Source organism: Lactuca virosa, chromosome 7, assembly GCF_052849685.1.
Source record: "Lactuca virosa cultivar CGN04683 chromosome 7, Lactuca_virosa_CGN04683_v6, whole genome shotgun sequence".
In the NCBI taxonomy this organism is placed as follows: Eukaryota; Viridiplantae; Streptophyta; class Magnoliopsida; order Asterales; family Asteraceae; genus Lactuca; species Lactuca virosa.
Genome location: NC_136432.1, coordinates 36961685 through 37033773, shown reverse-complemented (window position 1 = coordinate 37033773; position 72089 = coordinate 36961685). Strand labels below are relative to the sequence as shown.

Below are 72089 nucleotides of genomic sequence, written 5' to 3'. Positions count from 1 at the left end.
CAGGATACACATGAGAGAATGGGAGGTTAACACACACCACACATACTCTTGATGGCCCTAAACGAAGCTCTTAATCTCACCCTAAAATATCGATGTCTGAGTATAAATATATAAGCAAATATAGTTGGGAATCACTTCCACATTCAATCAAGATGCAAGGTGCAATCCCCAAACAAAATCGTGGCGCTCCCTCACGCTGTGTCTGGAGGAAGGGAGCGACAAATTAGTTTCTAAAGTTGGTAGAACCCCCCCCCCCCCCCCCCCCCCCCCGACTTTCCAGACTTATACGTAAATACCCCAAACTTTAGTTGTGCTAAGTGACAAAATCTTGAAATTACCTTCTTAAAATTAAAACCCTAATGATCCTCTCATTAATATTTGATTATTCTGTTAAAAATATTAGTTAAATGAATTAGAGTGTTACAATATTACCATGTTTTAAGAAATGAAAATACATTGGAACACTACCGTCATGACTTTAACTAGGCCATGATAAGTACCATTTCATTAAATGAGAATTTAGGTATGTCATTTAAATCCATGAATATGATGAAGTTATAGTTGCCAAAACTTACACCTTCTTTCTAGACAATTTGAGAAGCAACCATGATGGTGTGCCTTTATTTTAAACTTCATTAGATGGACATGTTACGACGAACACAATAAATTCTTTAGAAAACTCAAATAAATGATGATCTTTACATATAACACATGCAAATCTCAAATAAACCAATATTATTGAACCATATATTTAACTTACTATACATCTCTTGTAGGCTTACTTCACAACCAAATGTTCTGATGTTCCACTTTTTTTAAGAGAACCATTAACAAAATCCATTTTGTTTTTAGTTGATACAATCTTCCAATCTCAAATAATCGTAGGGAGAAGAAGAGAATTTTCAGGAGAGGGGTGAAACCCTTTTTGGGGTGTAAAATGAAATTGTAGTAATCATATGGAAAAGGACAAATTTACTCTCACATGCATCACACATAAAGAGAGTTAGGGCGTGTTCGGCACAGAGCGTTTGGGAGTGTTGGATTAAACGGTTTATCACAAGAGGAAATCTGGGACAATTTTAGTTCTAGGGGTATTTTAGGAAACATTCCTTTTATTCAGTTTTTGTGTTAGAGTAGGAGTCTAGTTTTATCAGTATAAATAAGGTTAATGTTTCGGATGTTTAAGTTAACTTTTTCCAGCAATAAAGTTCACCAAGTAATTCGTCGTTCTTGTTCTTTTCTTCTTCTTTGTTCAGTTCATACCTAGGGAACCAAGGTAATATCATGTGGTATACCTACACTTGGTATCAGAGCCTAGGGCTCGTGAAGGCGTAGGGGCAGATTTGAGATTCGGTTTCAAGAAAACAATAGCCTTTCGCTGCGAGACAGACGCAGCGGGAACCGGGTTCAGTTTAAGGGGGTGTGGATTGTTTTTTAGCGCGAGTTGAAGCTTCTCAACAGCGGCCCCAATTTTTATTGATCGAGCTTGTTCTAAGGTAGAGAAATACTAACCGGAGGCATGAAATAAACGGACGTGAAGATGTCAAAGCAGGTGGCTTTGATTCGGTTCGTTTGCGGGTGATGGAAAACGGTAAAGGTGGTTGTGACCTTGTCTTGTTGTTCGGTGGAAGAGTGCTCTCGGAACAAGCTTGATTTAGGAGGTCAGGGTTTTCAAAGGAGAGAATAGGATGTCGATTAGGGATGGCAAGAAAGCCCGAACCCGAAGGGGAAAGCCGAAACCCGATCATTTCGGGTCGGGTAACGGGTCGTTTTCGGGTTCGGGGCAGGGAGTAGGTTATCATCGCCCCGACCCGACCCGCCCCGCCCCGATTATATATATATATATATATATATATATATATATATATATATATATATATATATATATATATATATATATATATATATATATATTGTAACGCCCGTAGATACGGGCTAGTCAATTTAGAGACGATAAGCGTCAAAAATGACTTTTTAATAGAAGATTATTTAGAATGAATAATCTTAACCAAGTCATATTATATGTTACAAGGGTTCTGTACATTTAAAGAACACCGAAATCCGAGTTATAACGAAGAAGTTATGGCTCGTCGAAGTTTTACGGCAAAACCGGCACGACACCGGGAGACGTAAATAGTGAATTTACGGTAGAAGACTTTTTAGCCTTAGTTATCTAAAAAAATTTGTAGTATATGTTAAACCAAGAACATACAAAAAAAGAACGCCCAAATCTAATTTCGTATGAGGAAATTATGAATTTTCTAAGATTTGGCTTAGCAGTGCACAGCCCGAAACTCGAATTTTAGATCGATCGGTTTTTGGCCTACGCGACCTAAATGAGAATTGAAGATCTCATTAATAGGAACTCAACGGTAAAAAGACAGACGAAAACAGAGTCTGTATGTAGAAGTTATGAATTTTACGCGAACATTTAACAATATAATCTCCTCATACTGTTAAATTTAAGATCGGTCGAGAATTAGCCGACGGAGTCAAAATGAAAGTTGTAGATCTTATTTTTACCTACGTGTGGATATAAAGAACGTCAAAAACGGAGGTCGTATGTGAAAGTTACGGATTTTAGAATTCGGAAGTGTACTGTGCGAAAATGGGTGATGTGGCACAATCTTGGCCATTGCTTTCTCCCCAAGTCTTGCCACTAGATGGTGACATGTGGCACCAAGTTCAGCCCTTTTTCACCCTATAAATAGAACCTCTCCCACCCTCATTTTCTTCACACATTTCCCATTCTTTCTTCTCTTTACTCTCTCTCTCTAGAACCTCTCTCTAGCCCCGAAACCCCCCGAAAAGCCTAGGGAACCTCCCTAGCACGAGGCGGAAGCCCCGGAGTGCTCGACGGCTCCGAGAAGAAGAGTTTTCGGCTCGGGAACGCTGCTCCAAGCAAAGCCCGGTTTTCTATAAAAACCCGTTGTAAGTGAGCTACGCCTACGCTATAATAAGTACTTGGGCTATTATTATGGGTTATATAAGTATTGTTTAACGCTTATATAATAGTAATAATAGTTAGACTATTAATTAGTCTCGGCGAATAATAGACTAAACTCTAGTGGTAATAATACTAGGTTTCGTCGAAGGAAATTATTTTTTTAAGAAGCGAAGCGCTGTCTGAGTTCAGAATCACCACCTTTTCAAGTGAGTGCATAGTTACTTTCATCTTACACATAGATATGAAGTATTTTATATAAACTACGTGCTATGTGTGCATATTATCTGAGTACTTGATGTCTATGCAGGATGAACGATTTTATACATGTTTTAAATGATTTAAACTGTATATATATATATATATATATATATATATATATATATATATATATATATATATATATATATCTACGATAATATGTTGGGTAAAACATGGGTAGATGTAATAGATGGAATATGAGTTGGATAATGAGTTGAGAGGTGTTATAGACCACGAGGTGAGTGTGAGAGGTGGACGATGTGAGAAGCCTTTCCCAAATGATGGCCCCGTCATCTAGCAGAGTATGGATGACAACCACGGACTATTCTAGACAGTCCAGTGGAACACTAGCAGGCTCGCAACCTGTAGGTGTTGTGAACGATGTGTTCACCCAGTTTACTCTAAAACCTGGCGATCATGCAGACTTGGTGCCTAAACCTTTGCGATCATGCAGACTTGATGCCAAAACCATGCGACTATGCGGACTTAGTGCCTGTTGTATAAACCCTGGCGACTATGCAGACTTAGTGCCAAAACCCTGGCGACTATGCGGACTTAGTGCCTGTTGTATAAACCATGGCGACTATGCATACTTAGTGCCTAAACCCTGGTGACTATGCGGACTTAGTGCCTATTGTATAAATCCTGGCGACTATGCAGACTTAGTGCCTAAACCCCGGTAACGATGGACTTCGTGCCGATTCCTTAGGATGATCCTTAGGAATGAATGAACGAGGAATAGTTGATTCTTAGGGTAGATCCTTAAGAGTAAAGAAGATAATGGGGATGGGTAATTGGGTTGATTGTTTGATGTTTAAACATAATAATTATATTATTGTGGGTTGAAAACCCTATGTACTCACCAGGTTTCCCAACCTGACCCACTCAAGCTTATTTGTATCACAGGTGTCAATATGAAGCTACTTTACACTGAGAGATTTAAAAGAGATGTAGATCACTAGTGTAAATGAATGTAAGTTCTGTTTATGCTTATGTTTCTGTATTGACGATGACATCCCAAATGTTTTAAAATGAATATAAAAATACATTTCTTCGGAAATGCTTTGATAATGTATTTATCATGTTTTACTGGGAACTAATTCCGCAACATTTTTATTAAAAGAAGTACTCTGATTTTTATAAAGCATAAACAAAATCGGTCTTTTCTGACCGTGAAAATGGGGATGTCATATATATATATATATATATATATATATATATATATATATATATATATATATATATATATATATATATATAATGTTCGAAACCTTTTGATATTAATTGCACGCGTTCAAAAATAAAATACTTATTGTGGACGATCTTTTTAGTTATTAACAATCTGGTGTGAATGATCATTTTTTATGTTTTGACGTATTACACTAAACTTAAATCAAATAATTTTTAATAAAACGTCCAATTTATTTTATTAAAGTGATGCATCATATTTTTAATTTAAAGGAGACGCTAGAACATGTATTTTTTATAAGATATCGGGGTACCCTAAACCGAAATAAAGATTTCGTTATGAATTGTTGTAAACCCGATAAGATACCTGAAACCCGACGGGAAAACCCGAAACCCAATGGGGCACCCCGATAAGATACCCGAAAGATATTGGGGCGGGTTTGGGAAACCATGCCCCGCCCCAAACCCGCCCCATTCCCATTCCTAATGTCGATGGTTAAAGAAGGAGGTTCGATGACGTATCAAGTTCTGTTTTTGACTCCAACGAATTATCCGGTGTGGGCGGTCAAAGTGAAGTTGATTATGGATGCACACGACATATGCGAGAAGGTTGAACCGATGGCGTTCGGTGGAAGAATCTCTTGGAATATGATGGATCAGCAAAGGTATGGCTGTTAAGACAAGAAAGGAATGGACAAACAACACAATGTGAACATTATGGCGGTGGAAGTTCAAATCGGGTGGCTTTGGATGTGGCCAAGGAAGAGGTCGTCGATCCGGAAAAAGTCGAGATGGTAATGAATGTGTCCAACGGGATGACATGGTACATGTAACATGCTTTGTGAACAATCAAAAGGTATGAAGGACTTTGTACGTGACCGAGGTGGAGGTCGGGTGTCCGGGAAAGGTTGAAAATCGTGGTGGTTGCTGCCTTGGTAAAACAGGTTGTTGGAAGAAGGTACAACAAGATTGTGTGGTTCGGTGATGATGATAGCAGGTGGCTCTCGGTATTCAAATGTTGAACATGGTGTTGCTTAAAACAACGATTGTCGACGGTTTTTGCAGGTGAAATCAGTCGGTAGGTCGACAGTGAACAAAGGCTGTGAATGTGGTGGTGTTCGTCGGTGGTTAATGGCGGAGAAACACATTTGTAAGTGATAGGCATGGACAAACCCATTAAGGGGGTGATTGTTGGATTAATCGGTTTATCACAAAAGGAAATCTGGGACAATTTTAGTTCTAGGGGTATTTTAGGAAACATTCATTTTATTTAGTTTTTGTGTTAGAGTAGGAGTCTAGTTTTATTAGTATAAATAAGGTTAATAATGTTTAGGATGTTTAAGTTAACTTTTTCCAGCAATAAAGTTCATCTAGTAATTCCTCGTTCTTGTTCTTTTCTTCTTCTTTGTTCAGTTCATACCTTGGGCACCAAGATAATATTAGGTGGTATACCTACATGGAGCATTTGAGAGCTTCTAGTTTCTAGCGTTTGACAAAACGCTCTGTTTTGAACAGAAAACCTTGTTTGGCACTACAAGTTTCTAACGTTTGGTTTAAATAAAACGCTCCAAAACCAAAAGTTATTTCACGTAGCGTTTAACAAAACGCTACAAACTACAAGCTACCCGCTACCCGCTACAAGTTATCCGCTAGCAGCTAGTTTTTCCGAACACACTCTTAATGTGAGTTTATAAACGGAAGTTAGGGCCTGATCGATGATCGAGACTAAGAGTGCAAGAAAAAAAACAAATAGGGATTGTTAGTGCAACAAATGAATTATCTTTGACCAAATCTAAAACTTTCCGGTTACATAGGGACCAATTCTATAATGTATTCTAAACCAAATGATTGAAACATGTATCCACCATGGTGAAGTTGAAAAGAAATCAACAGGTGTTTTCATTTTACTTGATTTTTTAAACTAATTGAGATATTCAAAGTGTTTGTATAACATCATGAATTAAATATAATTAGTATCTGTAAATATTATTAAAAGAAAACTTTTAATTCTAAATTGAAAAAAATCAGGGCCATTGATTACATTTCAATCCTATATTTTCCACCCTTGAATTGTTTGCTAACATCATCTTTGTCAACCCCTTTATTTTTGTCCACAAATTTTATAAAACATATATTATGTTTTAAATTAGGAAGTCTATTAATGACAATTAAATCTCACCAAAAATAAAATGAATTAAATTACTAATTCTATTAATGGCAATTAAATCTCACCAAAAATAAATTGAATTAAATTAGGAATTTTATTAATGACAATTAAATCTCACCAAAAATAATATGAAAAAATGTCCTGCCCCATCCTATCCTCATTTCCAGTACCCCTACCCTCTCTCCATTTTTTCTTTACATAATTTATCTAACCTAAGTTTTGTAGTGGGAAAGAAAATGGGGGAAAGAAGAATTAAAATATATGTGAGCTTCGATTTGTGTAGATCAGTCTTGTGTTCGATCATCATGAAAGAAGTAGGAATGATAAAGAGATAAATTGCTTTGGATTCTACTTTAATTTTATCGTAGTTTAGATCGATTTTGGGTACGTTTTAGATTATGTTTCTTTTATTCTGTTTCAACTATGAAGTTCCAATCTATAAAACATTTCGATTTAAGTTTAAATCCATAATGGTTACATTTTCTGAATCTGCTTCGATTTTTATTCTTATGATCTGTATTGTTGATTTTGATTTTTTAAGTTATAGATATCTGGAGAGCAAAAGGATGGACACAGCAGCACCGCTACCTCTTATCCATTGTTTCGATTTGGAAGATATGTCCACTAGGTAGTGAATTTGTATATGTCGATTTTTTTTTTTTTTACATTTTTGTATATGCATTTAGTCAATGATTTTTTTGTGGCTTACCAAGTCATGAATGGAAGATATACTCGAGTCAATATCTATAATGCTTTACCATTCGATCCCTTCCTGGATTTGGAGATGGAATTTAAACCCTTATACCAGTGAGTGATCCACATTTCTACAACTCAGCAAAACCCAGTGGTGATATGTGTTTTGATTTATTGTAAAAAACATCTTTTAAAGATACAATTTGGGCTCTCAGAAATAAGTTATTCACCTATCCTTTTTTAATATTACAAAAAAAAACATCTTTTAGACTCAATAGCAAATAAAAGATAAAGTTTAGTATACCATGTAAATAGATTACATCGATAAATCTTATTGGAAAATGTTTGGGATTGATTAATTTTGGTTAAGTAGCAAGGGTTTTTTGGTTAACTTGCGTTATCTGGGCATGTCGAGAAGCTAGTAAGAACCTTTCACAACCTTATTCTTTAGTTTAACAGGTTTGAATCTTCTTTTTAAGTTTACTTTCTCAAGGATAAATGAGTACATCATACACTCTTGAAAATAGGGTTGGGAACATTGTGAGTATCAAGGTTTTCTCAGCAATAAGAGAAGATATTAGTATACAAGTTGCAATATAAATCATTTTTAATTACATAATAATAACTAAACAAAGATATGTGAAGGATTATCTTTATAATTTAAATTGCAATATATAACATAAAAAATCATATTAAATTTTCATTATGTTCCATTCCATGCCTCACAAACATGTTTCTGGAATGGAATTACTTATTCTATTATCTTGCTTTTACGATTACCAATCCATTCCATTTCTTTGTTGTTCCATTCTTTGTAACCTCACATATCTCAAAAAAGTAATTCAGAAATCCATCATACAATAGAAAATGTTTTATAAACTCTTATAAGGGAAGAAGAAAGATAAGACTAAATGAGTGTATGGTGTTAATCTAATTATGATGTTCTTTCATCTCTATTTGCATGTTTCTAGCTTGTTTGTAGTAGTGTCTATAAAATATTATTGTTATATTTGAAAGTTCATTTTACATTTTTCATCTTTTTGTGTGTATATTTTAATCTTTCAGGTTTTTAAGAGTATTTGAAGGACCGTGCTTGGGAGTGGGGTGAAGTCAAGAGCCCTAAAACTAGAGGGTAGTTGTATTTAGATCCACTTAAATATTGAAGATTTTTGTTAGCATTAATTTCAATAATCATATGTACCTTAAAAGAGATATCATAAGTATAGTTTATTTTTTATAACGTTTTTTGTATTTTTATTAAATGTTGTACAAGTGATGTCTACAGGGTGTTAGTATTTTTTTGTTGGCAAGTTATTACGCTATCTAACACCCCAATAATCTATAATATTTGTATAAGATGGTGACAATTATTATTTTTTATTGCAACTTCTCTTCATATTGATTATCCAATGTGGTCTGAGTTCTGGAATGTTGCCACTGAGAGGATTCCACATTGTGGGACGTTGGAATTCATTACAGAATGAGACATGATTTATATGTCTTATTGGGTATTGATGGAAATGTTTAATTTTTGCTCATGTAGATCGATAAGTATTTTACAATATGCTCTTTTGACTTTATATTAAGACATTTTCTGAAAAAAAAATTGCTTTTAGTATTAAACTTTGAAAGAAAAAAAAAAGTTCATACATTGCATCGTACTCTTAAAAAAAATGACTTTTTTTGATTATTTTTAGTTGATATGGAAAGTTACATTTTTTGTATATCGAAGATCATTTAAAAGATTGTTTTTTGGAAACAAAAAATATTCATTAATAGCATTAAACTTTGCAAAAAAATTCATTAATAGCATCGTAGTTTCAAAAATATTCATTGATAGGATTGTTACTTTATTTTTTTTATAGTGCAAAATTTTTATACCTTTATTTCAATACTAAATGATATAATCAATTTACTAATTTCGTGATTATATGTACCCGATTGCTAGGTTTGCGGTGAACCGACACCACATAGAAGAGGTTTTTTGGTGGATGGTGTAAGTCACGTGAGTAGGAAACTAGCTAAGGGGCCCAGCCTGATATCAAGATCCTCGTTACACATTCAAAGTCAATTTTGTCACCGATTGTGGGTACCTTCGCCACCGTGTTTCTTACTTCTTATTTGACTCATTATTTAATCACACATTCATAATGAAAAGTTACCCATCATTTCGTTGTCATGGAATAAAATTCCTATTATTATTTAATACTTTAAAAAAAGGATAGAACTGTTACATGAGGAGTTAGAATTTTGACTTATTCTATAAAATTTTAAGCACGTAGCCAAATAAAAATAATACTAAATTGCGTTTTGGTCCTTATGGTGTGTATCTTTATGCAGGTTTGGTCTTATTTTTAAAAACTTGATGCCAAAGATTCTCCTGGTCTACAAATCCACCAGGTTTCGTCCCCAAGGTAGTTACTGTTACTTCCATTCCGTAAAATCATGTAAAATGGATGCCGGAGTGGGAGAATGCAGTGGAGATGGTGCTTGAAATGGTGCACGATGCGGTTGTTAAGGTTCTGACTTGAATTTTAATGGTCTCTATAATTTGTAAAAAGATAATATAACCAAAATAATAATAATAATAATAACTAAGAGTAAAATTGTCATCTTACTTGTGGTTATCGGATGTCCATTACTAGTAACAACAAAATGCTCAACTTTGTTTGATTTTGGAACATACCAACCATACGGACCAAAAATGTAATTAATTCTAAAAGTAATTGATAATCATTTTTCAAGACATGTGATCGGCAAAAATGATTTACTTCATTCGATTTAGAGTAAAATACATTTTTGATATCTTTAGTGTACATTTTTATATAGGGTTGGTGTTAGGTTTAGAAATTTAACACCACTATACTTTATGATTAGTAAATCCATCGGCTTGAGTCATTATCCTAGTTAACGTTCGTATAACGTTCATATGATTCTTTTAAGTTTTTGTAAAAATTATGCTCCTCTTTTAGTATTTTCTTTTATTTTGATATTTTTATTAAATTTAATTGACTATTTCTATAAATTTTGAAAAGCCTCATAAAAGATCACATCCCCATGAAATCTACTTTGTCTCTCCCGATGTTTGAACCCACTGGTTCTTTTATGCTTCTCTCGCCTCCTGGTACCTCCCATGACGACCACCTCCCCCATTCCACTCATACATCCTTCGGGCTTGTTGTTACTTTTATATAATAGTTTATTAATTCTAAATTAAGTTTTAAAGTAAAACAAAAAAAAGATATACCGAAAATAAGACTATTTGGCTGAATTTTTTGTATCAACCTATAATGGGCAATATCGAAACTATATAATTGTTTTAAAAATCAATGTCACAATTTTAAAACCAGCATTTACGTGCATGTAATCTTTTAAATAACATTTGTTGTTAGTCATACTTTAAAGAATAATTTAACTATAATAAATTAATTTCTAAATATAAATTGCATTAAAATTTAGGAGATTGAAGTTCATTTATAATTAAAATAATTCAATTTAACCATACCAATAAAATGATGTCATGTAGTGCTAAGTGCTAAGGAGATTTATCTTAGCAATGATGTATCTCAATTAGTTGAGAAATTTAATTTTGAAGATTTCAATATTTATGAAAAATTACTTTTAGAGATGCAATTTCAATATCAATATAACGGGTCGTTTGGTTCGCTGGAATCCATTGGAATTAGAATGAATTAGAATCTAATTTCATCACTTTCCTTTGTTTGGTTCAAGCTTTCAAAAGGAATTAGATTCCTAAATGAGTCAAATTTTCCTTCCAACGAGGGAAAATAAATTACATCAAAAAACTTAAAGAATTAAAATTCCTTTCAAGTGAGAATGTTGAATGTTACCATATTACCCATTTTACTTTTAACACTACATATGAAACCCTTATATCGCCACCATCACCAGCACCTCCACCACTACCCACCACCCACCACCTCCACCGCCACCCACCATCACCACCACCGGTACCTCTGTTACCACCACCCTCCACCCACTAGCACTGTCACCTCCACCACTGCCACCGCTACCCACCACCGCCATTGTGACATCCCCAAAATTACGGCCTGAAAAGACCGATTTGTTTATGCTTTATTTTAAAATCAGATTATTCATTTAATGAAAACTATTGTGGAATCGGTTCCCAAAACGAAATATGATAAGAATTTATCAAAAGCATTTCTTAAAGAAATGTATTTTCATTATATAACAAAATCTCGGGATGTCATGTTCCGATACAGACCAAAAGCATAAACGGATCAAAATAGACCTTACAACAGTTATTTATAACTACTGGCCTATAATCCATTATCTCTCGTCATGTCAACCAACTTATGCTCTTAAGCCACTTCCTGTAATACAAAGAAAACTGAGTGGGTCAGGCTTGTGAGCCTGGTGAGCATATAGAGTTTTCAACCCACAATAATACAATTATTATATTCAATCATCAAACAATCAACCTAATTACTCATCCCCATTATCTTCTTTATTTCTTAAGGTTTTACCCTAAGAATCAACTATCCTTCATTCATTCATTCCTAAGGATTGACCTAAGGAATTGGCACAAAATCCATTGCTATATAAGGCGCATCTGCCAACTTTATCCTTTAAGCGCCTCTGCCAGTATTACGACATTCACTATTAGTCGTCACTGCCTGGATTACGACATACACTATTAGGCGAATCTGCCGACATTATCCTTTAAGCGCATCTGCCAGGATTACGACGTTCACTATTAGGCGCATCTGCCGACATTATCCTTTAAGCGCATCTGCCAGGATTACGACATTCACTATTAGGCGCATCTGCCAATTTTATTCTTAGGCGCATCTGCTAGTATTTTGAGATTCTCTATTTAGTGCATTTGCCAATAACATTCTTAATTATCTTTCATACCTCATCATTTATCTACCCATGTTTTACTCAACATATTCGTAGATATAAAATGCATATACAGTTTTACTTATTTAAAACCTATATAAAAAATTCATACCACACCCATATCAAATAAACAAACAATATATAAACACATAACACGTATTTCATAGTAAATACTTCATATTTATGTGTTAGAAGAAAGTAACTATACACTCACCTGATCAGAAGATGATCGGACAGCACTACGGCTCTAAGAGTAGTATTCTTCGGTGAAACCGGGATGTTTTCTTGAAAATCGGGCTTCTCGTGGGCAGAGCTTCGGCTCAGAAACTCTGTTCTTCTCAGGATCTTCGGGCTTCAGGACTCGCTTCGGGTCTCGGGATGATACCAGGGCTTCGGGGGGGGGTTAAAAGAGGGCTTAGAGAGAGTATCGGGAGTGAGAGAGTGAGAAAGGAACAACCAAACCCGATTGCCCCTTGAACTTCTATTTATAGGGCCATTTTCAGATCTCACGTTGTGAATCTCAAATATTCACGTCGTGAGTTCAATAGTCATCAGGTGCGTCATCGCCACTTGCGTCTGTCAGGCTCCAGAAGTCATAAATACCGAGTTCACACATCGTGAACACTGTATTCACGTCGTGAACTCTGACACAGTATCGGGGTTCGCACCCCGAACTTCAGAAATTCATATATTTCTCATACGAACTCCGTTTTCAACGTTCTTTATATCCACGCGTAGGTGAGATTATGCTCTACAACTCTCGTTTAGACTCCGTCGGCTAATTTTGGCTTTATTTTTATTATATGTATATTATATTATTTTTAATAGGCTGGGACAGGAAAACTCCGTTAGAAAATCATAACTCCTTCGTCTAACGTCCGTTTTCGTCTGTCTTTTCACCGTTGGACTACTATCGACGAGATCTTCGATTCTCGTTTAGATTGTTTCGGCTAAAAATCACTCGATCTCATATTCGAGTTTCGGACTGCATACCGCTAAGTCGAAACTTAGAAAAATCATGACTTCCTCATACGAAGTCAGATTTAGACGTTCTTTTTATGCATGCTCTAGGTTTAACGTATTCTACAACTTTCGTTTAGATCACTAAGGCTAGATATCGCTCTATCATAAATTCATATTTTACGTCATTCAGCGTCGTGCCGGTTCTGTCGCGAAACTTCGACAGGTCATAACTTATTCGTTATAACTCGGATTTCGGCGTTCTTTTTATGTACGGAATCCTTGTAACATATAATACAACTTAGTTAAGATTACTCCTTCTAAATACTCTTCCATCAAAAAGTCATTTTTGATGCTTATCGTCTCTAAATTGACTAGCCCGGATCTACGGGCGTTACAATTATCTCCCCCTTAGGATGATTACGTCCCAGAATCATCAACGAAATAGGGTCTGCATAATGATTCCATACGTTATCTCTTCATCCTAGGTAATAACCGTAACTTCTATGTTTCCTCGAAAGAGTATCTAACTCTAGGGCTTCTTGACTGCAGACGATGCTCAATCTTCCATCTGCTTTTCGTACTATGTTGGACTTTCAATCATAACCTTCAAGTTACATAATAAGTCCTTATTGTGGACTCCTTCTTCTTCTTAGGATAAATACTTTCCTTTATTTATTCTAATAGACCGATGGGTCGTGCTCCATGACCTCTCATTGCATGATGCAACGCTTAGACTCAGGTCTTTTAGAGTTAAATTCCAGAATGGAATATACCTTTCTTCATATTCTAATGTGATATAACCACATTTTAACATGTAGGATTTCTAGCTACTAACTCCTTTAACAACGAGCGCGATACAATTGGTCGCATTGATTTCACCTTTCTGACTTAAGTCAGATGTTACATCGAGCTTGGTTCTCTGAACCACGTAACAAACTCATTGTAGTCAGACTTAATTTGATATGACCACTAGGGTCGGAATAACAACCATCTTACTAGTCATTACCGAAACAATGGTAATGACATACTTGAATAAAATGGAATCAGTTACTAGTTTCTTGGTAACCTTGTGACTTTCCCTGATCCAAGTGCGAGTCCTGTGCTTTCGGTAGTATAGGCCTCTACTACCATTCACACCTACTCATACTCGTCCCAAGTATTGTCCCGCAGTCGACCAAGTCACCATACATAAATCATACAATCATTCAACACATCAGATAACAAAACCAGGGTTTATATTAATCCTTGAAACAATTACACAAAGGTTCAAGTTCCCCTATTCTATGCCTCTAATAGGCTACACTTCCTGATACTGACTTTATATATTGATATGAAGTCTTCATCCTTGAATCCTCGCGTTGTTTTCTGCTTCGTCGAGGATCATGTGGAATGACCTTGGCTTTGGCGGTGCCTCTAGCCTTGCTGCTTGATTTTTCTTTGGGCAGTCTTGCTTGAAGTGCCCCTCTTCATTACATTCATAACATACCTTTTTGTTGAATATACATTCATCGGCGTAGTGCCCATGCTTTCCACACTTGAAACACGTCACCTCCGCGCCACATTTTCCCGAGTGCTTCTTTTTGCACTTATCGCACCATCTTGCTTCAACTCCTCCTCCTCCTCCAGACTTCGAGAATTTTCTTTTCTTATTGGACCCTGAAGTTCCTTCCCACTTTCTCTTCTCGCCAACTTCAACCTTGCTGGTGGCTCTTCCCTTAATCATATCTTCAACAGACTTGGCAGCCCAGATAGCTGCCTCCAGAGTAGGTGCCTGACGTACTGGCACAGCGTACTCCCATGGGAGTCCCTTTGCATATAGATCAACTTTCGCAGCATCTGGGACGATGCGCAAAGAAAACTCCATTTTGTCTGTAAAGGCATTGGTGTAATCATCAACTGACATGCTGCCCTTAGTCAATGTCAGAAACTTGTTCTCCAACTCCAGTAGATTTTGGGCCGAGCAGAACTTGCGCTTGAACTGCACCAAAAACTCTGCCCATGTCAGTTGCAGTGGCTCATTATGGCTTAGGGTCTTCCACAGAGTGTTCCACCAACGAACAGCTCCACCCCTGAACTGACGTACTGCGAAAGTTGTAATAACCCGAAACTTCTATTTTGTACGCTTAGCCAATTCAGTCAATATTCAACTTGTTTTGTTGATTTCTGGTGCTATTTAAGGGTTCATTTAAGTGTTCTTAGCTTGTATATGACCAAGGTTGAGTTTAGGAGTGAGTAAGAGTGTTGAAAAGTGAGAAAATCGGGCCATACACACCTCTTGGAGGAGTGTAAGGCCGTACACATGGGTGTGCGGCCGCACACCCACTCCCTTGGCAGCACACTCACCCTTGACAGCACTTACACTACTATATAAACGGTAGACCCCTTTCCTTTCATTCCTTTAACACCTTGGCAGCACACTACACCATTTCTCTCAAGTTTCTTCAAACACAAACCCTCCCAAGGCTTCAAAAACGTGAGTAATCTATCCCTTAGCTTGTTGTACTAGAAGGACCACTTCATCTAAGCCTTGATTCATCAAAGTTTCAACATGTTCTTCATCATATGAAGGAGTACGGCCGCACACCTTCATAAGGGTGGCCGTACACTCCTAAATCACCCTCCAAAGTGAGAGTTTGATTTCCATATTAGAGATAGAATTGCCCTAGCCTTGTTGTACCTTGGAAATGACATTTTTGGACATTTTCGTGTGGGGTGTACGACCGCACACACCTATGTACGGCCGCACACACCCTTGTGTGCGACCACACACTCATTCTAGGACCATAAACCCACTTCTAAGACCCTAAGCTGGTACTACAACTAAGTTTGGACCAAGAACACTTCATGGATGCAAGTGTAGGCCTTGAAAACACCACAAGAACACCTCCCATCATGAGTGTACGGCCGCACACCCATTGGGCCGCACACTCATGGCCGCACACACACTTTAGGTGGCCATACACCCCCTATACTCAATCCTACAAGGTCCTAACACTTAGTGCAAGTAGTTCCAAGTCTCTAGAGTGGTTTTCCATCACTTATAGTAGTGAAATACCTTCATTTGACTCGTTTATGTGTCATTGCGTGTTAATTAGGATCGAATCGTGTTCAAGGCTTCATTTGAACACCCAGCTTTCCGTATCGATCCTTCAATCAAACCACTTACCCGAGGTGAGTTCATACCTCTACATTTTTACTGGTTTTCAAACGTTTTCAGGGGGAATACAAGCTAAATCATAAATGCTTTTGTTAATACAAAGAGCTTTTAACAAGTATAAAAAAACTCATGCAATTCTCATACATTAACCCTTTTGTACTGTGTTGAGCATAAGGGACGTTTTCACTAAAATTGCATAGTTTTCCGGACTCGATATTCACTACACTATACATGCAAACTATAATCGGTATAGTTTGGGATTTTCTAAAACATAACAACTACAGAAACTTGCACTACTAAACATATGCACTAATACATAAATGGTTTACAGTTACATCACTACACCATCATGTTATTCATAACTGTAATATTCACTACATACGGTATACATACGGATTTTCACTATGATAAAACGCTACGACACTACATGTAAACTAGATTGTACGATATTGTGAGGCGCTACTTCACTATTGTACCCTTAGGTGTACAGGGATAAATACTATCATAGTATAACCAGAGTCTCCTGGAGGGAGAGCGTGAGATTTGTGAATAGATCTATTCGGGACTGACAATCGCACACCCAAACTGCTAGCTACAGTTAGGCAGGCATGCCTGGGGTGACAAATGTCATTTAACTCAACGCCTGAAGAACGTTGGAAAGGTCTCTAGTCATATCAAGCATGGTTATACGACTCACATTATGTATAAATCACCTTTAGTTTACAATCTCGCACTCTTCAACGGTTTTATTTATACTAAATAGAACTAAAACACACTACGTATACTGGCTAAAGCCAGGGTTTTCAAACAGAACCGATTATGCAATGGTTTCACATACAAAATACTTATACTTCATGATTAGCTTTAGCTAGTCACATGAGGTAGCATTTTTGCACATCACTACAGTTTTCAGTAACGAACATTCATGGTTTTATACGGAATCGATAACGCTACATCTTCACTAAAGAAAATATCGGATTTTCTTGGAAACATACAGATATTCATGGTTTATTACAGAAGTGATAACACTACATTTCACTAAAGAAAATATCGGATTTTCTTGAAACTATACAAACATTTCTGCTAGCTCATCAACAAGTTTTCATTACAAACTACTGCTTATGAACTCACCAGCTTTATGCTGATATTTTCAAACTGCTTGTATTCTCAGGAAATCAGTAGACAGGTACCTGCTGGGTTTTTGAGGAGTTGGAGCAATAATAGTTAAATGTTTATATTCATACAAACTATATGATGTAATTTAAACAAGTTTCAGACAATTTCCAAGTTGATGTAAACACTTTTATTTCAGTATTCATTGTAATGGTTGCGATGCTATGATTGCTATTATACATTGGTTATCATGCTATACATGACGTCCTCCACCCCAGAACGTTTCCGCCATTCTGGTTTTGGGGTGTGACAGATTGGTATCAGAGCCCTTGTTTATAGCGAACTAGTATACCGAACCTTACGTGGTATACAACTATAAACACTACGGGGGCCTAAGTGCTCTACACTAAAAGTATACTTTCAAAAATATAAATATTTTTATAAAAGTATACGAGCATGCATACATAACTGAATTCGTGTCATTAGTGGAACAACACAAAAAGTATTTGGATGTTGGGACACTGTGGTTAAATCTGGGCAATTATGTAATCATGTTTCGGGTGAATATAGCCTGATCAACTATATTCAGTCAAAACATGACTAACATGTGCTTGGGTATGACGGTGGTGTTACAGCAGGCCTAAAACTTACCAAAAACATTCATTATAAAATACTATAGGAGTATTTTGCTAGAGCCAAATTCAATGAGGAGATTCATTCTTAGTGTTGCTACCTATTTGTTTCATGGCGATAACTTAGTTACATTAGTAACCTTTCTTACTTATCGCTTGGTAGAACGCTTGTTTTTCAGGATGAGATATATTTTATTTCATATATCTTGAGGACTTACCATCCTCTTTTCCCTGATTATTTCTAGAGATAGATGCCTCCCCGACCAAGACCCAACGGAAGGAACAACACTCCGCCGCCACCACCACCCCCTCAGTTCGACCCCGTCATGTTCCAGGCAGCAGTTACCGTCGCTGTAACCGCAGCAATGGCACAAGTGAACTCTGGTGGGGCTGGAGGTGGAACCGACCCCCAACGGCAAGACGGAAGTCAGGGAAATCAAAAAAAGTGTTCCTACAAGGACTTCATGACTGCAAAACCCAAGTCCTTCGACGGGAATGGAGGTGTCATTGCGCTGACTCGATGGTTCGAGAAGATCGAGTCCATCTTCGAAATTTGCGCCTGTTCCGAAGCAAACAAGGTGAAGTTCGCCACCTGCACCTTCACTGACAGAGCTTTGACCTGGTGGAATGGTCGAGTCAAAACCCTAACCCTGCCAGTGGCTAATGCCATGGGTTGGGAAAGACTGAAGGAACTCATGCTGGCAGAATACTGCCCGAGGGGCGAGGTGCAAAAGTTGGAGCACGAACTTTGGAACTTGAAGATGAAGGGTTCTGACATTGCTGCCTACACTGCTAGATTCTGTGATCTGGCGCTTCTCTGTCCGGGAATGGTCACCCCGGAAGGCAACAAAATCGAGAGGTACATCTGGGGACTGACACAACCAACCAAAGGAAATGTCTTGGCTGCTAGACCGACTACATTTGAAAGCGCCAAGGATCTGGCACAGGTTCTGATCGATAATGGGGTTGATCTAGATGAGGTGGCAGCTGTTTCCGAGCCACATAAGGAAAGTGGTGGGAAGAAGAAGAAATCATGGAACAAACGGAAGGGTCAGTCTTCGCAGGGGCCTTCCAAGAAGCAAAAAACAGTGGCAGTTCATGCTGCTGCTACTCCAGCTGTCGTTCCAACCGCTCAAGCTCCTACTGGTGTTTATGTGGGGAAGCTACCTCTATGCAACAAGTGTAACTTTCATCATCACGGACCCTGTCGTGAGTTGAGTTGCAACAGCTATGGAAGGAAGGGACACACAACTCGGTTCTGCAAAATGCCAACCCAACCGACCAACCAGGCTCCGGGAGCGGGTGCTGGTCAAGCCTGTTATGGATGTGGAGAGGCTGGGCACTTCAGGAGAAACTGCCCCAAGGCAACAACTGGTGGCAATACAGGGAGAGTTCTGGCAATGGGCCAGGAGGAAGCGGTCGCTGATCCTACCGTTGTGACGGGTACGTTCCTCCTTGACAACTCTTATGCATGCATTCTTTTCGATTCTGGTGCGGAGAGGAGTTTTGTGAGTCATGCATTCAAACGTCTAATCAAACATAAACCCCAACCTTTAACTGAAACATTCACTGTCGAGATGGCTAACGGGAAGAAAGAGAGCGCTAGCGACGTATTCATAGGCTGTACTCTTACCCTAGACAATCACTCCTTTCCCATCGATCTTATACCGGTATCCATCAAGAGTTTCGATGTCATTATCGACATGGACTGGCTGAGCTCCAATCGTGCTGATATTCTTTGTTTCGAGAAAGCTATCCGTCTCAATCTTCCCTCTGGTGAAACCCTCATGATTTACGGAGATAAGATTAGCTCGAACCTTCGTATCATTACATGCATCAAGGCCCAAAAGTATCTGCGGAAGGAATGCCATGCATTCCTAGCTCACGTCGTTGATGAGACGCAAAAAGTTAAAGATCTCGAGAGTATTCCCGAAGTCTGCAACTTTCCGGATGTCTTCCCCGAAGATCTCCCGGGAATCCCTCCTGAGCGTCAAGTCGAGTTTCGTATCAACTTAATCCCCGGAGCTACTCCCGTAGCTAAGTCCCCTTATCGTTTAGCGCCAGCGGAAATGCAAGAGTTATCCAGCCAGCTCAATGAGCTTATCAACAAGGGATTCATAAGGCCGAGTTCCTCACCCTGGGGAGCTCCGATCTTATTTGTGAAAAAGAAGATGGATCTTTTCGGATGTGCATTGACTACCGAGAACTGAACAAGCTGGCGATCAAGAACCGCTATCCTTTACCCAGAATCGACGACCTCCTCGATCAACTGCAGGGAGCCAGTTACTTTTCAAAGATAGATCTAAGATCAGGGTACCATCAGTTGCGAGTTCACGAGAATGATGTGCCCAAGACAGCATTCCGAACTCGCTATGGACACTACGAGTTTGTAGTGATGCCCTTTGGTCTAACCAACGCACCGGCAGTATTCATGGATCGGATGAATCGGGTGTTCCGCCCTTTCCTAGACAAGTTCGTGATCGTGTTCATCGATGATATACTTGTCTATTCGCGGAGTGAGAGTGATCATAAACAACACTTGAGGCAGGTGTTGGAAACATTAAGGGCGGAAAAGCTATACGCGAAATTTTCAAAGTGTGAGTTCTGGATCAGGAAGGTAAATTTCCTAGGTCACGTGATTAGCAAGGAAGGAATACACGTGGACCCTTCCAAGATTAAAGCGATTGAAAATTGGCTTGCACCAAAGACACCCACAGAAATCCGGTAATTCTTGGGTCTCACGGGCTATTATCGCAGGTTCATCCAGAACTTCTTCAGAATCGCTAAGCCCTTAACTACCCTGACACAGAAAGGTGTAACCTTTAGTTGGGGAGTCAAGCAAGACACTGCATTTCAAACATTGAAGCAAGCCCTGTGCAGCGCACCTATCTTGTCCCTGCCCGAAGGGACGGAAGACTTCGTGTCTACTGTGATGCATCCAATCAGGGCCTAGGCTGTGTGCTCATGCAACGAGGAAAGGTTATCGCTTATGCCTCGAGGCAGTTGAAAACACACGAGGTCAATTACACAACTCACGATCTAGAGTTGGGAGCAGTGGTCTTTGCATTAAAGATCTGGAGACACTATCTCTATGGAACCAAGTGCACTGTCTTCACCGACCATAAGAGCATGCAGCACATCTTTGATCAGAAGGAGTTAAACATGAGACAACGACGATGGGTAGAGCTACTCAGTGACTACAAGTGCGAAATTCGCTACCATCCCGACAAGGCCGATGTGGTAGCAGATGCCCTCAGCCGAAAGGAGTATTCAGGGTGAAAGGTGAAGGCATTGACAATGACCGTTCGTTCCCATTTATCCGCGCAAATCAGAGAGGCTCAGCTGGAAGCCTTGAAACCAGAAAGTGGCGGATGAAGCATTGCGGGGAATGGATAAGAACTTAGAGGTCAAGGGAGACGGAGTGTACTATTTCATGAACCAGATCTAGACCCCAAAGTTCGGCGGGTACAGAGAGGTTGTCATGAATGAGGCTCACAAGACGAAATACTCCATCCACCCGGGTTCAGATAAGATGTATCTGGATCTCAAACAGCTCTATTGGTGGCCAAACATGAAGGTAGAAATTGCAACCTTCGTGGGCAAGTGCTTGACTTGCGCCAAGGTGAAGGTGGAGTATCAGAAGCCCTCAGGTTTACTTCAGCAGCCAGAAATACCTGAGTGGAAGTGGGAAATGATAACAATGGATTTTATCACTAAGTTACCTAGATCCCCGAGTGGGCACGACGCCATCTGGGTAATTGTCGATCGGTTGAAAAAATTCGCTCACTTCCTGCCAATCAAAGAAAACTTCAAAATGGAGAGACTCACGCAAATCTACATTCGAGAGATAGTTCGCCTTCACGGGGTACCTGCATCCATTATCTCCGACCGAGATAGCAGGTTCACCTCAAGGTTCTGGCAATCGCTTCAGAAGGCACTTGGAACTAAGTTGGATATGAGCACAACTTATCATCCTCAAACAGATGGTCAAAGTGAGAGGACAATCCATACATTGGAAGATATGTTGAGAGCATGTGTCATCGACTTCGGTATGTCATGGGACACTCATCTTCCTTTGGTCGAATTTTCCTACAACAACAGCTACCATACCAGCATCAAGGCTGCGCCGTTTGAAGCCCTCTATGGCCGCAAGTGCAAATCCCCTCTGTGCTGGTCTGAAGTGGGTGACACGCAGCTAGCCAGGGGTCAAGTCCCCGACAGTACTCTCACTGGACCTGAAATCATCCGAGAGACAACAGAAAAGATCGTACAAATCCGAGAGCGACTGAAAGCCTCTCGGGATAGACAAAAGAGCTACGCCGATAAGAGACGAAAACCCTTGGAATTCCAGGTTGGTGACCGAGTCCTCCTGAAGGTCTCACCCTGGAAAGTCATGATACGTTTCGGAAAACGTGGAAAGCTAAACCCAAGGTACCTTAGACCATTTGAGATCCTTGCTAGGATCGGTCCCGTAGCATACACATTGCAGTTACCGTGAGAACTCAGCAACATCCATCCTGTCTTCCACGTGTCGAACCTAAAGAAGTGTCTGTCCGATGAGACGCTTGTAATTCCTCTCGACGAGATCGAATTGGACGAGGGTCTACACTTTGTGGAAGAACCTGTTGAAATCATGGACCGAGAAGTCAAGCGTACGAAACAGAGCCGCATCCCGATAGTGAAGGTTCGCTGGAATGCCAAGCGAGGTCCTGAATTCACTTGGGAGCGCGAGGATTCAATGAAGCAGAAGTACCCTCACCTCTTTCCAAGTTCATGATTTGTACCCTATTCTTAAATTTCGGGACAAAATTCCCTCTTACGGGGGGATGATGTAACAACCCGGAACTTCTATCTTGTACGCTTAGCCAATTCAGTCAATATTCAACTTGTTTTGTTGATTTCTGGTGCCATGTAAGGGTTCATTTAAGTGTTCTAAGCTTGTATATGACCAAGGTTGAGTTTAGGAGTGAGTCAGAGTGTTGAAAAGTGAGAAAATCGGGCCATACACACCTCTTGGAGGAGTGTACGGCCGTACACATGGGTGTGCGGCCGCACACCCACTCCCTTGGCAGCACACTCACTCTTGACAGCACTTATACTCCTATATAAACGGTAGACCCCTTTCCTTTCATTCCTTTAACACCTTGGCAGCACACTACACCATTTCTCTCAAGTTTCTCCAACCACAAACCCTCCCAAGGCTTCAAAAACGTGAGTAATCTATCCCTTAGCTTGTTGTACTAGAAGGACCACTTCATCTAAGCTTTGATTCATCAAAGTTTCATCATGTTCTTCATCATATGAAGGAGTACGGCCGCACACCTTCATAAGGGTGGCCGTACACTCCTAAATCACCCTCCAAAGTGAGAGTTTGATTTCCATATTCGAGATAGACATGCCCCTAGCCTTGTTGTACCTTGGAAGTGGCATTTTTGAACATTTTCGTGTGGGGTGTACGACCGCACACACCTGTGTACGGTCGCACACACCCTTGTGCGGCAGCACACTCCAAGTGTGCGGCAGCACACCTAAGTGTACGACCACACACCCTTGTGTGCGACCATACACTCATTCTAGGACCATAAACCCACTTCTAAGACCCTAAGCTGGTACTACAACTAAGTTTGGACCAAGAACACTTCATGGATGCAAGTGTAGGCCTTGAAAACACCACAAGAACACCTCCCATCATGAGTGTACGGCCGCACACCCATTGGGCCGCACACTCATGGCCGCACACACACTTTAGGTGGCCATACACCCCCTATACTCAATCCTACAAGGTCCTAACACTTAGTGCAAGTAGTTCCAAGTCTCTAGAGTGGTTTTCCATCACTTATAGTAGTGAAATACCTTCATTTGACTCGTTTATGTGTCATTGCGTGTTAATTAGGATCGAATCGTGTTCAAGGCTTCACTTGAACACCCAGCTTTCCGTATCGATCCTTCAATCAAACCACTTACCCGAGGTGAGTTCATACCTCTACATTTTTACTGGTTTTCAAACGTTTTCAGGGGGGAATACAAGCTAAATCATAAATGCTTTTGTTAATACAAAGAGCTTTTAACAAGTATAAAAAAACTCATGCAATTCTCATATATTAACCCTTTTGTACTATGTTGAGCATAAGGGACGTTTTCACTAAAATTGCATAGTTTTCCGGACTCGATATTCACTACACTATACATGCAAACTATAATAGGTATAGTTTGGGATTTTCTAAAACATAACAACTACAGAAACTTGCACTACTAAACATATGCACTAATACATAAATGGTTTACAGTTACATCACTACACCATCATGTTATTCATAACTGTAATATTCTCTACATACGGTATACATACGGATTTTCACTATGATAAAACGCTACGACACTACATGTAAACTAGATTGTACGATATTGTGAGGCGCTACTTCACTATTGTACCCTTAGGTGTACAGGGATAAATCCTATCATAGTATAACCAGAGTCTCCTGGAGGGAGAGCGTGAGATTTGTGAATAGATCTATTCGGGACTGACAATCCCGCACCCAAACTGCTAGCTACAGTTAGGCAGGCATGCCTGGGGTGACAAATGTCATTTAACTCAACGCCTGAAGAACGTTGGAAAGGTCTCTAGTCATATCAAGCATGGTTATACGACTCACATTATGTATAAATCACCTTTAGTTTACAATCTGGCACTCTTCAACGGTTTTATTTATACTAAATAGAACTAAAACACACTACGTATACTGGCTAAAGCTAGGGTTTTCAAACAGAACCGATTATGCAATGGTTTCACATACAAAATACTTATACTTCATGATTAGCTTTAGCTAGTCACATGAGGTAGCATTTTCGCACATCACTACAGTTTTCAGTAACGAACATTCATGGTTTTATACAGAATCGATAACGCTACATCTTCACTAAAGAAAATATCGGATTTTCTTGGAAACATACAGATATTCATGGTTTATTACATAACTGATAACACTACATTTCACTAAAGAAAATATCGGATTTTTTTGAAACTATACAAACATTTCTGCTAGCTCATCAACAAGTTTTCATTACAAACTACTGCTTATGAACTCACCAGCTTTATGCTGATATTTTCAAACTGCTTGTATTCTCAGGAAATCAGTAGACAGGTACCTGCTGGGTTTTTGAGGAGTTGGAGCAATAAGAGTTTAATGTTTATATTCATACAAACTATATGATGTAATTTAAACAAGTTTCAGACAATTTCCAAGTTGATGTAAACACTTTTATTTCAGTATTCATTGTAATGATTGTGATGCTATGATTGCTATTATACATTGGTTATCATGCTATACATGACGTCCTCCACCCCAGAACGTTTCCGCCATTCTGGTTTTGGGGTGTGACAAAAGTGGTCTTCAACTTTCCTCTGCAACCACACGTCATGAAGGCTAGCTCCATTTCAGAGATCCAATCCATAACTCCGATCGGATCTTCCTTTCCAGTGAAGGTCGATGGTTTGCAAGTCAAAAAGTCTTTGTACTTGCATCCAAGTCCATCAATTCCTCCCTTCTGGTGGTTTTGTGTAACTAACGGTGGGTTGGCTTGACCAACAGTCCCACTGAAGTTACCTCCTTCCGAATGCCCTCCATTCAACTCGGGCTGTTCAATCGACATTGAAAGTTCTTCACGATTATGCCGAAGCAGACGTCTCGTTTCTTCCATATGATGATCTAACATTGTTTGAATCATCAATTGTACACCAGCCATTGTTATTGGCTCAGGTGCTGCTGCTACAACAGGTACTCGCTCAACCACAAGTGGTTGATTCCTGTCTTCGTTCACATTTCCAACTCCACTTCTGGTTCTTACCATTTTTGATCTACACATCGAATAAGTTGAATTTAGATCTTCGATCACGATAGATAATTAAATCATCCTTATCACTCCGAAACGTTTACATGCTAGTTCTAATACCATAGGCGTACGCTTAGAATCCTAAACACATAAGGTTTCCAGACCCGGTCGGCAACAGACCATTGATCCGAACAAATAATATCATATATGGCAAACATATAACATTTAGCACATAAAAGCATATTAGCTAGCTTTCCTAAAATATACTAGTGCTCGTGTCTAAAATAAAACAGACACTCATCTCACAATCTTTACTTAGCATTCTAAGTTTAAGTCTAGAAATCCTACAAATTCCTAGTTCGCTTAAACTAATGCTCTGATACCAACTGTGACATCCCCAAAATCACGGCCAGAAAAGACCGGTTTGTTTATGCTTTATTTTAAAATCAGAGTATTCATTTAAAGAAAACTATTGCGGAATTGGTTCCCAAAACGAAATATGATAAGAATGTATCAAAAGCATTTCTTAAAGAAATGTATTTTCATTATATAACAAAATCTCGGGATGTCATGTTCCGATACATACCAAAAGCATAAACGGATCAAAATAGACCTTACAACAGTTATTTATAACTACTGGCCTATAATCCATTATCTCTCGTCATGTCAACCAACTTATGCTCTTGAGCCACTTCCTGTAATACAAAGAAAACTGAGTGGGTCAGGCTTGGGAGCCTGGTGAGCATATAGGGTTTTCAACCCACAATAATATAATTATTATATTCAATCATCAAACAATCAACCCAATTACCCATCCCCATTATCTTCTTTATTTATTAAGGTTTTACCCTAAGAATCAACTATCATTCATTCATTCATTCCTAAGGATTGACCTAAGGAATTGGCACAAAATCCATTGCTACATAAGGCACATCTGCCAACTTTATCCTTTAAGCGCCTCTGCCAGTATTACGACATTCACTATTAGGCGCCACTGCCTGGATTACGACATACACTATTAGGCGCATCTGACGACATTATCCTTTAAGTGCATCTGCCAGGCGCCATTCACTATTAGGCGCATCTGCCGACATTATCCTTTAAGCGCATCTGCCAAGATTACGACATTCACTATTAGGCGCATCTGCCAATTTTATTCTTAGGCGCATCTGCTAGTATTTTGAGATTCTCTATTTAGTGCATCTGCCAATATCATTCTTAATTATCTTTCATACCTCATCATTTATCTACCCATGTTTTAACCAACATATTCGTAGATATAAAATGCATATACAATTTAACTTATTTAAAACCTATATAAAACATTCATACCACACCCATCTCAAATAAACAAACAATATATAAACACATAGCACGTATTTCATAGCAAATACTTCATATTTATGTGTTAGAAGAATGTAACGCCCGGTTTCTCAGGTGGTTCCAGCTTAGAGGAGGCCAAGGAGGTTGCATATCTATGGATCTCAAGCAAAGAACATCATCCTTAAGATAGTATATCGATCCTTTTCTGTTTTGTTGAAGAATCCATGGATCTAGGGTTTTCTATACCCTTTATTGGGATGATTTGTTGGAAATATGGTCCCTTATCATGTTTAGGCTTCGGATCTGGACCTATAGTGGTCCAGAGAGCCTTATCCATCTTGCTTTATGATGAATTATGGAAGAAATGGACTTAGGATGTTGTATTTGAGGCTAATTCTTCAAGTAGAGTTATTTGGACGTTGTATGAGTATCAAGTTTGAACCTTTACGTGTTTAATGAGCTTAGGAAGGTCAGATCTATAGATTAGAGGAACAGATCTGACCTCAGAAGGCCATTTGAGTTTGAGCATGGAATGAACTCGCCGAGTCCATGAGCAGACTCGACGAATCGGACCGGGTTGTCCCGTGACTCACAGTTGGTGACTCGCTGAGTTGGGGGAGTGACTCGGTGATTCAGTTGGGATTTAGGGGACTTGAGTTCACATATGAACTCGCCGAGTCAGTGCCTGACTCGACGAGTTAGGTCAAAGGGGTGGCCATTGGCCAACGTTGACCAGAGTTGACTTGTGTTGACTTTAGGGCATTAGTCAAACTAAGTCAGGGAGATGTTAATTAGAGATGTATTTATGCTATAGGAGGAAGCTAGGTCGGAAGATTGAGCACGAGTGATTATCTGACATCTTCGAGGTGAGTCTTCTCACTATACATTACCTATAGTGATATCAATGTGTAGACCGAAGGGTCTTGTGTGCTATGTGTATGTATGAGATTATGTGCATTGTGATATATGTATGCAATGTGCTGTATAGACCGGACCGGAGGGTCCAACGATATAGACCGGACCGAAGGGTCCAACGATACAGACCGGACCGAAGGGTCCAACGAGCTATGACCGGACCAGAGGGTCCAACGAGCTACGGGACTGGAGGTTCCCGCTGAGACACATCGACCGGAGGGTCGTACTGTAGCCTCGAGTGGCGTATGTGTTGTATGTGGTATTTTGAGGAACTCACTAAGCATTTATGCTTACCGTGTTATGTGATATGTGTTTCAGGTATCAGCGAGGGTCGCGGGAAGGCGCCGGCATGAATTGTACACACTGGCAGAAGATTCTGTGTTGAGATTCTGGGATATGTTTTATTGTGATGACATTGATACATGAGATTTTGAGAATATTATATGAGATTTATTATGTTTGAAAAATGAAAAGTTGTTTTAAAATTTACGTCGTTACAAGTTGGTATCAGAGCCTTGGTTTGAGGGATTCGGATGCACCTTCGGGCGTATCTGAACTCAAACTGAGGATTTGAGGGAATTTTCATAAAAGAAACAATTTTTCTAAAAAGAGTAAAAGATTTTTGAGAAAAATCAGAACGGAGCAGTGTGTACGATCAGCCAGCGCCCGAACGGTGATTTCCCAAAATACCCTTACATTATGTGTTATGAGATATTATGTGATATGCTATGCATGCTAGAGATAGGCTAGGTATTCATATTTTAGGACTAGAGTGGCCTGATTTGTGATGCCTTAGCCTAGGAGTTGCTGTTATATGTGATGTGCCTTCGAGTATGTGTTGAGTATGAGTATCCAGAATGAATCCTTTTAGAGAGGGATCTTAGTAGAGGAGTAATCTAGGAGAGATACCTAGATGAGCATTTGAGGAGTCTACTGAGAGAGTAGTCAGATGCCCGCGTAGGGTAAAGTTGCTTGAGTTCGGTGATATCCTTTGAGTATGAGGAGAGTAAGTGGGTAATAACCTAGAGTGGTTTTACATGTTGGTAGAAATTATTCGATGCCTGAATGCTGCTTGCTTCGTGCTTTGTAGAACTCTTGATGATGGGAGTCACCTACTAAGTGAATATGACGATATTCAGGAGGTAGATGGCTGGCATCATAAGGAGTTCTTCAGCAGCTGATGGCGGAGAAGAGTGAGAACCTAGGAAGAGCCTAGGAAAGGGTGACCCTAGTCAGATGAGTACACTGACAAGAGTAGAGCATTTCGCAGAGGAGCGAACACACGTGACAGGATTGGTGATCGAGAAGGTTGAGCAGCTACTTAGGAACTCGGGGATGGTCCGTGCAGAAAGTATGGGTAGATGTGGCAGGTAGTATGGGCCCGTACTACTGAAAGCAGAGGACCCATACTCGATGCAGGGAACATTCCGGAGGATCTAAGTAGCAGATTGAGAGGTGATTTCGTGGTTCGAGTACCATGATTTGTAGTAGAACGAGAGGTGATTTTGTGGTTCGAGTACAATGATTTGTAGCAGAACGAGAGGTGATTTCATGGTTCGAGTATCATGATTCGTAGTTGTCACACCCCCAAACCAAGGATGGCGGAAACGTCCGGGGGTGGAGGACTTCATGTATAGTATCATAACAACAATTGTAATAGTAATTCAAGCAAACACAACCAACATATATATAATTGAAAAAGTTACATCATTGTATGAATTACATGTTTACGAATCAATTACAATATGTTGATAAAATATGAAATAGTAGACGCCTTAGCGTCCCATCCTCAAAAGCACTTGATTACCTGTTTAATGATTTCCTGAGAATACAAGTTGTTTGAAAAAGTGTCAACACAAAGGTTGGTGAGTTCATAAGCTTTTGTTTGGTATTATTAAAAGCCTTTCGTTTGTAAAAGTAGTATTTGTGTTAGAAAAATCCAATATTTTCCTTAATGTGTAAATGTAGTCTTAACACCCAAAGACCGAAATGTACAAGTAATTTGTCATATTTATAGTAAAACAATGCAAGTTTAAATCGACATAAACTCGTTAAATTTTAATGAAGTTCCCGTAAATTCCAATGTTTATTAATACTTTATGTGAGTTATTATAACCATGCTATGACCTAGTTGGCCTGAAACGACGTTCTTCAGGCGTCGGAAATGTTATGACATTTGTCACCCCAGACCTGCCGGTCTAGCTGTTGCATGCAGCTTAGGTGTGGGTTTGTCAAACCCAATATAGATCTATACACAAGTATCACGCTCTCCCTCAAGGAGACTCTGGTTACAATACAGGACTTAATGGTAATTTGAAGTAAATGTCTCACAAAGTCATTAACGGAATTACGTGTTATGAAAACTTGGTACCGTATGGCCGTACCTTGCTTAATGAAAATATCCTTTGTATAAATGTACCCTTTTTAAATGTATGTGTTATGTAATGTATCATAAACTATACCTATTATAGTTTATCAACCAAGGGTAGTACGTAGTAATGTATGCAAACTATATTCAAAATAGTTTATTAAATGTTTGAATGTATCGATTGTACTTTGATTATAATCACTTGTTATTCTTTATATTTTATATGTCCAAATCCATTTGTAAACTGATGTGTGTCTAAATATTAAGATAAAATGTCATATATTGCAATAACATATAATCACATAAAGATATACACCTTGCTCAACATGTTACAAGGTGAAATGAAATTAACAGCAACTTTTCGTTGAAAACAGTTTCTGTTACTGTTCTTAGAAAATTTATAGAAAAATCATCAAAGCTCTAAATCCAAATCCGCAAATTTTGAGAGTTTGGAATATGAGTCTAGTTTGTTCGTAAATTTTATCATGATTTTTAGTGATCTCTAACAGAGGTGAAAATGTTCATAATCACAGACTGGTCTGGGTTTGCCTCTGAAATGACAGGCAGTTTTGTAAAAATCACCATAAATTGTAGAAAAATCATATGGAGATGTGCAAGTAGGCATTTTAAAGCTAAGAGTTTGAACGACTTGCACCTGGAACAGTTTTGAAAACTAAAATATTTAAGTTGACCAAAACAGTCCGTGAATAAAGTCCATCTTTTCTGATGTAATCTGTTAGAAAAAGTTTAATTGTGTTCTTGATGATTTTACTTGTATTCCCCCCCTTAAAACTTAAGAAAAACATGTAAATGTAGGGGTATGAACTCACCCTTGAAGCGTGAGTTCCATTGGTACGGTATTTGCATTCCTTTGAGAAACGATAATAAACATTCCGAGTGAACCGCAATTTCATAATTCTTGAACCTTGAAGTATTACCAGGACCGTTTTGTAATAGGTTTACAGTATAAGGGTCGTTTGTAAATTATTTTATTCAAAGTGGGACTGATTGGGTAAACATAATTTCAAAGGAGGGGTTAATATTGACAATTGGAATCAAAGATTTGGGGTTTGGACTGAATTTGCAAAGTATTTGTAAAAAGGGTTAAGTTTTGATAGTTTAAATAATGGGTTGGGTTTCCGTTTGACTGTTGACCGGGTCAAACTCGGTACCCGTTTTCTTTTCGGGTTGTAACCCTTTACCCGACTACGGATCCATCAAAAGGAGATCAGGGTCCTCACACCCGTTCCATTTGTTTCAGTCGGATAATAAGATCAAAAAGGGAAATCGGGTTCTCTTCACAGCCGACTTGAAGAACACCTTTGAACGGGGGAAAAAGACGATGGGAAATCGAACACATCGTCGGCTGATTGGTGAAGATCGAACACATCGTCGGAGAATCCCCCGGTTCGCGGGTGGAGACAATCGGAAAAGGCGTCGTCTTCTCCAAACCGAAGGGTCAATGGAGAACGAACGGGAACTTAATCAATGGACGAACACAGCGAGAGGGGAGAACAAGAAGGCTCGCAGGCGCGATTTCGTCGATCGACCACGAGAAGGTTCATCTCCTGGGTTTGACGAGGCGAAGAAAGAAGATGGGGAGAAGCAGCGAGGCTGCTTTCATCCTCGTCTGGCTTTGAGATGCGAAAGAGGGAAGGGTCCGATGGGGCAAAGCAGTCAGCGACGGCAGGGGTGGTTTGGACCTGCTGTGAAATCGGCGAAGGAAAGTGAGGACCAAGAGGGATGCGAGGGGCTTTCTGGAAGTCCATGGTGGAAATAGGGCAGCAGGTGGGGGCTTTGGTGGATTTTGCTCGACCGAAGAAGGGGAGATGTGCGAGAGGTGACGATGGCTGGTCGGAAATCGTTAGGGCAACGGTGGCAGTTCCGATCAATAACGGGTAAAAGTTTCTTTTTGGGATTTTGTTTGTCTGTTCACAGGAAAGGGGTTGTAGGGGTGTTTGGCTGGTTTGATAAGGAAAAAGAAATGGAAGCATCGGGGTGAGGCTGTTGGTCGACGTTCAACAGGTGGGTAGATGGGGTTATATGCTCAGGTAATTCCTTGTTTCTATCTTCTTTCTGTTTTGGTTTGGTTGGAATAAGGTGTGTGTTTGGCTGGAATCGATGGATTAACTGGGACGTTTGGTTGTTTCGTTTGACAGAAATGAGAGGGAAGAACAATGGTGAAAAGAGAAGGAAGAACGAACTGGAAAATGTGGTTCTTGTTGCAGATAAACACGAGATCAAGAACAAAGATCGATCTTGGCTTGGATACAGGTTTTCTCTTTTGGTTGTTTTTGATAGAAACTGATGAGTAGGATTGTTTTGATTCTGTTTATTTGTATTGTGAAAATTGAAGAATGGGTGATTGTTTGAATGGGAATCAATGTAGGGAAAAGTGTTTGGGATTCTTTGATAGATTGCAAGAAACAAGGAAGAAAAAGGGAAGGAATAAAGCCATTCCCTACTGTGTCAATTGGTTTCTTTATTACTGTCAATTGGCTGTCAATTGATTCATTCATTGGTCTGGTTGTATTTGTATATTCATTTATTTGAAGTGGATATATTAATAGATGTATTGGGGTATGTATGTATATAAGGTATTTGGTCTTTAGGATTTTACACAATACGCAAATTTTAAGTGTATATTTATTTTGAATATATATCCGTTACATATCCTACATGTATTTAGATAATTGTAACGGTAATTAACACACACACATTTATATATATATATATATATATATATATATATATATATATATATATATATATATATATATATAAATTTGAACTTATATATATTAACCAGGTAAAATTTATTAGTTTGTTAAACCTCGGCTGGTTAAATTAAAAATACAATTACCTATACTTAAGAGACCCCATTCTACGTGCCATTGGTCTCTATTGCATCACGGCCCACGGGGGTTTGATCGTCGAACTATGACCGAATTGTACCGGTTTTTACATTATCCCCTTGTTGAAGGGAATTTCGTCCCGAAATTTAAGAAAGAAGTACCTTAAGAGAAAAGTTGCGGTTTTTTTTTTTTTTTTTTTTTTTTTTTTTCGGTACCAGTTTTAATTATATTACGATATTAGATACGTATGTTTAGACTAGTTTTGTGAAACTTTGGCCCATTGGGTTAGCTCATTATTTTCAAACTATATTTATCACCAACCGTCTTAACCACTTAGGATGTTAATGATGTATACCGTCGTGGGGAACATACGATGCTTTGATTAGGGATAATCGACTACAAGATAAGTTTTGGTATGGAGGAAAATATACATGGACTTGTTTACGGTCTACTATATTGTTAGGTTTTCATATTTAGCGGTATGAAGTTGGTTGATAGCGACGAGAATGATTGATTTATTCTACCTTGCTGATATGGGAATTAAGGGTTCAATCATTTCTTCGTAAATTTAGAATGCTAAAGTATGACCTTGTTAGAATTATAACCGAGAAGGGATCTGAATACAAAACCTGTTTCTCTTCCAGATGTTATATAGGTAAGATAAATCTAGTTTGTCCTTATACGGTTGAGGTCTTCCTTAATGAATATGCAACTCACTAAACCTAATTCTCACTCAACCATAAATTTAAAATTCTGAAACACAAAAGAAATTGACATAAATATTGGTAGTAATGTCAAAGTATGATGTTTACAAAGAAGTTATATGAGACGTAACTACTAATGATGTCAAGTTTATTTTATTACAATGACTTGTTGTTATCATGAGAGATGAAGTATGTTGCACAAATGAGATGCAACTGTCATTTTCTCAGGGGAAACAAAGTTTGTTGCTAAAATGTGATACAAGATTTGTTGCTAAAATGAGATACACGATTTGTTGATAAAACGTGATGTAAGACTCGTAGATGTACCAAGTCCCCATTCATGAGTTCATAACCCCCGCCTAATGACCGAATTGTGCCCTAGTGACTACTATGTGTATCAAAAACATAGTGTATAAAATGGTAAAATGCACTCAAGCGAATCGTGCAAGTGAGGAGTTGTCTACTTCTGGCTAGCGTTATCCATGATGACCTTATACTCAAATGAGTTAATGATTAGTGTGAACTGATTCCAGGGACTTAAATGTGATAAGACCTCATGAATTGACACTAGCATACACATACAAAGCAGCTTATAGCAACCAAGTCTATACGAGTCAAATAATTATAACGAACGTAAGTAGTTTAGCTACAACAAGTCATGTTTTCTTTTGCATGATTGAAGACTTGTAGTATGCAGTGAAAAGAATTTACTCTGAGGTATATGGGAACTGATACGTCGCTTAAAAGTCAAGGATTTGCAGGGTAGACATGTGAAGCATTAAATGCCTGCGGCACCCAAGTCAAGATTGTAGCAGTATATACTGATACGTGTGTGAATGGAAGAAGAGAGTTACGGCTCAACGAATATTTATATTTACTTCATCTTTATTTCTTATAAATTAATTCTCCCACTTCACTTATATAAATCCTCACATTCTTACTGCAACTTTTAATTTCTTCCTCACAAATGGATCCACCTGCAGATCATCAAAACCCCATATACGACTTCGATGGGTTTCTGTGCTTTGATCATCAAGATCTTTTCAGGTAAATATACATGTCACACATTACCCTATCTTTCGCACATAAAAGTGATTTTGTCTATATTGATCAAAACATGGTTTGGATTTGTAGTGATCAAAATGAGTATTTCATCGTGTTGGATTTGATTATCTTGAGTTTTTTTTTTTTTTTTGACAGTGGTGACATTCTCGACCATCCTAATTACGAGTTGTCGGAAAAATTGCCAGAAGTGCTTGATCAGAACGTTTCCACCGCACTTAACCAAGATCAAAACATCATTTCTAGAAATGAGTTTCACGATTTGGATCCCCTTGAAGACATAAGCTTATGGGATTGTTGGGAGGATGGTAATTCACCATCGGTTAGTTTCAGGGAAGACTACAAACCCGGTGGTGATGCTACTGGTAGTTCTAGTGCTGCCACCACTGATCACGGTGGCCGTAAGGTGGCAAATAGATTGAGACCATTGGAGTTTGAAGAGATAGCGAAGTACTTTGAGATGCCGATAATCATGGCAGCAAAGGAACTAGGGATAGGGGCAACATTGTTGAAGAAAAGATGCAGGGAGCTAAACATAAACAGATGGCCTCATAGGAAACTTAAGAGCCTTGAATCCCTCATTCAAAATGCCAAGGTAAACTACTCTAATAACCTTCTATTCATTACTCATGCATGTATGCATGCACTTGGTAACCAAAGTAGTTTTGGTATTTTCTAAAATTTTAATTATTAGTTTCTTTATAACATAAACATAGGCCTTAGGCATATGCCACATCGAATCAATTGTTTTACTACGATTTTTGATTTATATTTACATAAACTTAACTCATTGTAAATTTCATGAACTCACACGAAAATTGTATTGCATCTACCTAAAATAAACTAGGAGTTGGGATTAAAGGAGGAGGTAGAGACGTTAGCAGGGCACAAGAAGATGATGGAGAAATTGCCCGGTATGGAATTGACAGAAAGAACAAAGAGGCTTAGACAAGCTTGCTTCAAAGCTATTTATAAGAAGAGAGGACTGAAAAATCCTTAGTCCTTACCTTTTCTTTTAGCCATTTTGTTATAATTAATGGATTTTTATCTACATTGTATGTGTTTTTCTCTGGATAGATTGATACCCTTTTTAGTTTCATTGTGTTTGTCTATTGATTTTTTTTTAATGCAGAAAAGTTTGTATAATTTGGGTATTATAGTTTGTATTATGTATTTAGATATATTCTAGATTGCCGACACGACTACGCTGACGACTCTATACCAGAGGTCTATATAAATAGACTTATGAATTTAGTAGGAATAACTTGATTAAAATCTTGTGAATTGTTCCATGTCTGATCCACTCCTAAGATTCACTCGACATGCCCCCAGTTATGTGTAATTAAAATTTTATTAGACTGTTGATCCTAATGAGTCTACCCTAAGTCCACAACCAAACAAGGAACAAGTCAACTATGAGAAACACGCATATGGACTTGTGAGTTATTTGTAAATTGATTATGGAAATAAAGTTTTTAGATTTGTTGAAACTTCACAAACGTACTTAGGCACATGCTAGTCAAACCCCAGATAATGTAGTTGATCAGGCTACATCTTCCCAGACTTGACTATATGTCTCTAAGCCCACCTGTGCTGTCCAACAATCGTAATATTTTTGTTCTGTACTTGTGACCCTGGTCTTTGTATGAATGTTGGTAGGTATACTTTAATTAAGAAAAACATTTATTTTCTAAAGGTATATTTATTTGGAAAATGCACAAATCAGAGACTATTAGTCCCAATTGTGTTTATAGTTTCTATATCTTATGTGGTTTGATACACTTAATTCACTATAAACTGTGCTCTGATACCAATCTGTCACACCCCCAAACCAAGGATGGCGGAAACGTCCGGGGGTGGAGGACTTCATGTATAGTATCATAAAAACAATTGTAATAGTAATTCAAGCAAACACAACCAACATATATATAATTGAAAAAGTTACATCATTGTATGAATTACATGTTTACGAATCAATTACAATATGTTGATAAAATATGAAATAGTAGACGCCTTAGCGTCCCATCCTCAAAAGCACTTGATTACCTGTTTAATGATTTCCTGAGAATACAAGTTGTTTGAAAAAGTGTCAACACAAAGGTTGGTGAGTTCATAAGCTTTTGTTTGGTATTATTAAAAGCCTTTCGTTTGTAAAAGTAGTATTTGTGTTAGAAAAATCCAATATTTTCCTTAATGTGTAAATGTAGTCTTAACACCCAAAGACCGAAATGTACAAGTAATTTGTCATATTTATAGTAAAACAATGCAAGTTTAAATCGACATAAACTCGTTAAATTTTAATGAAGTTCCCGTAAATTCCAATGTTTATTAATACTTTATGTGAGTTATTATAACCATGCTATGACCTAGTTGGCCTGAAACGACGTTCTTCAGGCGTCGGAAATGTTATGACATTTGTCACCCCAGACCTGCCGGTCTAGCTGTTGCATGCAGCTTAGGTGTGGGTTTGTCAAACCCAATATAGATCTATACACAAGTATCACGCTCTCCCTCAAGGAGACTCTGGTTACAATACAGGACTTAATGGTAATTTGAAGTAAATGTCTCACAAAGTCATTAACGGAATTACGTGTTATGAAAACTTGGTACCGTATGGCCGTACCTTGCTTAATGAAAATATCCTTTGTATAAATGTACCCTTTTTAAATGTATGTGTTATGTAATGTATCATAAACTATACCTATTATAGTTTATCAACCAAGGGTAGTACGTAGTAATGTATGCAAACTATATTCAAAATAGTTTATTAAATGTTTGAATGTATCGATTGTACTTTGATTATAATCACTTGTTATTCTTTATATTTTATATGTCCAAATCCATTTGTAAACTGATGTGTGTCTAAATATTAAGATAAAATGTCATATATTGCAATAACATATAATCACATAAAGATATACACCTTGCTCAACATGTTACAAGGTGAAATGAAATTAACAGCAACTTTTCGTTGAAAACAGTTTCTGTTACTGTTCTTAGAAAATTTATAGAAAAATCATCAAAGCTCTAAATCCAAATCCGCAAATTTTGAGAGTTTGGAATATGAGTCTAGTTTGTTCGTAAATTTTATCATGATTTTTAGTGATCTCTAACAGAGGTGAAAATGTTCATAATCACAGACTGGTCTGGGTTTGCCTCTGAAATGACAGGCAGTTTTGTAAAAATCACCATAAATTGTAGAAAAATCATATGGAGATGTGCAAGTAGGCATTTTAAAGCTAAGAGTTTGAACGACTTGCACCTGGAACAGTTTTGAAAACTAAAATATTTAAGTTGACCAAAACAGTCCGTGAATAAAGTCCATCTTTTCTGATGTAATCTGTTAGAAAAAGTTTAATTGTGTTCTTGATGATTTTACTTGTATTCCCCCCCTTAAAACTTAAGAAAAACATGTAAATGTAGGGGTATGAACTCACCCTTGAAGCGTGAGTTCCATTGGTACGGTATTTGCATTCCTTTGAGAAACGATAATAAACATTCCGAGTGAACCGCAATTTCATAATTCTTGAACCTTGAAGTATTACCAGGACCGTTTTGTAATAGGTTTACAGTATAAGGGTCGTTTGTAAATTATTTTATTCAAAGTGGGACTGATTGGGTAAACATAATTTCAAAGGAGGGGTTAATATTGACAATTGGAATCAAAGATTTGGGGTTTGGACTGAATTTGCAAAGTATTTGTAAAAAGGGTTAAGTTTTGATAGTTTAAATAATGGGTTGGGTTTCCGTTTGACTGTTGACCGGGTCAAACTCGGTACCCGTTTTCTTTTCGGGTTGTAACCCTTTACCCGACTACGGATCCATCAAAAGGAGATCAGGGTCCTCACACCCGTTCCATTTGTTTCAGTCGGATAATAAGATCAAAAAGGGAAATCGGGTTCTCTTCACAGCCGACTTGAAGAACACCTTTGAACGGGGGAAAAAGACGACGGGAAATCGAACACATCGTCGGCTGATTGGTGAAGATCGAACACATCGTCGGAGAATCCCCCGGTTCGCGGGTGGAGACAATCGGAAAAGGCGTCGTCTTCTCCAAACCGAAGGGTCAATGGAGAACGAACGGGAACTTAATCAATGGACGAACACAGCGAGAGGGGAGAACAAGAAGGCTCGCAGGCGCGATTTCGTCGATCGACCGCGAGAAGGTTCATCTCCTGGGTTTGACGAGGCGAAGAAAGAAGATGGGGAGAAGCAGCGAGGTTGCTTTCGTCCTCGTCTGGCTTTGAGATGCGAAAGAAGGAAGGGTCCGATGGGGCAAAGCAGTCAGCGACGGCAGGGGTGGTTTGGACCTGCTGTGAAATCGGCGAAGGAAAGTGAGGACCAAGAGGGATGCGAGGGGCTTTCTGGAAGTCCATGGTGGAAATAGGGCAGCAGGTGGGGGCTTTGGTGGATTTTGCTCGACCGAAGAAGGGGAGATGTGCGAGAGGTGACGATGGCTGGTCGGAAATCGTTAGGGCAACGGTGGCAGTTCCGATCAATAACGGGTAAAAGTTTCTTTTTGGGATTTTGTTTGTCTGTTCACAGGAAAGGGGTTGTAGGGGTGTTTGGCTGGTTTGATAAGGAAAAAGAAATGGAAGCATCGGGGTGAGGCTGTTGGTCGACGTTCAACAGGTGGGTAGATGGGGTTATATGCTCAGGAAATTCCTTGTTTCTATCTTCTTTCTGTTTTGGTTTGGTTGGAATAAGGTGTGTGTTTGGCTGGAATCGATGGATTAACTGGGACGTTTGGTTGTTTCGTTTGACAGAAATGAGAGGGAAGAACAATGGTGAAAAGAGAAGGAAGAATGAACTGGAAAATGTGGTTCTTGTTGCAGATAAACACGAGATCAAGAACAAAGATCGATCTTGGCTTGGATACAGGTTTTCTCTTTTGGTTGTTTTTGATAGAAACTGATGAGTAGGATTGTTTTGATTCTGTTTATTTGTATTGTGAAAATTGAAGAATGGGTGATTGTTTGAATGGGAATCAATGTAGGGAAAAGTGTTTGGGATTCTTTGATAGATTGCAAGAAACAAGGAAGAAAAAGGGAAGGAATAAAGCCATTCCCTACTGTGTCAATTGGTTTCTTTATTACTGTCAATTGGCTGTCAATTGATTCATTCATTGGTCTGGTTGTATTTGTATATTCATTTATTTGAAGTGGATATATTAATAGATGTATTGGGGTATGTATGTATATAAGGTATTTGGTCTTTAGGATTTTACACAATACGCAAATTTTAAGTGTATATTTATTTTGAATATATATCCGTTACATATCCTACATGTATTTAGATAATTGTAACGGTAATTAACACACACACATTTATATATATATATATATATATATATATATATATATATATATATATATATAAATTTGAACTTATATATATTAACCAGGTAAAATTTATTAGTTTGTTAAACCTCGGCTGGTTAAATTAAAAATACAATTACCTATACTTAAGAGACCCCATTCTACGTGCCATTGGTCTCTATTGCATCACGGCCCACGGGGGTTTGATCGTCGAACTATGACCGAATTGTACCGGTTTTTACAGTAGTGGATTGAGAAGGGAGAACATGGTTCGAGTACCATGATTCGTAACGGATTGAGAAGAGACAACGTGGTTCGGGTACCATTATTCATAGCAGATCAAGAGGTGGCCACATGGTTTGAGTACCCTGACTCGTGGCGGTTAGTGCTTCTGGGTTACTGGTTATTCTGTGGTGATTGTCTAGACTGAGATCAGATGTGAAAGAGTATGGGGCCAGAGGGCCATGATGAACGAGTTTTAGTAGAGCATCCCTTGAAAGGGGAATCGATTTAGCTCCGAGGGATTTTTGGTGAGATGCCAGTTGGAGTCGCAAGACTCAGGGATGAGTAGGGATGGTGCGTTATTGGAGAATACGGTCTGGGCTGAGCGACCGGACGATAGTGGAGATGTCATTTTCTGTGACCTGAGCGCTGCTATTTCCGTTCCAGTAGGAAACAGGAGACATATTGAGATTTTCGGTTTCCGAGGTTGGGGGTGAGCCCTGTGGGGTAGTTTTGGTTACGATCTTTCATCAGAGTATCTGGGCAGTATGTCTGCCGCGAGGTAAGGATATAGCATGAGTAGGTTGTCAGTGGGGACTGAGATGGTCAAGGTCCAGGATACACCCTATTTGAGCATAGTAGGGCATGTGTTAGCTGCAGCAACGGACGGTCAAGAGGAGTATATCGGAGTGGTGGCTCTTATTGTCTATGATGGGTATCGAGTGTGGAAATGAGGTCTCTGCTCTTATGATAATTCACGTGATGGGACGTTAGTTGAGGAGTCGAGGATGAGGAGCATGTTAGTTCATTATTTTCAGACTGAGGGTCAGTATTACTACTGGACAGTTGAGATGTCCGGTAGTGGGATGGTACGAGATTCGGAATGACTAGAGGCAGTCATGATGAGAAGTTTCTGAGGATTTCATCTGAGATTCGGGGTAGTTGGAGTTGTTTGATCTCCATCGGGGAGATCATCGAGCATTGTGTATCACCTTCCAAGGGTAGGTGCGATGTTACTGGTAAAAACAGTCTGTGGGATAGATTGTTGGTGAACCAATTGGTGATGGTTCGAACCCTGAGTGGGGGAGAACCGGGTACCTTTGAGGAGATTAGAGGTTGTTCAAGAGTGGTTGGAGAACTGGATATAGAGACCTGCGATGCGGATTCCTGAGACCAGGGTTATTGGTGGTCAAGGCGAAGTGCAGAGCGAGATAGTGCATGTGGTATGTGTTAAGGAAAGGATGAGTGTCTCCACGGCAGGTGGCTGTCGATCGAAGACCGTGTGTGGCATGAAGATTAGTGGTGAATCCTGAAGGAACGCATTGTTGTATTTGTGTATGATGCGGTAAGTAGGAGATCAGTGGTTGAGACAGGACATCATGAGGTTCTGTGATGGTGTACCGAGGTATCCGAGTATGATGTTCTAAATTTCAGACTATTTTGAGACTTGAGTTATGGGATGACGAGTGGTGTATCAGGTATCTACGATTCCAGTGGGAGCCCTTTCAGCTAGTTGACATCAAATGGGATTATTCGAGAATGTGGATTGCAGCAGGGAAAGGTGTTTTGTTATGGCAGATGTCGTCAGAAATAGCAATGCATAATTTGGGTAAGTATGTACACCTATGGTTGGTCCGCAGGGCATGAGTTAATGATCGCAGTGTGGCGTCTGAGGATCAGATTGTGAAGTGGTAAGAGCAAGGGTGGTGATGCTACGGGGAGCCGTAGTACTCACTATTCAGTGAGAGGTTGTGGTGATGCTGCGGGGAGCTGTAGTACTCACTATTCAGTGAGAGGTTGTGGTGATGCTGCGGGGAGCCGTACTACTCACTATTCAGTGAGAGGTTGTGGTGATGTTGCGGGGAGCCGTAGTACTCACTATTCAGTGAGAGGTTGTGGTGATGCTACGCGGAGCCGTAGTACTCACTATTCAGTGAGAGGTTGTGGTGATGCTACGGGAAGCCGTAGTACTCATTATTCAGTGAGAGGTTGTGGTGATGCTGCGGGGAGCCGTAGTACTCATTATTCAGTGAGAGGTTGTGGTGATGCTGCGGGGAGCCGTAGTACTCACTATTCAGTGAGAGGTTATTGTGATGCTGCGGGGAGCCGTAGTACTGAGTATTCAGTGAGAGGTTGTTGTGATACTGCGGGGAGCCGTAGTGCCCACTAGTCAGCAAGAGAATGTTGCGACGAAGTACTCTCTTATCAGAGCGTGAGACAGAGGAGTTTTGGGCTTGGGTAGCCCTAATATTTGAGTTTTGTGGGAGCCTGGTGGTCGAATCAGGGGTGAGACTGGGATCTCCATAATTGTCGGGAGTTGTTATATTCTGAATCGAGTAATGGTTGTCGCAACCAAAGGGAAGTGGATAAGTGAAGAACGCATGAGTTGCGGGTCATGAGTCATGAGTTGAGTGGTTCGTTGGGACGAGTGGTTCCAATTGTGTGTCGGATCAGACTCTCGAGTTGAGTTCGATTCTAGTAGTGTATCGAGTAGACAGAATGAGATTCCAGATTCAGAGATGCATTTCATTTGGAAGGGGGTATTGTTCCATATGGTGTCTTGGACCGGAGTGGGTCAATTCGTTGGTATGAGAAAACCATGAGCGGACGATTCAGACGCTCGAGGACATGCTTCGAGCATGTGTGTTGGACTTCGGAGGGAGCTGGGACACATACCTACTATTGGCTGAGTTTTCCTATAACAACAGCCACCATTCGAGCATTGGTATGCCACCCTTCGATTTGTTGTATGGGAGGAGGTGTCGGACTCCCATTTGTTGGGGAGAGGTAGGGCAGCGTGTGATGGGTAGTACGGAGATAGTCCTCCAGACTACTGAGCAGATTCAGCAGGTCAGGCAGAGGTTGCTGACGGCTCAGAGTCGCCAGAAGAGCTACGCGGATAGGCGTCGCTCAGAGCTTGAGTTTCAGGTTGGTGATTTCGTTCTCCTGAAGGTATCACCTTGGAAAGGTGTGATTCGATTCAGGAAGAGATGCAAGTTGGGGCCTCGATATATCGGTCCTTTCAAGGTGACAGCTAGGGTGGGCAGGGTAGCGTATCGTTTGGAGCTACCTGCCGAGCTGAGTCAGATTCATGATACCTTCCACGTGTCTCAGTTGAGGAAGTGTATTGCCGATGAGTCAGCAGTGGTTCCATTAGAGGACATTCAGGTGGATGCGAGCATGAACTATGTTGAAAGGCCGATCGCGATCCGAGATAGGAGGATCAAGGTTCTGAGGAACAAGGAGGTGTCCCTTGTGCAGGTCCAGTGGCAACATCGGAAGGGGTCCGAGCTGACTTGGGAGCCGGAGTTAGAGATGCGGGAGCAGTATCCAGAGTTGTTTGCAGAACGAGACTTCGGGGGCGAAGTCTGATTCTAGTGGGGGAGAATTGTAACGCCCGGTTTCTCAGGTGGTTCCAGCTTAGAGGAGGCCAAGGAGGTTGCATATCTGTGGATCTCAAGCAAAGAACATCATCCTTAAGGTAGCATATCGATCCTTTTCTGTTTTGTTGAAGAATCCATGGATCTAGGGTTTTCTATACCCTTTATTGGGATGATTTGTTGGAAATATGGTCCCTTATCATGTTTAGGCTTCGGATCTGGACCCATAACGGTCCAGAGAGCCTTATACATCTTGCTTTATGATGAGTTATGGAAGAAATGGACTTAGGATGTTGTATTTGAGGCTAATTCTTCAAGTATAGTTATTTGGACGTTGTATGAGTATCAAGTTTGAACCTTTACGTGTTTAATGAGCTTAGGAAGGTCAGATCTATAGATTAGAGGAACAGATCTGACCTCAGAAGGCCATTTGAGTTCGAGCATGGAATGAACTCGCCGAGTCCATGAGCAGACTCGACGAGTCGGACCTGGTTGTCCCGTGACTCACAGTTGGTGACTCGCTGAGTTGGGGGAGTGACTCGGTGAGTCAGTTGGGATTTAGGGGACTTGAGTTCACATCTGAACTCGCCGAGTCAGTGCCTGACTCGACAAGTTGGGTCAAAGGGGTGGCCATTGGCCAACGTTGACCAGAGTTGACTTGTGTTGACTTTAGGGCATTAGTCAAACTAAGTCAGGGAGATGTTAATTAGAGATGTATTTATGCTATAGGAGGAAGCTAGGTCGGAAGATTGAGCACGAGTGATTATCCGACATCTTCCAGGTGAGTCTTCTCACTATACATTACCTAGAGTGGTATCTATGTGTAGACCGAAGGGTCTTGTGTGCTATGTGTATGTATGAGATTATGTGCATTGTGATATATGTATGCAATGTGCTGTATAGACCGGACCGGAGGGTCCAACGATATAGTCCGGACCGAAGGGTCCAACGATACAGACCGGACCGAAGGGTCCAACGAGCTATGACCGGACCAGAGGGTCCAACGAGCTACGGGACTGGAGGTTCCCGCTGAGACACATTGACCGGAGGGTCGTACTGTAGCCTCGAGTGGCGTATGTGTTGTATGTTGTATTTTGAGGAACTCACTAAGCATTTATGCTTACCGTGTTATGTGATATGTGTTTCAGGTATCAACGAGGGTCGCGGGAAGGCGCCGGCATGAATTGTACACACTGGCAGAAGATTCTGTGTTGAGATTCTAGGATATGTTTTATTGTGATGACATTGATACATGAGATTTTGAGAATATTATATGAGATTTATTATGTAAGAAAAATAAAAAATTGTTTTAAAATTTATGTCGTTACAAAGAAAGTAACTATACACTCACCTGATCAGAAGATGATCGGACAACACTACGGCTCTAAGAGTAGTATTCTTCGGTGAAACCGGGATGTTTTCTTGAAAACCGGGCTTCTCGCGGGCAGAGCTTCGGCTCGGAAACTCTTTTCTTCTCGGGATCTTCGGGCTTCGGGACTCGCTTCGGGTCTCGGGATGATACCGGGGCTTCGGGGGGGTTAAAAGAGGGCTTAGAGAGAGTATCGGGAGTGAGAGAGTGAGAAAGGAACAACCAAACTCGGCTGCCCTTGAACTTCTATTTATAGGGCCATTTTTCAGATCTCACGTCGTGAATCTCAAATATTCACGTCGTGAGTTCAATAGTCATCAGGTGCGTCATTGCCACTTGCGTCTGCCAGGCTCCAGAAGTCATAAATACTGAGTTCACGTCGTGAACACTGTATTCACGTCGTGAACTCTGACACAGTATCGGGGTTCGCGCCCCGAACTTCAGAAATTCATATCTTTCTCATACGAGCTCCATTTTCTATGTTCTTTATATCCACGCGTAGGTGAGATTATGCTCTACAACTCTCGTTTAGACTCCGTCAGCTAATTTTGACTTTATTTTTATTATATTTTTATTATATTATTTTTAGTAGGCTGAGACAGGAAAACTCCGTTACAAAATCATAACTCCTTCGTCCGACGTCCGTTTTCGTCTGTCTTTTCACCGTTGGACTACTATCGACGAGATATTCGATTCTCGTTTAGATTGTTTTGGCTAAAAATCACTCGATCTCATATTCGAGTTTCGGACTGCATACCGCTAAGTCGGAACTTAGAAAAATCATAACTTACTCATACGAAGTCAGATTTAGACGTTCTTTTTATGCATGTTCTCGATTTAACGTATTCTACGACTTTCGTTTAGATCACTAAGTCTAGATATCGCTCTATCTTAAATTCATATTTTACGTCATTCAGCGTCGTGTCGGTTCTGTCGCGAAACTTCGACAGGTCATAACTTCTTCGTTATAACTCGGATTTTGGCGTTCTTTATATGTACGGAATCCTTGTAACATATACTACAACTTAGTTAAGATTACTCCTTCTAAATAATCTTCCATAAAAAAGTCATTTTTGATGCTTATCGTCTCTAAATTGACTAGCCCAGATCTACGGGCGTTACAACCATCACCCCCTCCGCCACAACCACTACTACCTCCACTACTACACATCACCGTCATCATCACCCACTACACACCACCTATACCACCACCCACTACCACCACCGTCACCACATATAACACCACACTAACTTCCACCTCCACCATCACCCCCATCACCTCTGCCACCACCACCAACACCTTCGCCATCACCTTTATCACCACCACCGTTACTACCACCATTGCTATCTCCACCACTACACCACCCACCACCTACGCCACTACTCATGACCGCCACCATCACAATTACTACCGCCATTGTTGTTATCACCTCCGCCACTACACACCATCACCTCTGTCGCCATCATCATCATTATTGCCACCGTCAACATCACTGCCACCATCACCATCATTTACTAATTTTATAATTTATATAATATATTTCTACGTATAAGTTATAAAACAAAGCAAAAATAAGCAAAAAAAAAATGGCAATTTTGTCTTTTTATTATTTATGTTCCATTTTTCTGTCAACCAAACATAATATGGAATTAGATTCAAATTTCATTCCTGCCAACCAAACTGCAGAATATGGAATTTGATTGCAATTCCTGACAGATTCCAATTACTTAATAGATTCCAATTCCTTCAAAAACATTTTGCGAACCAAACGCCATCTGCGTTCCACTTTGATGAATGATACAAAAATATGTCTTATTAGTTTTTTTTAGACCTGGCAATTGGGTTGAGTTCGGGTTGGCGGGTCACAGGTTGGCTGGTTGGCGGGTCAGAAAACATAAACTCAACCCAACCCATATAATATATGGGTTGACGGGTTGGCGGGTCACGGATTGGTGGGTTGGAAACCTCAAGCCAACCCAACCCATATAGCCCGTTTAAGTATATGGGTTCGCGGGTTCACAAGTTAATGGGTCAAACCCAACCCATATAACTCGTTTAATAAATAAGCAACACATTTTAAAAAATGATGTTTTTTCAACATAAATTCATAAAATGATTAAAGTAATTAACATAAAAAAAGGTTTTCAACATAAATTCATAAAATCACTAACATCCAAATAAAAATGAAAGTTGAAAACATTCATAGAAAGTGGATGTGTTCTTCGTTTGTAACTTGTGAAAATAACGACATGTATTTTTTCTTTTTCTGATTAATGAACCGCAAATGCAGATTAGTCACATACGAATACGGAAGGAATACAATGATACAGAATATTACGAATTACGGATGAAAATCAAATTTCATTAATAATTAAATATATCATTTTTTTAAATGATATATATATATATATATATATATATATATATATATATATATATATATATATATATATATATATATATATATATATATATATATATATACACGGGTTGGCGGGTTGACCCGCGAACCCAAACAAATAACCCAACCCAACCCATGAAATAAACGGGTTGGTGGGTTGGCGGGTTGATGGGTTGGCGGGTTGATGGGTTGGCGGGTCAAAAATCTCAACCCAAACCCGTCTATTTTCGGGTTGGGTCAGTGTCGGGTTACGGGTTGGGTCGAGAGTTAGCCACTCCTAGTTTTTTTGTTTAAATTTTTGATATGATATCATTTCCATGATAGACATTTTATTCGGTTAATAAAAGGAACTTTGTATAAACATTAATATACCCACACAATTATACAAAAAACATTATTTCTTCATACACCTATTCAATATTCATATACTGTAATATAGATATAAAAGTTCTTAATATTGGTTAAGGTCAAAAGCGTCAGCCAGTGATGTGTTAGAATATCATTCGAAACCATTCCATGACTTAAAGGGTTCCTTTTTCTTATAGAAGAAAATAATATTAAAATCACCTTAATTTTCAATAATTTATGTGTACCGTACGTACATATTAATTTATTAATTAGGTTATTTAATAAACATAGTCTAATCCAAGTTAGGCCAAATGTGGTACTTTAAGTTATTTTTACATATTAAAAAATTGCGATCATCCTTCTCATAGAAATTGTAACTACATAAATAATTGATAAATTAACTATCATATAAAAATATACATTTTAAATAACAGTAAAAGCTTGGGACGTGGAAGATTATATATTTCATTTTTTTGTCAAATGTTTGCGATTCTACAACATTCTATTACGAGACACCTGAAAGATATTTATATTAAGGATTTTATTTTATACTACATATATCATGCCACTTGGATTTATAAAAAAAAATAGAGTAAGCAATAATTATATGTGATTAAAGGCGCAAAAAGTTTGACTGAATTCGAACTTAGATTCAAGCTTTGTTTGGCATACAACCCCATCATGGTTTGAAGTTTAAACTTTCCAAACTCTAAACCTTTCAAACCAATTTCAGATTTTCCAAAATTATTAGTTTTTTAGTTTTCAGAATTTAATTATTTAATTTTATATATTTTAAAATTTGAAAATATTTTTACAAAAATAACAATGGCTTAAAAACCCATTCGAACTGGTTGGACCAAGAACCAATAAATGAACGGTTCAACTAATACCGGTTTTATGATTTTTTTTTAACCAAAACGAATCGGCTGGTTTTTACAAAAACCGGTTAAACCGAATAAAAATACATGAAATGAGAGATTTTGAATAACAAACTTTAGTCGCATCTATTTAGACTTTTTTTATCATTGTGTCAGAACCAGTCCAAAGATACAGTAGACCCATAGAGAAAAGAAAAAATAAGTCTCCAAAATCATAAATATAATAAAAATTAAATTTAAAATAGACATAGCCTTATAAAATTCACTATAATATTAAAAAGACAAAATTGCAAAAATGATCCCCATGGTTTGTCAATTTCTGTGGGTAAAGTCTAAAAAAAAGTCTATTTAGACTTTTTTGGATTGTTAAATTCATTTAATTATTTTTTTTAATTTTCTTATTTCGTTAATTCTTTTGATTGGATTATTATATATTAATAAATATTATTTTTAATATATTATATTTATATATATTAATAAATATTACTTTATTATTATTATTTTTTTAATTTCTTCTTTATTGTATTAATTATTTTTTATTGGATTATTATATATTAACAATTATTATTTTTAGCATATAATATTTATCTATTAGTAAGTGTTATTTTATTGGATTATTAATTTTATTTAATTATTTTTTTCTAATTTTTTTATTGCATTAGTTCTTTTTATAGGATTATTAATTTAAATTTATTATTTTTTATTTATAATAAATAATATTTTTTAATAGTTTATTTTTTTTTAATTTCTTTCTTTATTGTTTCAAATAAAAATAACAAAAAATCTCACCCACCCCACATTCTCTAATTTATTTTAAATATTTGGAAGATAACATATTTTGGACAACACCACCACCATCACTCTGTCACAACAAACCACTATCGGGCCGTCTCCAACCCTGTTACTATATATATAAATATATAAGTTCAGTAATTATTCACGAAGTGATCATCGTGTGTATTTTAGTTTTTGTGTATTCACATATATCTAAATTTGTCATATATTTCAATAAACTTATGATTTTAACTTATTATTTTGACATATATAATTTTCCTAAAAATATTTCTACATGAATTACCAATCTGAGTATTCGCTACTCGACGGTCGGCCGAACGAGTATCGAATAACGAGTTCTACTACTTTGTCACCACCTGTAGTGGCTATGGTGGTTTGAAAATCCTCGATCTAACGTTGTCGTCATCGATGGTGGTATCTGTAATGAATGGTCGGCTGGAGGAAGTATGTTTTTGGGGGTTTATTTCACATTGTGTGGGTAGTCAACTCGTATAGTTTTCGTCGAGAATGGCCGACTGTAGTCGATGATCGATGATTTCCAGTGAGATGATACGACGATGCAAGGTGGTAAAATACAACGAATGGAGGAGCTGACCCGAAGAGTTTGGTATTTTTATTTAAAACAATAAAGAAAGAAATTAAAATAAATTAAATAAATTAAATAAATATTATTTATTATAAATAAAAATAATAAATTTAAATTAATAATCCAATAAAAAGAACTAATGCAATAAAAAATTATAAAAAATAATTAAATGAAAATAATAATCCAATAAAGTAACACTTACTAATAGATAAATATTATATGCTAAAAATAATATTTGTTAATATATAATAATCCAATAAAAAAGAATTAATACAATAAAGAAGAAATTAAAAAAAAATAAAAAAAATAATATAAAAGTAATATTTATTAATATATAAATATAATATATTAAAAATAATATTTATTAATATATAATAATCCAATCAAAAGAATTAACGAAATAAGAAAATTAAAAAAAATAATTAAATGAATTTATTAATCAAAAAAAGTAACACTTACTAATAGATAAATATTATATGTTAAAAATAATATTTATTTATAATAATCCAATAAAAAATAATTAATGCAATAAAGAAGAAATTAAAAAAAATAATTAAAATAATTAATAATAAAAAATAATATTTATTAATATATTAATATAATATATTAAAAATAATATTTATTAATATATAATAATCCAATAAAAAATAATACAATAAGGAAAAAGTTAAAAAGAAAAAAGTAATTAAAATAATTAATATATAATAATTCAGTAAAATGAAAAAGAAAAATTGCGTAATTGGTCCTTGTAGTTTGGTAAAAAGATAAAATTGCAGAAATGGTCCTAGGTGTAAATCTGTCATTTGCCAAAATTTAACAGTCACGTTGTTAAACTTAACGAGGTTGGGACCAAAACCGCAACAAAACCATCAAATAGGGACATTTTTTGCTAATAAACTTTTTTTTGGACCTTACCCACAGAAATTGACAAACCACAGGGACCATTTTTGCAATTTTGTCTATTAAAAAACTCAAATATGGTTAAAATATTATAAAAACAACTAATTTAAAGAAAAATACTTCTACTAACATTTTTAGATAAATTAGTTTTTTCTCTATATAATTATACCATATACTCTATAAATGTTGGATCTCTTAGAGACACATGGTCATGGGCGACCGTCCGGGTTGGCCACCATCACGGCTAGGCCTGCACTTAGAGATGCAAATTTTACCCATCGATTCGGGTACCCGCGGGTACCCGACCCGTTAGGGTCGGGTTTTACCCGGTTTAGCGGGTAACGGGGCGGGCACGGGTGCAGATTCTTATACCCGAAGCGGGGACGGGTCGGAGACGGATATGACACTATTCGACCCGTTTAAAACCCGATATTATATATATATATATATATATATATATATATATATATATATATATATATATATATATATATATATAATTATTAATTAGAATTATTGTTTATGGAAAATAGATTCGTGAATCACAGTATCAAGACGACGCTTGGGAATTGACTCCTCGTTTCTTCAAGCCATTAACTGATCTCACTCTCTCTCTAATCTTTTTTCATAGAATCAAGATTTCAAGATTTCATTATAAAAGATGCAGCCACCCTTCGTCTTTGATTCTCAGTTCTTCACAAAATTACGACATCAATCTTTCACCTTCAAGCTACCCTGCTCTCATCACCGATTCGGCGCTCATGGAATTAGAGAAGAACAACCTACAAGAAGTTCCAGCTTCATCCCAAAATCCTAAGCCCAGGTAAGTTTTCGATTTTATTTTCTTACACTCGATTTTTGTTGTAACCGATTAAACTGATGGATTTGTATAATCGATTAAACTGATGAATTTGTATAATCGATTCTGGTATAATCGATTTCTTGATTGAATGATTTTTGGTTGTATCTATTTTGAGTGATGTTGGTTATAATCGATTTCTTAATCACTAGATTTCTTACACTCGATTTTGTTATAATCGATTTCATGCCTTGAACTTGATTACAACCATTGAATCTTTTCTCCTGTAACTTATTTGTTAAATGCTTTTGATTGTATTTTATTACACTCGATTTTGGTTGTAACCTATTAAACTGATGGATTTGTATCTATTTTGAGTGATGTTGGTTATAATCGATAACTTAGTCACTCAATTTCTTACACTTTATTTTGTTATAATCAATATCATGCCTTGAACTTGATTGCAGCCATTGAATCTTTTTTTCCTGTAACTTATTTGTTAAATGTTTGTCTGGAAAGTAGAATGTAGAAACTTAATAAGTCAACATTTTTTATCTGTTTTGGTTGTAATCTCAGTGAACTACCACGTTTTTTTTTGTAACTTTAGGAATCTTGTTTTCTTGTAACTATAATATGATTTCTAGCAAAACATAAATCTGATTGTTGCAATTTAACTGCATAAAGTGGAACTGATTTCTAGCAAAGTGCATTGTTTTTGCAACATCTTTTTTACTGCATATATGTAATTGTTTTTTGTATTATCAGTAAATCTAATTTCTAGCAAACTGCATCTTTTTTTGCAGCATCTATGTTCTATCAATCTGATTTCCAACATTTTTTTTGCAGCGACACTCAAGATAGACAGCCCCCACAACTAAGTGTTGATGTTGCTGGAACAACAAAAGGGAAATTACTTCACATGAAATGTTGTGCACACATGAAATGTTGAGGATGCGAAGGATGGATTGTCTCTTTCAAGTAAGAAAAAGTTAGTTTTAGATTGTAAAACTAGATGGAATTACACTTATCTAATGCTTATGAGTGCAATTCCATATAAGGAAGTCTTCAACCACCTTGTACACAAAGACAAAAGCTACAAGCAAGCACCTAGTGATCAAGATTGGAATTTAGCAAAAGTGATGTGTGAGAAGCTCAAACTATTTTATAGTGTGACTGAAATGTTTTCAGGGGTCAAATATCCAACTGCTAATCTTTTTTTTTCCAAAGATTTGTGAGATCCGAATGTTGCTTCAAGAGTGTCTTATATCACCTTATGTGGAGATCAAGGCAATGACTACTAATATGATTGGGAAGTTCGACCAATATTGGTCTCTCATACATGGAGTATTAGCAATAGCCACTATTTTGGACCCACGATTCAAAATGAAGTTGATTGAGTATTATTTCCCCAAAATTTATGGTAATGATTCCCCACAAGAAGTTGAGAGAATTAGGAAGGTAACATACGAATTGGTAAGAGAATACAAGCCATATGATGCCAAAGAAACCCAACCTTCTTTCAATAATTATGATTTTGGCATGGATATCGATGATGGAGATCCTTTGGCTGGTTTTGATTTATTCGTGAGTACCACATCAATTGTTGATACTTACAAATCTGAGTTAGATTATTATTTAGAGGAGAATGTTTTGCCAAGGACCGGAGATTTTGATATTTTAGCATGGTGGAAGGCTAATGGTCTTAAATATCCTACTTTGCAACGAGTTGTTAAAGATATTTTGGCTATACCGGTCTCTACAGTTGCTTCCGAATCAGCCTTTAGTACCGGTGGAAGACATGTCACTCCTCATCGTAATAGACTTCATCCGGATACATTAGAAGCATTGATTTGTGTACAAGATTGGTTATGGGATGAGAAATTGGGTATGATTTTCTATATTCTAACCTTTGTATATTTTATTTTAAATTTTCTATAACATAAAATATTTTGTAATGATATTTATATTTGTTTATTTTTATTGCTAGGTGCACATTCCAATAAGAAAAAACATCTTGCAAAGTTTGAAGTTATAAAATATGACGAAGCCGGTCCAAGCTTTGTGGATTTTGATATTTAGTTCATGAAAAATTGTTGTTTTTATTTTAGTTATTTAACAAACATGAGGATGTCGTGCTTATCTTTTTTCTTTTTGTTTTTACTATTTTGTGTATGAGAATGAAGTATGAATTGTTGAATGTTTTAGTTATCATGATTATTACTATGTCTTTTTTATATATATCTCAGATTTATTAAAAAAATTATTGGATCTTTTTTACTTAACGGATATCCATCGGGTTCCCCGTATCCGACGGGTTTTTTTTACCCGAATCCGTCGGGGATTTGGCGGGTCGGGGGCGGGGGCGGGTGTTGGGGTCGGAGTTCGGGTGCGGGGATGGGTATTGTAGTATCCGACAATATCCGTCCCCGTTTGCATCTCTACCTGCACTATACATCTTTTGTTTGATAACCATTTTGAAATCTATTCTTTGAATTCAGAAAATGAATTAAAAAACCCTTTGAATATAAGATAATCACATAACATTTGACTTGATTTTGGATTTTCATATTGGCTAACTTTATAGACCTTTATAATGAAAAATAATTCATTTATATATGATCTTTGATAAGTTTTTCTTTATAACATAAATATTAAAAAAACATAAAAATTCTAAAAACTAGATCGACCGATAGTCGAACCGATTAAACCAAAAATCAATCACCAAACCGCTCAACTAGAAAACCGATTTTGTCAAATATACTTTAAATATACTTGTAGATATGTATGTGTTTTTAAACCAAATTTGCAATATTACATGGAATATATTCTCTGATCAACGTATACATGAAATAAAAGACAAATTATTTTTTCGTATTTAGTTTACATTTTCTACCCTTGGCTTTTATACACACCCATCTATATTATCAATTATTTCATTTTGTCATTTCTAGATGACATGATTGGAGTTGATACATAAATGGGATATGGGCAAATTTGCTATTTTTTGGCTTATTGTGAGATTCTGATATCATTTCATCCAAAAATTAATTTTAAGGTCGGTGGCATCACCATCGCACAAAATTTGTTACTATAGTTTTTTTTATAACACTAATGCATCCAAATTTATCTCTAATAATGGTAGGGTCGGTGAAGTAGATAACTTTAGAGGATCTCATTCACAAAAATCATGCCTTTTAAAAAAGTACCAATGTATTTTGTTTTATGCAAATTCGGTGTTGATGAAAGAACTAATTAATAACACTATTATGTTGTCCTTATAAAAAAGAAGATTAATACAACTTTACAAACTGTAAGTTGGAATAAAAAATATAATTGATTGGTGACAAATTTGGTAGTGTAGAGATATGTATGGTTAAAACTTAAACATTAATAAGTTGTAATAAAATTGATTACTTAAGTTCGTTTTAAGATCATTTAGATGAATTTCGCATTCTTTCTCTCCATCATCTATCACTCTCCATCCCTCACTTCATCTTCTACACCACTCTCTATTAATCAGATAAGAACAAAAAACCTATAGAAAAGTCATTTTTCATCGTCTACATTAATTTTGATTTGTGTTGGTTCCTCCTCCACACACACACACACAAAAAAAAAAAAAAAGAGGAAATTGTATAACAATCTTGATATAATTAATTAATTATTTGTTTATTATTTTTATAAGTTTTGTTGCAGTGGAAAACAATTTTAAAATTCATATAACTTTACTATTTTTTTTTTCACAACTCAAATATATTCGACGTTACCAAATTCCAGACTTTGTAACCACTTTTATGATGTATAAAAGAAAATTAGTCAGATTGTTATATTGTTTTAAGAAGTGGTCATTTTCACTAATATCCCTATATCTTTTCTTAAGCCAATTTGGGTCAGAAGTGGTCCTAAGCTTTTTAATTTGCATATACATTATTCTTAATTTCTTTAAGTATATTTCATCATTATAATTCTCTTTAATCTTTAATTGCAACCATAAAAACAAAAAAACAAAAAAAGGAACGCCAATTGCCAAACACGCTTGACCCTCTTCAAAGTCATTCGATACCTTGAATCAAATAGGCTATCCTTTATTATCTCTACCATCTGCCTTTTTTTAATTGCAAAAGTTCCCTCAAATTTTGTGTATAAGCTAGAACACCCCTTAGTCCCTTACCATGACCATTTACTCCACTTGTCCCAAAAACAGAGTTCACTAGTAGTGCCTAATTTATAATGTTCATGTTGGAATCAAATGTGAATAATAACCAAAATTCAAAGCAATAAACAAGCTTAGTAGTCTCCTATTTAATTTAAAACCCTGATTTATGTTATTCGTAAGTTAGATTTTAATTATTAAAAGACATGTTTAAATTTCTTGTTTCTGTTGAGTGTTTGAGATTACTTATTTGAGACACTTATTAACTTATTGTGATTTCATACTATTAATAAGAACTTATAAATGTTTAGCTTTTGGTGTCTTAGATTGTTTATTTAAAATGTCTATATAAAACCTAGACATAACATTTTTTTATGACAAAACTGCAAAAATGGTCCCTGTGGTTTCTCATTTTATGTGGCTACGGTCCAAACGCTTGAAAAGTTGCAGATTTGGTACTTTTCAACAAGTTTTGTTGTGGTTTTAGTCCCTCATCCGTTAACTTCCCTAAAATGACAATTTTAACCCTAGGGACCATTTTCGCAGTTTTGACTTTTACTATACTATAAGGACCATTTTTGCATACATTCTTTTTTATTTTAATGAAGTATTATATATTAATAGATATTATTTTTAATATATAATATTATATATTAATAAATATTTTTTATTGGATTATTAATTTATTTAAGTTGATTTTTTAAAAAAAATTGTTGGAGTAATTCTTTTTTATTGAATTATTATATATCAATACATATAGTTTTTAATATATAATATTTATATCATAATAAATATTATATTATTGGATTATCAAATTTTTAGTTAATTTTTGTAATTTTTAATTATTTTTTATTGTATTATTACTTTTAATTTATTATTTTCTTCATATACTAAATGTTGTTTTATTGTATTATTAATTTATTTTAGTTATTTATATATTTTTTAATTTTTTTGTCGGAGTAATTTTTTTATTGAGTTATTATATATCAGTACATATAGTTTTTAATATATAATATTTATATCATAATAAATATTATATTATGCGATTATTATATATTACAAAACATTATTTTATTGGATTATTAATTTCTTTTAGTTGATTCTTTTTATAATTTCTTTTTTGTTGGAGCAATTTTTTTTATTAGATTATTATATATCAACAAATATTATTTTTAATATATAATATTTACATCATAATAAATAATACATTATTGGATTATTAACTTTTATAATTTGTTTTTTTGAATTATTAATTTGTTGAAATATTACTTTTAATTTATTATTTTTTTAATACAATAAATATTATCTTATTGGATTATTATTTTATTTTTAATGTATAATATTAATTGTTTTTAATTTTATTAGTTTCACCACAAAGTCGTCGAAATACGTAAAAGTGTCGCTTATCATCGTCAAAAATTGGCAGGATCACCTCCAAACACCTTCATTGGAGGTTCAATAGATACTCTACCCTATTCCACCTAGCGTTTATGGTAGCCACATGCGACAACCTCTTCATAATCCACTGGAATCCTTCATATCCCACATAATGCGCAACAAACCCCTATAACATTTATAAGTGGTGGTGGTGACCGAGTGATGGTGGTGATATTTTCCCTATGGTTTCTCATTATAAGCTAGATTAAATGAAAGTGTTTGGCAGCGATCCTAACGATTTCGATGATGAGAGACGACGATTTTGCGTATCCCATGACTTTATGGTGGAACCAATAAAATTAACAAGAACTATTATTATAATTAAAAATAAATTAATAATCCAATAAAATAATATTTAGTATATGAAGAAAATAATAAATTAAAAGTAAAAAATCCAATAAAAAATAGTTTAAAAAACGAAATTACAAAAATTAACTAAAAGATAATAATAATCCAATAATATAATATTTATTATGATATAAATATTATATATTAAAAACTATATTTATTGATATATAATAATTCAACAAAAAATAATTAATTCGACAATTGTTTTTTTAAAAAAAAAGAATTAACTAAAATAAATTAATAATCCAATAAAACAATATTTAGTATATGAAGAAAATAATAAATTAAATAATCCAATAAAAATAATTTAAAATAAAAAGAATTAAAAATATTAACTAAAAGAAATTAATAATCTAATAATATATTTATTATGATATAAATATTATATATTAAAAACTATATGTATTGATATATAATAACTCAATAAAAAGAATTACTCTAACAAAAAAAATTAAAAAAAAATCAACTATAATAAATTAATAATCCAATAAAACAATATTTATTAATATATAATATTATATAATAAAAATAATATTTATTAATATATAATACTTCAATAAAATAAAAAAGAATGTATGCAAAAATGGTCCTTATGGTATGGTAAAAGCCAAAACTGCGAAAATGGTCCCTGAGGGTAAAATTGACATTTTAAAAAAGTTAACAGCCAATCAGTTAAACTTAACGGATGAGGGACCAAAACCACAATAAAACTTGTTGAAAAGGACCAAATCTGCAACTTTTCAAACGTTTGGACCATAACCACATAAAATAAGAAACCATGGGGACCATTTTTGCAATTTTGTCTTTTTTTATTGTCCTAATTTTAATGAAAAATAACAAATGTTACATGTGAATTCGAATGCTCTTATTCGAATCTAGTTTATATATTTGGGTTTTCATACTCTACAAAAGAATGCAAAGTTTGATGGGAAGCTACATAAGTCTTGTTTTGGAATGGAAAATTGGAAATAGAATAATTGAGTGAAATGCATAATTTCGTTTAAGGATAGATATTGATACTTCCATCAAACTTAAAGTACCAAGATGTAATATTCTCTCATTTTTATACCTCGGATCGCCTTCCATATGATTTCTTATATAATCTCCTTCTCACAATACAGACTCACAGAGCTTTTGATTCAAAAGGTAAAGTTGAAAATGGGTTCTTCAACATCATCACTCTCTCTAAGGATTCTATTAACCTCCGCCGGCGTTTTATCGGTAGCTATGGTGATGAAATTATGCATTCCGTTGATGTTAAACTTCGCCGTGTATGACATACCTGTTATTTGGTCTGTTGTACTTTCCTGGCTCAGGCCGCCGTATCTATACGTTGTCATCAATGGCATTATCATAATCATCGCTGCCTCTTCACGCTTCCACCACCACTACAATCACTACCACTCCGAGCTTCAAACTCACCCGTTAGTTAATGAAACGAACTCTCTTCCGCCGCCAGATCTACCGTCCGAAATTCAATCGTTGACGGTTCAGACGAGATTTGATATTTTGGAGCATCCGCCGGTGGTTTTCGGGTTCGAGGATGAAAATTGGGAGACGAAGGAAGTCTCTGTGGTATATGAGAATGAGATTGAACCTCCGATTATAGAGATTGAGACAGTACTGGTGAATGATTCAGATGTTGTTACAGCCGAAGTTGAAGAGAAAATTGAAATTCCGAAATCATCGTGGAATTCACCGCAGTTGATGATAAACTCGCCCCCACCGGCGGAGAAAATTCAATCAGACTTCATTCCGCCGGTGAGAGAAAGGCCGCTCTTAAGTTCCAGATTTGCTCATCAACGGAGAACGGCGAAAATCAATCCCGAAGGTAAAATTCTTCAATAATAATTCATTATACAGGTTAACCGGTATGTGATCGTAATCGAATAGTTCCTGCTAAATTTACTTTAATTTCACCGGTGCCGGAAAATTATTATTTATTAAAATCATCTTATGCCATTAGAACAATAAGTATCAGCGTCTTATTATACAGGTGTTAAATCGCTAAGAGTATCGAAAGCGAGGAAGCATGATACATTGGAGAGCACATGGAAGACGATAACCGATGGCCGTCACATGCCGCTGAATAGACACCTCCGGAAATCCGATACCTTCGAGAACCACCATCACCACGTGCCACCTATGGATGCGCTCCCCGGAGAACAAGGGCCGTCATCGGCGGCGGCGGAAAATAATTTGATGAACAAATCAGAAACATTCAATGACAGTACGGATTACGACAACCAGAGCCACCGTATTCCGTCGTTGAAAAACTCATTGCTGTCGGGTGGCGGGAGGTTGAGAAAAGAAGGATCGTTGAGTCAAGATGAGTTGAATCGGCGAGTTGAAGCGTTCATAAAGAAATTTAACGATGATATGAGGTTACAGAGGCAAGAATCGCTACAGCGATACATGGACATGATAAACCGAGGGGTAGAATAGGTACAAAAAAAGAAGTTAGCTATTCAAACAAAAAAGGATTTTTCTAGAAAGCTTTGATGTTACAATTATAATTGCAAAAAAACAATATTTTTTCTGGGATTTGATAGGTTGCTGGTGTTGTCTAGTTCACATCGAACTAAATATTACTTTTTTTTTCTTTTTTTTTTTGTATAAAGCATAGTTTGTGAATAATATTTATGCAGATCATTTATTTATTTATTGAGTTAAATGTGTTTTTATATAGTGAATTAGTGATTTATTTTATTCAATTTTTTTTTTGTAATGAAGTGGGCATTATGCGATACAATATTGTTTAACATGGAGTATGTAGTCGACTAGTCAAGTATCATAGAAGCATTTAAGTTCTTACTATATTGTTATTTTATCTAAAATATTTTAATATTTTATAAAAACTCCGTTTTACAAAATACATGTATTGAGTATTGACAACATAAAAGAGAAAATAATTATAAATTGATTTCCAAAAAATTAAGTTGATTTAATTATATTTTGTCATATATTGTCTAACAAGTAAAATGAAGAAAAAATTAGATAAATTGCTTTTAATTTGGGATAATTTTTATGTTCTATTAAAAAAATGAATAAGAAGAAAAAATTAGATAAATTGCTTTTAATTTCCGAATTGTAACACCTCGTTTCGCCTAGCAGTTTAAACACCAGTTACATTATAGACTTTTTGATAGAGGACTATTTAGGATAAATAGTCATGACAAAAGTCATAGTAGTCGTAAAAGCGAGAGTGTACATATTAAAAACACCTAAATTTAACTTCGTATGAGAAAATTATGATTTTCAGAAGTTTCAGTGCAACGGTGTACAACACATAAACCGAAATAGAAATCGGTTGATTTTTAGGAAAAACAATCTAAACGAAGGTTGAAGATCTCGTCTATATGATTCCGTCGATATAAAGACAGTCGATAACGGAATTCATATGAGAGAGTTATGATTTTTATACGGGCTTTAACAGTCTAAGTCTGTTAAAAATATAGCTTTAAAAATAAATTTAGAATCAGCCGACAGAGTCTAAATGAAAATTGTAGATCTTGTCGATAGCTACACGTGGATATAAAGAACATCGAATACGGAGCTTATATGGAGAAGATATGATTTTTCGAAGAGTCTGTTAGATTACACGCGAACTGGCGCGCATAGACCAACCGCACGATGCACACTGACACACCACCTAGAAGCTACCACGTGTCACACAACTGCCAGAGCCACGTCATCCTACCCGACCAAGTGCGCGACACGCGCCTTTTTTCCCAACTATATATAGAAGTCGATTTTCATTCTTTTCCTCACACAATCTCCATCCAATTCCTCTGGAACTCTCTCGTACTCTTAGTCCCTTTACTCCCTAGTTTCCGACTACTTTAGTGAGGCCCTGCAACATCAGAGGGCCGGAGAAATAGAAGCTCTCGAGTCGGAGTTTTGCCAGTGCAATCTTCCGATTTCACTAGAATCTCTCTGTAAGTTAGGCTATACTTACTATGCTTTAAGTGTAGCTTATATTTATATTCATAATCGTTGTTATGATTGTAAAAATAGGATTTATCAGTAATTCCAGTTATAATGTTGATTGATCTACTTACGGAAGATGTGTATAGAATGGTTATGTTGGCTTGGTTATTGGATTTCAGAAAAGCTATATGCCGAAATGATCCTGCCTCTCAACAGTCCTGCTTGGATGATCCTTATTTGATAGAACTCTCGGTATTCATTGGGATTAGTGATGGATCTAGCTTTCATTATCAGATTTCCATAAGAACTGATAAGCTATAATATTCTAGGTGAATATCTATTAGACGCGTTACCCGTTACATCAGAGGGATATCTATCAATCGTCGGAGTAATTTTCAAGGTGAGTTATCTCACTATATCACGTGTTACAATATATATCCATGTATGTTGGTGTAACATCCCGATTTCCAGATATGAGATTTATTCCTTAACGCAAGTTTTCCTTTGGAACTCGGCAAGTTGATAGCCTCAACTCGGCGAGTTGGAGGATTTTTGGGCCGCATATTTTCATGAACTATCACGTTGAGTTGGTGAGGGGGAACTCGACGAGTTGGTGGCTGGATGAGAAACCCTAAATTTTAGGGTTTTGCACCCTATATAATTTCCTTAAGTCCCTAGGGCTGATCTTTTATCAGCCTCCAAACCCCTATATCGGCCCTTGTGAACCCTAATCACCATTCCCTCTCATTTTGTGAACTAGCGTGGTATTTTTTTTGGAGCAAAATGAGAGAAGTTGGAAGAAGGAGGCAAGGACCTAGCAAGCAAAGCTCTCATCTTCGGTTTGACAATCTTCTGGACCTTTGTAAGTGTCCAAGATCCAATTTTTATTCCCCTATGTAACTAGATCTTGAGTTTTGTCCCTTTTTCTCCTTATTCTTGGATGTTGCATTGGTTGGATCTCATAAAGGTTGCAACTTTATGAACCTCCAGGTCAAAGTGATCTTATAGTGGTTTGGATCTGGTCTTTAGCCAAGTCTTGATTCCATGCATGGAGTTTTGGTCGTATTTTCCTCTTTTTGACCCATTTTGGGTTCAAGACATGCATTGGACATGCATGTCTATAAAGCACCAACCTTTGGGTCTATTTTGAGGCTATGATCTCTTCTGGAAAGGTTGGGTTCCAGACCTCAAGGATTTTATGCTTATTGGTTAAGCCCTTGAGTTTTCAAGCCTTGTGAAGGGGTTTTTGAGCACTTGGAGTAGCCCCAAAGGATAAAGTTGGAAACTTTATCCTTTTAGAAAACATTTGAGTTTAGATCTGAGCCTTGGAATCGAAGAATCAACTGAATGTGTTATGCTCGGGCAAACTCGGCGAGTTTGGAAGCTAAATAGACGAGTTGGCTGGGATTTTCCCGACCTTCCGATTTCTGTAGGAACTCGGAGAGTTTATTGGTGCACTCGACGAGTTGGGTCAGCATGGACTGTTGACCTTGACCGTTAACCTTGACTTTGACCATGGTTGACCAAGTTTGACTTTTGAGGGTATTTTGGGTATTTCAGGATTTTGATGGAATTGGTCATGGTGGTTGTAGGCATTGATTCGGGAGCTGAGATTCAGAGTCATACCTTATCAGTTCTGCACTACTTGTGAGGTGAGTTTTCCTCACTATACTTTCGAGTCGAAGGCACCAAGGTCGGCCCATTGGTTTGATAACCTGATATCGTTGATATGTTGAGTATGGAATAGATATGCATGCTAGTTTTGATATGCTAGTTGGTAGATCTGTAGGACTACCTGTGATATTGACTGTTTATCTGTATATGATGTTATCTGTTATATGTCGACATATTGTTTGGGTTGGGTTGAGGTTTTACTGCTCCGTGCTGTAGCCAACAAACCCTGGTGAATACCAGATATAGGCTAAGGGCCAGGGAGGGCATGCCAGACTCATATTGAGGGCTCATGAGCATTCCAGATACGAGCTGAGGGCCGGTAAGGGCATGCCAGACTCGTACTGAGGGCTTAGTGGTTTTCAGTCCGAGGACTGATCAGGCCAGGGAGCAAGCCAGACATAAGTTGTAGGCCAATGGCAAGCCAAACTTATGTTGTGGTCTCAGGGGTAATCCAGTATGTTAGTTGTGGACCTATTGCATGCTGTTATTATATTTGTGCGGTTTGTTATGTATTGGTATTTTTATAGTTTTGGATTATGTTTCAAGTACTTCTCCAGATGACCCATAAAAGTGGCAAGTTGAGACACTTGTTGTTCCAGATTCTTGATACTAGCTCTGGCTTCATTCTGGAATGTTTGGGTGCTCGTGGAAAGACTCTTCACTATATCTTCTAATGCCACACTAGAACTTATGGGTTGTTAATGTGAAGACTGATTCTAAAAAAGCTAACTCTGAAAATTTTGTTGTTGCTGATTCTGAAAATTGGGTTGGTAATTTGGCTGCTGTTGAAAACCCGGAGGATGTTGAAATTGTTGTCTTGGCTGAAAATAATTGTTCTGATAAAAGTTAGAAGGCTGATTATAAATCTTCTGATGTTGGTATCCTCCGACATCTTTGATTGGAGCAATATCCTCTTGCAAAATTGGACACATATTAGTAGGATGGTCCGTCTTCAAGCAGATTCCACATTATTTTTTCGCAGTGGCTTTTTCTCTCGTCAGAAGCAGAACATCTTTTGTCAGTTCTGAAATCTGAGACTCCAGATGGGCATTTTTTACTTTTGTTACTCCTCTTGGCTGATCTGGATACCATTCATCTTCATTTCCGGAATGTTTTGACTCTATCACCAGCTTTTCGATCAGCTCTCGGATTTCGGTTGGTGTCATATCTCCTAAGGAACCACCATTGAAAGCATTTTTCAGACGCCTCTCCATGGGTGTCAGACCTTCACAGAAACAATTGTAGAGCTGATAATCGCTGATCCTAGGTTGTGGACACCGAACTAGAAGCTTTTTTAATCTCTCCCAGTAAGTGTGTAAAGCTTCTCTTTTTTCCTTATTTGATACCAAGGATTTCTCTTCTGAGACTGGAAACTTGCGTTTCTGGAAAGTAATTCTCTACAAAACAACTTTGCGAGTTCTATTCATGTAGTGATGGAACATGATGGGAGCTCATACAACCCTTCTCTTGCTGAATCTTGAACTGAAAAGGGGAACGCCCTTAACTTTATCTGATCTTCAGTAACAGCATGCAACTTCATTCCTGAACAAACCACATGAAATTCCTTGAGGAATTTATGCAGGTCTCCGTTTTCCAAACCTCTATCTATGGGAAGAGATGTATCAGCCTAAATTTCAACTCAAAGTTATGGGCTTCTCGAAAAGTAATGAAGAGGAGCTGCTGATTGACTTCTTGGGTGGCCCACTATCTGAGAGTCTTTTCTGCTTCATCTCCACTCATGACTGATTCTTCATATTGGGTTTCTAAAGAGTCTGTGGTTTCAGATTTGACTGAGGATGGTGGGGAGTAAGTTTTAAAAGGGTTGTTAGAAGGAGATGATGGGGGTAAATTCGGAAAACATGGGAAGGTCGGATCTGGTTCGTTCCACAAGGGAGTGTCTTGTGGTGTCATAATTTATGGAGGTACAGAAGAGGATGAACCAAAGAAACCAACTGATTGTTTTTTCTTTGCTTCTTCTTTCTTCAGTTTCCTTACAGCTCTTTCAATTTCTAGACAAAAGCTAGAGGTGTATATGTACGGAAATTTCCTGGCATAAAACTATTAGAAGCACCGTGTCCCCGGTAACGGCTCCAATTTGTTAAGACGTTGTCGCGGGCGTATTAAGCAAATAAAACTTCACTGTTGGTTGCACTAAAGGATAGCACAGGGAAGCAGGGTTGAATCCTCAGGTACATAGCCTAATGGGCAATGCCTTTTTGCATCAGACACATTCTAGTCAAGAAACAAAAAATATTAAAAGGAATTTTTTGAATTAAACTAAAAACTAAAAATAGCAGTGAAAATAAATTAAACGAAAATCAATAATAAAAACGATTTCAGTTCTGCTGCGACTTTCCTAATCATGCAGTCAGTTCAGATCTGGTTATTTAGAATGTGTTCTATCTAAGATAGTACTGAGAAAAACTAACAATCTCTAGTATAATCTCTTTTACCTAAATTAGTTAACCAAAACAAGCTCTTTGAATTAACCCTAACTTTTTACTGTTGAATTAAATAAGCTCTTAATTAAATCAGAAAAGAATCTTTATGATCTGTGTAAAATTATCAGCAATACCCAATACTTCTCGCAATCTCGGAAGCCTAAACATATGATTTTTTTAGTTTATGTCAGGGTTAAATCCCAAACACGGAACCAATTCTTATAGTTGTTACTTATTACCAGTTGACAAGAACAATTACGAATTCCGTTAACTGATTAACTGGATTGATAAAACCCTAGCTAGGTGATTAGACTAACAAGAATTTAAAACCAAACATTCATTAAGTTTAAAACTGGAAAATCTAGAAATCACAAAAAGAAAACCAGATCTGAAAACTAATCACATGAAAAGTACTAGTGCAGAACAGAAAACTAGGGTTTTAGCCAGACATGGCTGAAAATGAATTATAACTAATAAAAATATACACTAATTGATTAATTTTCTAACTAAATGTAGGTGATGATCTTTAGCTTTCAGATCTTCAAAAATCACTGAAATCAGAGAGAAATCGCCTCAGAAATCGACTTTTTCGTCGTCTGGAGCTTCAGGAATCGTTCAACCTTCAATCTGATCAGAGAGGCATCCTATATATACAAGCTGGAGTGTTCGGGAGCAAGAAACCCAAAAATTCGATCGAATTTTAGGTTCACACGATCGAATTTTTTGAGTTTTGATCGAATTTTTCATTTTTCTAATTTTTGGACAAACTAAACTGCGAAATGTTTATTCGATCAAAAATTTGAAACAATTCAATCGAATTTGGAAAATTTTGATTAAATTTTTGCATTTTCTCCATTTTACACAAACATGAAAGTCGTCCAAAATTTTGTCTAGTTTCCATAACATTTTGAATCTTGTCAATCGGAGTTACAAGTCATGAGATATGGTCAAAATAGTGACAAGGGGTCAAAGCTGCCAGCAACATCCTTTTGGCTTTAGAATGTAGCAATCTATCTTCGTATGATCAATTCGATCAAATAGTTCTTGACCAAAACATCTTCCAAGCATTCTTCAACATCCTTCATAAGATCTAAGCTCCAATTAACTCCAATGCTCCATCAAACACATCCAAATTTGCTCCCAAAGTACTGTTCCACTCGAATTATCTGAAAATGACATAAATACATGAGTAGTACGGGAATTCTAACGAATGACATGAGATGAACATTATTTAAACTAATGACATGAAAATGTGTAAAATATGATGCTAAACGCTAATAAAACTACCCTAAAAGTTGCATAAAATGACATCTATCACCGACCCAACACGAGTTTGGAAGTTAAGTTGAAACAAATCCATGTGCTTTAGATCCCCTTGTCATGGTATGCTTAGGCTTGCAGGCCTAAGAAATGCGTTAACTCGTGAAATTATATTTTGGGTTAACACGCCAGTTCAAGTGAATGATAGGAGATAGGGACAAGGTTCATGAAGTATTAATTGACTAGGATAATATGGTACCCGTTAGTACAAGGGTAATAGGCAATGAATGGTATACGTGATTGGGCTATCTTGTGTATAACGCAAGAGGAAAACATTGATAGTATAAATTGACTTGTAGAGTTGGTTGAAAGTAAAGTATCATTCATATGACTTTAAAGAAAGACCTTTATGAAGAAAAGAAAGTATAGACTTAAGAGAAAAGTATAAGAATGATATATCATGAAGATTGATTTGACTCTGTGTAAAAAATCTAACAATGGATTAATTATGATTATAGAAATAGAAATGAAATGGAATGGCTACCATAGTGTGTTTTGGCATGAAGGTCGTATGAGACGTTAATATGTAGATCTTGCATATCGTGTCTTGGAAAAACATGGTGGGAAAGTTGATGGTATTATGTGATGGGTTTTGAGCATAACAACATTCCTATGTGTTCGTGCAACCCTAATTGATTTGGATCTAATTTTTTCTCTAGTTATACATACAAATAAATCTTCCAAAGCAATAACCCTAATACTAGCATACAATTTCATAAAAACAATATGAAACTAGGGTTTGATTGTTACCTCTCTTATTATCTCGTAATAACAAGTAATCCAATGATGATCTTGACTCTTGAAGACTTGAGTCCCCAAGTGTTGCACCTCTAATGGAATCACAAACACCAAAAGCAAAGGATGAGTAAGAGAGAGGTCAAATTTCCAGCTAGGGTTTCTTCTGGAAGCAGTGGCCGAAATTGAGAGGTCTAGGGGTCTTTAAATACTTGTGGCTGCTAGGGTTTCCAGGTGAAACCCTAATTCTTGACTTAGGCTCCAAGCAGTCCATGGACCTCCTTCTAGAAGGCCTTGGACGATTTCTATAGGGCCTCCTATAGATTTTGTTCAATCCTTTAGAAGGAAGTCCGACAGCCCAATATTGCAACTATCAATGATCTACAATATTAGTCCCCGTACTTTTAATCAGTTCCTTTAATCCCAAAATCAATACCAAATTAATTTTTGATTAAATACTAATTAAATAATATGATTTCTCTTTAATATATTATTTTTATAATATATTGATAAATTATTTATTAACCTCTCTCTCCAATGTCATCCTGTCAAGCTGTTATGGTGAATGCAACCCAAAAGGACCATGCTACTATCAGATCAAATACATACCAATTATAGTTATGGTCTTAGACACCTGATCCAATAGTCTCCCACTTGGATAAGTCTAATAACTAAAATTGCAAGTATGACTTCAGAATATGATTAGCAATCATAGCTTTCAAAAGCCGTTGTCGAATTCTGACCTAGTCAATGACGCGTCCTTAGATAAAGGATCATATAATCCTCCGTTCTACAAGATATCGTGTGGACAAAGACATGGAACATAATCATTCTCAATGTCCAACATTTTGTTTCCCGATTTCTGATTTGTTTGACAAAGAACTTAATTGAACACATCAATTCAGTCCTGACCGGGCCCGACACATAAGTCAACATAAAATCATCGAGGGGCCCAAGATATCGCTTTTCCAGTTAGGGAAAAAGGAACAGATAAACTTTGACTTATATGCTTGCACTATTTACTCATCAAATCGTACACAACAACACGTTTTATAACATCAAGTTACTGTACACATTATCAATGCACAACCAACTCGTAAACAAAAACTCATATATCTCGGTTTAAAGATTATACGATATTATCGTTTCACAATCACTCGTGATCAATTCCATGAAGTGATTCAAATGAGCGTGGGTTTGATCCAATACTCAAATCCTATTTCAGAAGTACTCATGAACGTTGCTGCAAACTTTTGCTATTTCAAAGCACTTAGACAATCTACAAGCCAATTTATGACAGTCTTCATTCATTACTTACTTCCAAAGTATGATCGAATGTGGATAATTTGAACAATCCTATTATTTAGGAAGTAAAACATTCAAAAGTGAAACAATATTAAACATTACTCATAAATAAATCTCCATTATTTAATCATCAAATATCAATTACATTTATCTATTACAAGTTTCTAAACATCTATCTAATCACTAAAACAAATATCGTCCTTCAGGCCAATGCTCCTTGCATGCTGAACGTGCTTAATCTTACTCAGACCCTTTATGAGGGGATCTGCAGGATTCTCTTCTGACGATACCCTCTTGACGACAAGGAGTCCTTCTTCTACACGATGTCTGATGAAGTGATATTTTCTGTCGATATGTCAGGATCTGCCATGATCCCTCGAACCCTTGGTTAAGGCAACCACTCCTTCATTCTCACAGAAAATCTCCATGGGCTCCTTTATGGATGGTACAACTCCAAGGTCTCCAATGAAGTTCTTCAATCATATAGCATCCTTTGACGCTTCGCTCGCTGCTATGTACTCTGATTCACACATTGAATCAACCATGGTTTCCTGCTTGGAACATTTCCATGTCACTGCTCCTCCATTAAGGGTAAACACCCAACCCGACTGAGAGCGGAAGTTATCTCTGTCAGTCTGAAAGTTGGCATCACTATACCCTGTCACTCTCAAGTCATCACTTCCACCAAGTACTAGGACCCAATCCTTAGTCCTTCGCAGATACTTAAGAATGTTCTTAACTGCTGTCCAATGAGCTCTACTAGGGTTCCCTTGATATCGGCTAACCATGCTCAGCGCAAAAGCCACATCAGGGCGAGTACATGTCATAGCGTACATGATCGAGCCAACGACGGAAGCATATGACACTCAACTCATTTCCGCTATCTCTGCATCGGTACTCGGACTCTAAGTCTTACTCAATTTATTATTGCTCTGGATATGTAATCCCCTTTCTTGGAATTCTCCATGCTAAAACGATTTAGCACCTTGTCCAAGTAAGTACTCAGACTAAGTCCAATTAGTCTTTTACTCCTATTTCTCAAGATGCTTATCCCCAAAATATAAGCAGCTTCCCCTAGATCCTTCATAGCGAAACACTTCCCAAGCCAGGACTTAACCTCCTGCAAGGTTGGAACGTCGTTTCCTATAAGCAATATGTCATCGACATACAATACTAGAAAGCTAACTATAATCCCACTAGCTTTGACATATACACAGGACTCATCCTCACTCCTGGAGAAACCAAACTCTTTGACTTTCTCATCAAAGAAAAGATTCCATCTGCGAGACGCTTGCTTCAATTGATAAATGGATTTATCAAGCTTGCACACTCTATTGGGATATTTAGCATCCACAAAACCTTCTTTCTGACACATGTAAACATCTTCAGCCAACTTCCCATTAAGGAAAGCGGTTTTTTCATCCATCTGCCCGATTTCATAATCATGAAATGCAGCGATGGCTAACATTACCCTAATAGACTTGATTTTGGCCACTGGTGAGAAGGTCTAATCATAGTCAACCCCCTGGGGATTGAGTAAAGCCCTTCACAACCAGTCGTGCCTTGAACGTGTGTACCTTACCGTCCATGTCAGTCTTCTTCTTGAAAATCCACTTGCACCCAACTGTCTTACGACCTGGTACATTGTCAACCAAGTTCCAAACTTGATTGTCATACATGGACTGGATCTCGCTGTCCATAGCCATTTTCCATTTGGCAGACTCAGGGCCTACCATAGCTTTCTTATAGTTAGAAGGCTCATCAAAATTTACCAGTGTACTATCACCGATAAACGTATCACCATCCGTAGTAATATGAAAACCATAAAACTCGGGTGCCATTCTAACTCGAGTGGAACATCTAAGAGGCAATGATTAGTCAATGGATTCAACAAGAATCTCTTCCTCAGGTTGATCGCTAGTGTTCGAGGTTCCTTCACCGCTTGATTCTTTAATCTCTTCAAGATCAATTGTCCTCCCACTGTCTCCTTAGCTTATGAATTCCCTCTTGCGGAAAACTCCTCTCCTTGCTACGAAGACCACATTATCACTAGGTCTGTAGAAAAGATATCCAAAGGATTTCTGTGGGTAACCGATGAAAATACACCGCTCACTTCGAGGTTCAAGCTTATCGTGAGTCTCTCGTCTTACGAAAGCTTCACAACCCCAAACCTTGATATGTGCCAACGAGGGAACTTTCCCTGTCCACATCTTGTGAGTTGTTTTGGCAACCTTCTTAGTTGGGACTAGATTAAGGATATGGGCGACAGTATCTAAGGAATACCCCAGAATGAGATTGGTAGCGAAGCTCAACTCATCATGGAACGAACCATGTCCAACAAGGTTCGATTACACCTTGTAACGCCCGCAGATCTGGGCTAGTCAATTTAGAGACAATGAGCATCAAAAATGAGTTTTTGATGGAAGATTATTTAGAAGGATTAATCTTAACCAAGTTTTAGTATATGTTACAAGGGTTCCTTACATATAAAGAACGTCGAAATCCGAGTTATAACGAAGAAGTTATGGCCCGTCGAAGTTTTACGGCAAAAGCGGCACGACACCGGGAGATGTAAATAGTGAATTTACGGTAGAAGAATTTTTAGCCTTAGTGATCTGAAAAAAATTTGTAGTATACGTTAAACCGAGAACATACACAAAAAGAACGCCCAAATCTGACTTCGTATGAGG

At 37.3% G+C, this 72089-nt stretch overlaps 2 protein-coding genes across 2 annotated transcripts; both read left to right on the top strand.

Moving 5' to 3' along the window:
• The first annotated feature begins 53298 nt into the window (after positions 1–53298).
• Positions 53299–54135, top strand: LOC145126550 (zinc finger BED domain-containing protein RICESLEEPER 2-like). The gene is made up of 2 exons (XM_079061895.1): positions 53299–53941; positions 54044–54135. The coding sequence occupies exons 1-2, from the start codon at positions 53299–53301 to the stop codon at positions 54133–54135; spliced, it is 735 nt and encodes a 244-aa protein (XP_078918021.1).
• Positions 54136–59100: 4965 nt separating this feature from the next.
• Positions 59101–60538, top strand: LOC145125021 (uncharacterized). Its single transcript, XM_079060511.1, has 2 exons — positions 59101–59825; positions 59991–60538. Exons 1-2 carry the CDS (start codon positions 59153–59155, stop codon positions 60437–60439), a joined length of 1122 nt encoding a protein of 373 aa, XP_078916637.1. The 5' UTR covers positions 59101–59152; the 3' UTR covers positions 60440–60538.
• Positions 60539–72089: the final 11551 nt, after the last annotated feature.

What these genes read in the sequence shown, in the direction of transcription:
- LOC145126550 (XM_079061895.1), top strand. Translation starts at nt 53,299, where the DNA reads ATGTTGCTTCAAGAGTGTCTTATATCACCTTATGTGGAGATCAAGGCA. An exon ending in GTTATGGGATGAGAAATTGG is followed by an intron (nt 53,942 to 54,043) that starts GTATGATTTTCT and finishes TTTTATTGCTAG; the next exon opens with GTGCACATTCCAATAAGAAA.
- LOC145125021 (XM_079060511.1), top strand. Translation starts at nt 59,153, where the DNA reads ATGGGTTCTTCAACATCATCACTCTCTCTAAGGATTCTATTAACCTCC. An exon ending in GGCGAAAATCAATCCCGAAG is followed by an intron (nt 59,826 to 59,990) that starts GTAAAATTCTTC and finishes CTTATTATACAG; the next exon opens with GTGTTAAATCGCTAAGAGTA.